Below are 72,089 nucleotides of genomic sequence, written 5' to 3'. Positions count from 1 at the left end.
CATTTTCAATTTGCGATTCGCTAATTGCGCATCGCAAATTGAGAATTTCTTCCCATTCATTCCTATGGGCCTCTAGGCCCATAGGAATCAATGGGGAGGTATTCCTTAATTGTGACTCGCAAATTGCGAGTCGCAATTAAGGAATAATAAGAAATCGCAAATTTAAAAGCAATTTCTTGATGCATTGCATTTTGCAATTCCTTAATTGCGATTCCTTATTTTTCACAATTAAGGAATCGCAAAATGCAATAATGATGCATGTGCCTGTTAGTGACTGTGGCAAGACACATTCCCTGCAGCCTGTTATTCAATGCATGTTGGCATGACATCCGACTGGAGGGAATATTGCCAGGGGAATGTGAAACTATGCCTTCTTTAAGAAGCCTAAAATTACCCACCTTCAAGGGTGCAGGGTTTTCCTTTCCCCTCCCATACAGAAATACCCCCTTCTTTCATATTGTCAGACACTCTGTCCAATCAACTTCCATGCTTTATCACACACCAGAGCCAATCACATATCATGAACCAATCAAGGATTGATTTACATTGTGAAATTCATTCAGTCACCATTTACTTTCTTTTCCGCCGTGTCATTAACGATTAGAGGTCCAATCACCATAGCACTGGTAACTGATCCATTAATTTTTCCTACTCCTGTGTGAGATTCTATTCCTCCACACAGAGTTAACTGAGAGTCTCCGCTAAGAGGTTTGTGATTCACTCTAGGCTAAAGGTTATGTGAAGCAACTAGATAATGCCCAAGAGGACATGGCTGCAACATGAGCTATTTCCATTACCTATTAGTACTGTTTGGTGCTTCTGAATGCCTGGAGAGTGGATATCCCCATTGAAGACAATCCTAACTGAATGAGATAAGTGTACGTCTTGTGACCTTCCATGATAACCCATATCTGCATGCCCTTACGTTTTGTTGCTATGTGTATGGGCCTAGCATGGATCTTCCCATTCAACTATGCAAGCATGGTCATGCAACTTTCCTGCTTGTTGACGTTATCCCTATTCTTTTTGGTTCAGTGACTGTTATCAACATGTTAAGGCTTATCCCAAAAAATGTGTCCATAGGTTGTGCTGGTCAGTCTTGCATATTTTCACCTGCTCACATGAAATTGATTGTTGGGTCTTATGTGTGAATTGTTGTATGCGGGTCTGTGCCATTGGATACATGAGTCAACACTGGTGCACCTATAAGTATTGTTTAATTCCAATTTACATTCTGTAACTTGGTGCACTGGCACCTCTCGTACCACTGTGTTATGTCTTGTGTTGGGGAGGTGTTGATAAGTTGTCAGGGTAGAGCTCATGCTAAGGTTAGAGGCACCTGCTCTGTTGACGATAGCGGTGAAAGGGAAGATAATGTTGATCATTTTTGTATGTTGGTATCAGATTGCCTTCATGAGGCCCATGTATTAGGTTTAGATGTGCTTTATTAATGGATTTACATATGTATTGGTTGCCATAACATTCCGAACAGAAATATACTGCAGATAATTGCGGTATATAGCATAGTGATGGAAATAGCTGGGATGGGTAACATAGACTAAAAGTAGATGATTTAGGTATTTATTTTTAATTAGGGTTTTTGTAAAGTTATGTTATGTTAATACATTTTTAAAACGCTCGTTTACCCTGGGGTGTTTAGGCCCTAACTCAGCAGGAACGTGAGAGAGACTGTGAGTATGCGAGTGATTAACGAGCCACGTTTTCAGAAGTATTATGAAAGCAGACAGAGTAGGAGCAGACTTGATGTTTATTGGTAAGGTGCTTCCAGCCACCTTGTTGTGGTCTCATGACAGTTTGGAAGAGATATTAGATGGAGACTGGGGTGCAATGATGTGCATGAGCAAGAACGGAGTAGTGTTAAACTACTTGACGCATTTAGCAGATGTCGAGAGTGTCCAGAGATGCCTTCAAACGATATGTTGATAACATGGCGACAAAGACTTGAAGAGGAGCAAGAGTCATGATTGCCTAGATGAAGAACGCAAATGCGGCCTTATGCATTTGACCACCCTGAACTTAAAAATCGAGAGAGGGTGTGATTAACCAAATGCTTGTGTTAATAGATGCATCTTTAAGGCTTTTTCGGAATTTGAGGAACTCATTTTTGTGTCTCTTAAATATTGAGGTAGAAAGTTGGAAAACAGCTGTTCTTTAGTGGAATATTTGACATTCATGAATCAAGTCAGCAAAACAGATGTGTATTGACATACTTACAGTCTTCTAGATTGTGTGAGGTAGTCAACAGTTTCTGCCTTCTAGTAGTAGAAGATGACACTTCAGAGCTGTTTTATAACTCTATGGGCTCGATGTACGAAAAGGCAGGTTGCAAATAGTCGGTTTAAACTGTGTAAAGAATGTCAACTCACATTGGGGTGGCTGAATGACCTGCCCAATAACTATTAATTAGACAAGTCACTATTTCCGTCCTACTGTGGCTGGTAGTTGGTGTTTCGACAACACAGGGATGATGGCAGCATGCAAGAGTAGACCAGCATCCCGGCAATTCACGCATGGAGGCCAGTCCTTAAATATAAGGGTTTTCAGTTGTAGCCTCGTCCAAAGGGGAAGGCAAAGTGGACAGTCACTGATATCTGTGTGTAAGAGTAATTTTGGGCTTTATCATGTGGTACTTGTTAAAAAAAACACATTAAGGAGCATATTTACGAGCCCCTTTGCGTCGGTCCTGCACCACGCAACGTAGTGCAAGAGCGATGCAACTTAAACATTAGATTTATGAAGCCAGCCAAGGCCTCTTTGCATGGGCATGAGTGGCTTCGTAGGTCTGCGTTACATTACTCTGCACCAGGGAGGCATTTCCATGGGTGTTGCCTGGGTGTTCCTATGCAACATTCTTGGGTTTTGATGCATTCCCAGAAGCGGTAGACCAGGAAGACTCCTCTTTTTACCCTCTTTCTACATATGCTGCATTATGCAGCACACATGCAAAGGGGAAAAAGCCTCACAGGATTGTTTTTGTTGCCTTTGCCTTGACTTCATGGGTCTTCATTGTCTTACACCGTTTTGCTCAACGTTGCACAAGATTTTATTTTATTTATTTTGAAAGTTTTATATAGCGCGAACAAGATCTTTGCAGATATCAGAGCGCTTCACAGACAAGGGAACAGCGTGTGGGTAAACTAGCAATTGGGGTGGGGAAGATACAAGTGGGAGCATAGTCATCAAGATACATCAATAATGATACAAGTGCAATATAATTGATAGCGTAAACACTCAGGCAGGTCAATAACATGCGTCATACAAAAATGCAAAAAAGATTAGTAAAACTGAGTGGTGCACCGTCTGTGAATAACATTCCCAGTCATAAATCAAGTGTATTTAGCCATGAGGATAGCCTTTACTTCTCTCTTAAAAAGCATGGTAGAGGAGATGAGTCTGATTTCAGGGGGGAGTGAGTTCCAGATCCTGGGTGCCATTCCTGAGAAGGAGCGTTTATACGTTTTTTCCTTGCGGTTTACATGATCTATCTGCTCTATTGGTTTTGTATAAGTAACCTCTTTGTTGTATATATAACCTCTATGTGTGTAAAGCGCTCTGATATCTGCAAGGATCTTGTTCGCGGTCTATAAAACTTTCAAAATAAAATAAAAGTAAGGTGTTACTTCCTGCACAAAACAATCCTCCTTACAACACAGGCACCCCTGCACCACGCTAGAAGAGTGCCCACTGTGTTGCGAGGCAGCAAAAAGGGCGTCAGCGCAGAGGAAAACGCAGGAATGTGCCGTATTGACGTAAATATAGTGCATTCCTGCCCTTTCCCTATCGCACAGTGCAATGCTGCAAGGTGACTTGGCCATAAATATGGCCCTAAGTTCCTAAATGCTCCTAAGTGAACCATTTATTGATGGTAGCCATACCGGAGTGAGGGTCTGCGCTTGGCAGGAGCGCCCTTCCTCCTTTCTGCCACAAATCCCACACTTGGGGATTCTGGGTTGTTGACTGGTCTGTTTGAAGAGGGCGGGGGGAGGTCAGCCCTCATCCTCCGGGGCCGGCTGTGCTCGGCCTTGGTTGCCAGGGAATGTCTGAAGCTCTCTGCAGAATCTGTCCCACCTCATTACTCACTGATTCCAGGGAGCGCGAGGAACCCTGAACCCTGCCCTGGGAAGGCGGGCAGTTTAAGGGAGGGGGATGGGGGCGGTGGGGGGCGCTCTCAAGCCCTCCCCATCCAAACATCCATAATATTAAAGGCTCTCTGAAAGAGTCACCGATAGCTGATCTTTGCACCGGCTCTCAAAACAAACTATATTTTGCTGGGAGGATGACAGGCCGTTGCCCTCGCGCCCACCTCACAGCTGGGCGCAGCCGAGTAACATATTTCACCCCTCACGAACACACAGAAACTCAAGGACACGAATGACGGGCACGTTTTGCATAGCTTTAAAAGGGCAATAACCAGTCCCAAAGTGAAAAGGAGAACTGAATGGGCTCGACAGAAATCCCGCTCTTAAAGTTGGGCCCGATAATTCATTCCATCCGGTTTAGTTGATACCTAAAGCTTCGTCTGTGCGGAGTTTAGTTCCTGGTACCCATGTCCTGTTGACTTTCTGGGAATTCTACCCACATCCCACAAGCTTCCCCCATATGGCACCTTTGGGCAGTGCTGAAAATATGTCTTAGCCTATGTTCTTACGGAGAAAACCCTTCCTGGGGAAATTTTACAGAGACTACTCCAGAGAGAGTGCTTTACAGAGAAATGCCTCCACAGACAAACCACTGCAAAGAAACCTCAACCTGTGTTTTAAATGAACATTACCACGACTCCTAAACGGAACTGCAACAGCAAATTCCTGTAAATCGAAACATACACTTCAGCATTAACCTAATAGCGACTTACAGCCTGATTCATGAAGCTAAATTGCACTCGCAAAGGGCAAGATTCTCAGAATCTTGCCTTTTGCGAGTGCAATTTCTGCATTTGGGATTCATCATCCCAAATGCAAAATTCGCTATTTAAGAATTCGCACATTTGCGAAGAATTGAATTTAAGGAATCTCTATTTGAGATTCCTTAAATGCAATTCATGAAGCATTTTAAAATTGCGAAAATGCAATTTTGGGCCGCTATTTACCGAGAGGTCAGACCTCTCGGTAAAAAGCAAAAACTTAGAAAAATGCTTTTAAAAGCATTTTTATAAGTTGCATGTTGCACACACACATGTCCTTTGGACATGTGTGTGCGCAACACCTGTTTCAATTTGCATTTAAGGGGTGCTACAGGGTGTCCTTTGGACACCCCTGGCACCCTTTAAATCGCTATCTTATTTGCGATTAGCTAATTGCTAATCGCAAATAAGGAATACTCCCCATTCATTCCTATGGGCCTTTTGGCCCATAGGAATGAATGGGGAGTTATTCCTTATTTGCGATTAGCAATTTGCTACTCGCAAATAAGGAATGTGTAGGAATCGCTATTTATTTAGCAATTCCTACATGAATACCGTTTTGCGAGTCCTTAATAGCGATTCGCTATGAATCGCTATTAGGGGCTCGCAAAACGGCCCGTTGATGAATAAGGCTGTAAATTCCCAACACTAAACCGAACAGTAAGCACTACCCCTTTCCATAATCATAAGAATAACTTAACATTTACCCTAAATCTAACATCTTAACACTAACCAATATATTTTCCCTGCCCCTCACCCTTATTTTAACTGTGACCCTAAAGCGACAGCCTAACCTTATGCACTACTACGACCCAGTGTAGCCATTTTTGTAACCATTTTATTTAATTTTACTCACATTCCATTCTTTCCGGTGAACCTAATAACTTCATTCTAACACAAGGGTTGACCCTTTCATTCTGGCTATTGCATTTTTAATCCTGATGTCCCCAGGCTTGTGCTGTATGACGTCATGCTACATGCCACTTTCTGAGAAAAAGCAACCCCACGCCACATACCCTTGATAATAAATTGTTGAGATGTGTAGAGTCCGAAAACTTGAATGTTCTAACTCCAGGGGAAAGTTGACTATAACTGACTGGTGCACTTCCAGATTGGGAGGCCCAAACTGCCAAAAAGAAGTGAATGTAGTATTCATGGTCAAGGTATGCCACTCGGTATATGAATACAGCGGTGCTGGAACAATTTTCAGAGTGTGTTGCTGCCATCAATGTTACATCACTGAAGTCAGAGGGATTGTGAAAAATCCAAGCGTCACACAAAGAACAAGTTCAGCAAATGTATCACTCATCAGGAGAGTGGTAAGGGTGTGGTATGTAACTGGTGGGGCATTTTGGAGCACTGGTGTCATTTACAGACAGCACATTTTCTGTTGAAATGGTTACTAAATTTGCATATACAAATAGTTTCACTAGTAAACTTACATAGTAAAAAAATTATAATGTGTGGAAATCAGGTTTAGCGAATATTTATAATTTGCTCATCACCAAGTAAATTGTCTTGATTCGTTTTGATCCTATTCAAATCTTTGTTTCCATCATATTTCAGGATTATAAAAAAGTGCTTCACGTAAAAGGTGCGAGATATAGTTAATGTGGTGTGGCGAGTGAGGTGACAACACTGTGTACAGGAGTGCACGATTTATAGTAATTTGAAGGTGGTGCATAAAATATATATTTAAATTATAACTATAACTTTAGAATTTCTAATGTTTCTGTAGATTTACATTGGATTTGTAGAGAAAGAATAAATAATGTTTTTCTAACAATAAATTATCCTTAACATTTGTTTTTTCATTGAATTGCAAAGGTTTTATTTTGTGATAAAACGTGTTTAAAATTGTAGTCGTGAGTGTTATTAAGTGGGGGTGTCATTAAGTGAAGTGTCACATAGTACAGTGAAGGAGAGTGTTGTAAAGTCTAGTGTCATAGAGTGAAGCATTGTAGAGTGGAAATAGCGTGGAGCAGAGTAGAGTGGAAGGACATAGGGTGCAGTGGAGTAAAGTGTTACATAGTGACGTGGTTTGGTGTGCCATATAATGGAGCAGAGTATCAGAATGAAAGGGCGTGTTGTACAGTAGAGTTGAGTGTTGTACAGTGGAGTCTCATCGACTGGAGTGTCGTGAACTGGAGTGCTGTTTAGAAGAGTGTTGTAGAGTGCCATACAGTGGAGTACAGTGTTGTAGAGTGTAGTGGCATAAAGTAGGGTCCAGTGGTCTAGAGTGTCGTACAGTTGAGTGTTGTACAGGGTAGTGGCGTAGAGTGGCGTGTCATACTGTGGACTGTGGCACAGTGTTATACCTTGGAGTAGAGTGGAGTAGAGTGGAGGGACATGCAGTGGAGTAGTGACTTCTAGAGTGGAGTGGCATACAGTAAAGTGGTATGTCGTACCATACAGTATCATACAGTGAAGTGGAGTGTTGTACATTGGAGGAGTGGCATAGAGTGGAGTACAGTCTTCTAGAGTGGACTGGCGTACAGTGAAGTGCTGTGTCGTACAGTACAGTGAAGTGTCATAGAGTGCAGTGGACGTACGTAGAGTGTAGTGTTGTACAGTGTTCTGTCATATATTGTTGTATCGTTGAGCGGAATGTAGTCGAGTGGAGTGTTGTAGACTGTGATAGAGTGGAGTAGAGTGTTGGGGAGTGGCATACAGTGGAGTAGGTGGATTAGAGTATCTTGAAGTAGAGTGTTGTAAAGTACAGTGGAGGAGAGTGTTGTAGCATGGAGTGCCATGTCATATAGTGGAGTGGCATGTCATTGAGAAGAGTGGAGTGTTGTGATATTGAATGTCTTAGAGTGTAGTACAGTGGCATAGAGTGGATGGGCATAAAGTGGAGTAGATTTTTAAATTTAAAAACACTCCAAAATTAAATATTCACCTCACACAAATTTGACACCTCTAAAATATAAAATAAATGCATCTAAAACATTATTATTTACTATAAACATTTAAATAAGAATATAAAATATGATATCAAAACAGATACATTCATAGTTAAATTTTATATATAATACTACTAAAAGAAAAAATAAAGTAGTGTTTACCAAACAAAGACCTAACTGATAAAAAAATATTCAAAATATACTAAATCAACCAAAAAAATCACACTATAAACAACTTTAACCAATAGAAATACTCAAACAATTAAACAAACAATATAAAAGGCACACTAATTAACCCCTTGTGTGTTCATGACGAGACCAGGCTGTCATGAGTCACAGTTGAGCTGTGCTCATGACGGCCTGGTGGGAGACAAGATCAGATCTCCAGTTCATACTAAGAAGGATGACAGTAAGTTCAGTTAAGTTCAGTGATCCCATCCTTGTCGCCAATATTTTTTAGTAACCAGGTACACAGGAAGGAGGTTTTTTTTATATATTTCTTTTTATTAAAAATAGTCAAAGAAAACAGCAAGGTCCAAAATAGTTACATCAAGCAGATAGACTGTGCAGTGGCGGATCATCAGTTAAGTCAAAAATAGTTGAGGGGGGGGAGGAGAGGAAGAAGATAAATGAGACATAGAAAATAATATACAATCAGGATCAGGGGGAAAGCGGAAGGTCAAGTAGAACTGTTTCAGGTGGTATACATATATCTCGTCTATAACGATTACAGGGGGCCCAGATCTTATGCCACTTTCGGGGACGACCCCGAGCTACATAGACAGTCTTTTACCTAAACATACACCAGTCCATATAATTCATCCAACACTCGATAGTAGGAGGCCGTTGGGATCCCCATAATTGTGCTATATTGCGTTTGTCAATCATTGTTCCCAAGGTCACCCACTGGGTTTGGGCTACATTATGGTCAGTGGGCTCCCAAACATTTAAAATACAACGCCTAGCTTCAGGTAAAAGTGCAATACCAGTGACCTCCTGTAGTACCCCGTGAACCCTGCACCAATAGTCAGTAATGTAACCACACTCCCAGATGACGTGCAGAAACGTGGCCAGCTGGCCACAACCCCGCCTACACAGACCCTCCTCCGAAAAACCCATCTGCACCAAATGAGGACCCGTGACGTACACTCTGTGCAATATTTTAAGTTGTACTAATCTAAGGCGGGCTGGAATCGCAACCTCCTTTGGAGAGGAGATCGCTGACTGCCAGTCCTCATCATCAAGTTCAAGGCCATCACGGGTCCACTGATCTCGCAGTTGTGAGAGAAGGTCCGCTTTGTGATTAATTAATTCTTTGTATACCAGAGAGATGGTACTATCCGGTATATATCCATCCAGAACACGATCTTCCAGCGGGGCAGAATCAGGTATCTCCGTCCCCTTAGGGAAGACCGAATCTAGTGCATGACGAATCTGAGCATAGCGGAAGAACTCCGCATTACCCAGCTTGAACTCGGCCTGCAGGGCCACAAAGGACTTCACCTGCCCCATAGCCCAGAGGTCCCCCACCCTGGAAATACCAATGAGGTCCCATCTGTCAAACCCCTTCGTATTCCACATTTTGCCAAGCCGATCCGATCCAAATAGCGGGGTAGCCAAGGTCAGACGATCTTTCCATCCTAGAGCACTAGTGGCAACCTGCCAAACACGTACAGCCGTACGCGTCGGCCCTGTCAGAGATCCCACTACCGATTTGGAATATAACGCCCTATAATAATTACCTCCGGGGAGCAGCCACCTATCCATAGCGAAACCAGGGTGAGGCCCGGGGCAATATGTACCATGGTTGATAGCCCCCAACTGCGATGCCCAATAGTACCGTTTGATATCAGGAAGAGCAATACCCCCATCGTACCAGGGGAGCGTCAATTTAGCAAGCGCAATTCGGGGCCTACCATCCCACAGCAGTTTCCTCTGTAGGCCCTCAACAACACGGAAGTAGCTACCAGGAACCAAATCAAGGGTATTTTGCAGGGCATACAAAAAACGAGGGAGGGACATCATCTTAAAAAGGGCCGCACGCCCGAGCGGGAGCCTTCGCCAACCCGCCACGTCCCGTCTCAACCGCTCCAGAGGAGGGAGAAGGTTTTTCTCATACCGGATCACACAGGAAGGAGTTTAGGCTGGTTATGTATTGGCTACATGGACAGTGGAGTCAGGCAGGACCGGCTCCATCAACAGCTCCAACAAGACAGAGTCACTGAATACAGCAGTTGCTAAGTGACATTACATTCTAGAATAGTAGAACCATACATCATTTAAGGGAAATACAGCACAGTAAAGTGCACAGTGAAAATGTACAAGATACAAAATTTCCTAACTATAATGTCCCTGCAACGTTTGTTTTTAAGTGAATTTCAAAGATTTAAAAAAAATTTAACCACCAACCTTTGACAGTGAGTGTGTGAGTGACTGCATGAGAGTCTCATTAGGTATGTGAGTGGATGTAAGTGTCTGAGTGGGCCTGTGAGTTGGGTGTGTGAGTGTCTGAGTAGGTCTGTGAGTAGGTGTGTGAGTCTGTGAGTGGGTGTATGAGTGTTTGAGTGGGTTTGTGGGTGAGTGCATGAGTCTTTGAGTGGGTCTGTGAGTGAGCATGTGAGTCTCTGAGTGGGTCTGTGAGTAGCAACATGAGTCTCTGAGGAGGTCTGTGAGCGGGTGCGTGAGTCTCTGAGTGGGTCTGTGAGTGGGTGCGTGATTGTTTGAGTGAGTCTGTGAGTGAGTGCATGAGTCTCTGAGTGGGTCTGTGAGTGGGTGCGTGAGTGTCTGGTGCTCTCTGTTTTGCCGTATTCTGCTCAGTTTTGCCTTTTCTGGTTGTTTTTCTGCCCTCCGTTCTGCCTTTCCTGCTAATTTTTCTGCCCTCTCTTTTGCCCTCTTCTGCTCTGTTTTGTCTTTCCTGCTCGTTTTTCTACCCTCTGTTTTGCCTTTTTTGCTCGTATTTCTGCAGTCTGTTTTGCATTTTCAGCTCATTTTACTGCCCTGTGTTTTGTCTTTTATGCCTTCTTTTTTGTCTTTCTGCTCTTTCTTCTGCCCTTTGTTTTCCCTCTAAAATGGGAGAGGGAGGCTGCGTAATTTCAATAGGGGAGGGAGGCCGCACGCTTCCCCCTCCCTGGTCCTATTTCAGTCCCGGGGACCGTATCCCCGGGCCCACCATGATTCAATTCTGTAGGCCTGTCCAGTGGACCCTCTCCCCATTCAAATGTGGCCATGGCCCGGAGGATGAGGTCGTCCCGGGGAGGGGGGGTCACTCGGCCCACTTACAGCCCATCCCCAGGGCCTGGCCTTAACTTAATGAGGGCCCTGCAGCCCCCCTCTTCAGGCCGATTTTAACCTTGGGGACCCCATTTCCTGACCACTTTTGAATAGGGGAGAGGGGCAACGTGGTCCCCCTTCCAGGCCGATTCGGCTCCTTGGAACCATCCTCTGGGCCAAGTCACATGTAAATGCCCCCTCTCTGGGCCTATTTTAGCCCTGGAGACCCTATCCCCTGGGGCACACCCTGATTCAATGGGGGAGGGCGGCCAGGCCACATTTGAATGGGGGAGAGGGGCCGCGCAGCCCCTCTCCACCCCATTCCCCAAGACCCAGCTGTAGGAGAGTAGGGTCTGCAATCCTATGATCACCCAGATTTTTGCTTTTTGCTTCACTGGTTTACGACTTTCCCTGGCTGTGGGCCTGCTAATCAGACCCACAGCCTAGCTGTTCTCTCTATTCCAAATTGTACCCAGGTACTGAATTGGCACTGGGCCCTCACCAAGTCCCTGTACCCAGGGCAGAGGTGCACCCAGAAGTCTCCCAGGAGCTGCAGCATGTATTATGCCACCCCTGGGCTGACTGGCTAAACACACACAACTGGCTGCTTGACAGCTGGGGGCAAGGTGGTGTAATCACCCCTTGCTTTAGATATAGTATACCTATATCTAAAACCTAGAATGGGCACACAGATCTCCTATCAGTCACTCCTTTGGCAGGCCTTAACAATCCTGAAGGCAGAGTGCTTGGAATCGTGTGAGATGGTGCTCTGGCATGAGCTGAGCCTGTCTGCGGCTTTCGGGATCTATCCCTTAGCCGTTTCCATGATAGCGTCAGACCATATACTCCTAAGTGCCTTATAATCCTCGCGGTTATGGTAACTTTGGTCTGACATTATCTAAACATGTCGTGTAAGGTGTCATACGCTTTGGAATACTACCCCCTCGCCAGTTCTGGCGACGGGGGTAGCATTCCACCCCTCTAGAGGGAGAAGACATGTTGGTAGCCTGTAACCCCGGTTAAAGTTGAACATAGCCTCAGCTCCACAAGATGGATGCTGCCACCGAGACACAAGTCTGCCCTCCAGCTGCTGGGAGTCCTTCCAGCGCGGGAGGCTTGAACAAAGGGTTTCCTGCCAGGGGCGGTGCTAGCACCATCCCAGACAGGGTTATGTGTATCCCAGGTAGGCAGGGCTATAGAGGAAGGTGACTGCAAGTGGCACCCCGGTGCTCACTGTGCATATGCCGGCTCAAACCAGTTCCTGGGGCACACCAGCCCCTGAGCTGGGGAGAGACCGGACAAAGGAGAGGGGTGTAACCACCCCCCTCCTAGTCCCACCCATAGGGCAGGACTTAGTCGCGTGCCAGCCCCTTTTCTCAGGATAAAGGTAGGAGCAGGCCCCCTTCCAAATCAGATCATCTTTGAATCCTGAAACTACTTTCTACGAAAGGAACTCAAGACTTCTTCTCAAGATTTCTCCCTTGTGACTAAGGAGTAGTCACCCTGCAGCAGCAGGCACCAACTAAGTATCTTGCGGTTTGCTAAGACGTCCTTCCTCCGGAACCAGACTGACCAGCACGACGAGACCCGGACTCCCTGCCCTCTCTGACCTCAACCTGCCTCTACAGCACAGCTGAGAACCGTGGGTGCGACGAGACCAGAGGACCCGGCGACCATCAGAACCAGCACGACACTGAACCAGCACGACCACCGAGGGACCCTCGAGTGGGTGCACTGGGGTAAGAGAAGCCCCAATCCCAAGCAGCACGAGCACCGAAGTCCAGCCCCCCAGCATCCACCAGATCTGCGTGGGGCCCTTTTGCTTCTGTGTTGCTTGCCACATTGTCCGATCACTTGCTCGGTGGCTAGTGACCCTCCAGACGACGTCCTACGTTTGTTTCACCACTGGTCTAGCTCCTCTAGACTGGCCCTTGTCTCCTCTTGAAGGGGAACTTCCTCGGACCCTCCTGGTCCACTCCAGACGCCATTTTGTGTTGCCACGTGGGCTTGCCTTAGCCAAGGCTTGTTGCCTCCTTCAACGGATCCAGCATCGCCAGCAGCAGACATCCGACGTGGGACAGCTCGCAGACCTCCAGCCTGGTCGACATCAGCGCCCTGTTCCTTGCAGCAGCAGAATCCAGTGTCACCTCTTCGCCTGGCTGAGTGACCTCGTCCGGTGCCATCCTGGTGCCCACCTAATCACTGGCTAGTGATTCAGAACTTGGTCCCCTCTGCTTACAGGTACTCTTCTTCAACTGATCCAGTCCTTGGATCAGCCCAGAACATCTTCACTGGTCGCCTGCCAGCAACTCTTACTTCAGGCTCCTGGTTCGTCAACGAGGTTTCCCGACGACACTTGAACCCCATGCAGCCGCAGCCCCTGGGCTAGGTAAACCGAGTACCACGGTGCTCCAGCTTAGATCCACTCTCTAAGTGTCTAGATCCACTTTCGTTTTTGACCTACCTAGTCGGGTTCGCCAGAGAACACTAACTTTTGCATTTACTAGTATCCATAGACTTTGTCCCGCATTACGCGTGAGAGTTTCCACTCTGCACACGACGTCCCTAGGCCTCCTGCTTCTAATCCAAGGGTTCAGCACTGTAGGCCCAGCGTTTCTTAAGTCTCGGAGAATAGTACTTACCTGCTAGTAATTTCGCATTCCACTTTTGTAGTATATGGTTTTTCGTGCCCCTCGGGCATTTGTGTAAATTGTGCGACTTTCAGTATTTCTTTAAGAGTTTTGTATTGTGCTTAGCTCCCTGACTCATAAAGAGTTCAGGGTAGTACTGTTATAAATAAATATACTTTATTTTTCATAACAACTTGTGTGGTGTCCTTTCACTTGGTGTTCAAAGGGTAAATGTGGTGGTAAAACAGCTGGCTTAACACGCCCTCTAGAGTTTAGCCTAAAGACTGCTCTTGTCCATGCTACTAGGATAGCTGGTCTATCAGGTTGACTTACAACCAATCATCAATAAGGGTCGTTTGGAATGATACATAGTGATCACTAGAATAGTGAGCACTGCATATCAGGCCAACTTCTCACATTGGTGGCAGCGGTGGGATTTGAGCTTGCTGTTGTTTTACCACACACGTATCCTAAGAATATCATTTGAAAGATCACATAGGTACATAGGTACATATAACTTAACTTAGAATACTCTGAGTTCTACTGAACCAGCTGTTGTAGTGTGTTAGGGCTTAGCACACCCTAAATTACAACTCTAGCAAGGGATCAGTAGGTAAACCCATAGTGTAGGTAGGTGCATCACTTACACCACACTAGAAGCATGTCTACCCATGGAGAGTCTTCAGAGACTCCCCTAGTGGCTAATGACCCTCCACAGGTCATCTCAAGATATGCAGCTCTCAGTTTCCAGGAGTTGAGACAATTGTGTACCTCCAGGAAATTGAAACAGGGGTCTAACCCCACCACTCCCTTTCTGTTAGGTCTCTTAGAGACATATGATGCTAGGAAAGCTTCTCATACAGATGGGAGTATGCCAGCCTTAGAGGGTACCCTTGGTGATCCAGACCTCCTTGACACTGAAAATGCAGTTGAGGAGGAGGAAGAAGAGGAACTCTCTGGGGATGAGGCAGACAACAGGCCTGAGCTAGTCAGCAGACTTACTAGGGCCAACTTAGACCTACATAGGGAAGGATCTGGGGGACCCCCAGTACTGACCCTAATGAGGCCTAACCTTGGGGTTAGAAGAGATAGATCTCCTTCTAGGGACTCCAATAGATCTCTGCACTCCAATGCCTCTTCTCAGAGGAGAAGGATCTCTCCCCAGAGGAGATTCTCTTCCCCTCAGAGAAGAGAACATGAAGCAAGGATGAAACAGGCTAATCTAAGGATTGAAAGGGAAGAACTTGCCCTGGCCAAAGAGAAGCTTGCCTTTGCTAGAGAGCAGCAGATGAGTGGGGTAGTCCCCACTGGTGGCAGCAATATCCCAAGAGATAAAGAAAGGAGTTTAGATACTAAACACCTGAGTAAGATAGTGCCCCCCTTTAAACAAGGGGATGACATCCACAAATGGATGGCTGCTTTGGAGAGGGCCTGCACTGTCCAGTGCATCCCCCAGAGTCAGTGGGCAGCTATACTGTGGCTCTCCTTTGAAGGCAAAGGTAGAGATAAGCTCCTCACTACTAGAGTTGAGGATGCTAACAATTACCAAGTCCTGAAGAATACACTGGTTGATGGGTTTGGCCTAACCACTGAGCAGTACAGGTTGCTGTTCAGGGACACCCAGAAAATTCAGTCTCAGGATTGGGCTGACTTTGTTGATTGTGCCACTAAGGCTTTGGAAGGCTGGTTGCTGGGTAGCAAGGTTACTGATTACACAGGGTTGTATAATCTGATCATGAGAGAACAGATTTTAAATAACTGTCAGAACCAGTTGTTGCATCAGCACCTTGTTGATTCAGATCTGACCTCTCCCCAAGAATTGGGAAAGAAGGCAGACAGATGGGTCAGAACAAGGGTCAAGCAGAACCAGACTCAGAACCAGGGTGGTCAGAAGAAAGCAGACCAAAAGGGTAGTAACAAGAATGAACAAAATGACCAGAAGTCTTCAACAGGTCCTCAACAAACCAAAGAGGGTGGGGGTCAGGCTTCACAGCAGAAAAAGAAGACTCAAGAAGGCCAGTCAAAAAGGTGGTGCCAATACTGTAAAAGTAAGACTCACTGGTTTAGTGAGTGCACCAAGAGAGGAGGGCAAACTCCTACCACTACAGCCCCTAAGGCAACTGCACCCCCTAGTACAGTCAGTAGTGGTAGTGCACCTCCCAAGGGAATAGTTGGGTTAACCTTGGGAACTGAGGGGTCTGACAACTTAGTTGGCACACTCACTCAGGCTGTCCTTGTCTGTACAGGGGATGTGGATATATCCCCTGATGCCAGTCCCAATACTTTGGGCAAATACAGGCAGACACCTTTAATTAATGGAAAAATGGCTCAGGCCTACAGGGACACTTGTGCCAGTGTCACAATGGTGACACCTAACTTTGTGTTCCCTGGACAGATCATGCCAGGTGCAGATTACCTGGTGACCAATGCCAGCAACGTCACTACCAATCATAGTATGGCAGTTGTTGATTTCTCCTGGGGAGGGGTAAGTGGCCCAAAGAAGGTTGTGGTTAGTTCAGACCTCCCAGTAGAATGTCTGTTGGGCAATGATTTGGAAACATCCCTATGGTCAGAAGTGGAGCAGAGGACTCACATGGAAATGTTAGGCTTGCCAGCACATGTCCTTGCTGTGACTAGGTCACAGGCCAAAAGATGCCCCACTGAACAGGTGCTGGATCCTGGAACAATGGACCAGACACCTTCCAAGAAGAGGAGCAGTAGGGTTAAGGCATTGCCTTCCCCCTTGCCCCAGGTTGGGGATCAAGTCTCTGAGGAGGCTGATCTCAAAGAACTGAGGGAAACTGAGCCTAAAGAGCTTGAACCTGATCAGGTTGAGTTTCTGGGCTCAGGGGGACCCTCCAGGGAAGACCTGGGAAAGGCACAGTTAGACTGCCCCTCACTTGAACCCCTCAGACAGCAGGCTGCTGCTGAGGCTGCAGGGAATGCCACAGGTACCCACAAGGTATACTGGGATGATGGACTCCTGTACTCTGAGTCAAGAGACCCCAAGCCTGGTGCAACAAGGAGGCTGGTCATCCCCTTGTCTCAGAGAGGTTTCCTTCTTACCTTGGCCCATGAAATTCCCCTTGCAGGTCACTTAGGCCAGAACAAGACGTGGGACAGGCTTGTCACACACTTTCACTGGCCCCACATGAATGAAGATACCAAGGAGTTTTGTCGCTCCTGTGTCACTTGCCAAGCCAGTGGTAAGTCAGGTGGCACAACAAAGGCCCCCCTCATACCACTACCTGTGGTGGTGGTACCCTTTGAGAGAGTGGGGATTGACATTGTTGGTCCAATGGAACCCCAGACAGCATCAGGGCACAAGTTTATACTGGTGGTAGTGGATCATGCCACCAGGTATCCTGAAGCTATACCCCTTAGGACCACTACAGCACCTGTGGTGGCAAGAGCCCTAATTGGAGTGTTCTCCAGAGTGGGTTTCCCTAAGGAGGTCGTCTCTGACAGAGGTGCAAACTTCATGTCAGGATATCTGACTGCAATGTGGAAGGAATGTGGTGTCAACTACAAGTTCACCACACCCTATCACCCACAGTGCAATGGGCTTGTTGAGAGATTCAACAGGACCCTCAAATGGATGATTTATGGACTACCTGAACCTCTCAGGAGGAGATGGGATGTCCTGATACCCTGCCTCTTGTTTGCTTACAGAGAGGTCCCACAGAAGGGGGTTGGCTACAGCCCTTTTGAACTTCTGTTTGGGCATCCTGTAAGAGGACCCCTTTGTTTGGTAAAGGAAGGATGGGAGAGACCTCTCAAAAAGCCTGGAACAAACATTGTGGACTATGTACTTGGTCTCCGCTCCAGGATGGCTGAGTACATGGAAAAGGCATCCAAAAACCTTGAGGCAAGCCAAGAACTCCAAAAAGCTTGGCATGACCAAAAGGCTGTCCTGACTGTGTACAAGCCTGGACAGAAGGTGTGGGTGCTGGAGCCAGTGGCCCCAGCAGCACTCACAGACAAATGGTCTGGGCCCCACACAATCATTGACCAAAAGGGAGAGGTCACCTACCTGGTGGACCTTGGAACTCCCAGGAGCCCCCTCAGGGTGCTCCATGTAAACAGGCTCAAGGCATATGTTGACAGGAAGGACATGGGCTTGCTCATGGCCACAGATGAGGGACAGGAGGAAGAGAGTGACCCTCTCCCAGACCTGCTCACTCAGAATCCTGATGATGGATCAGTAGATGGCGTTGTCTTTTGTGGCAGCCTCTCTGAACATCAGCAACAGGATTGTAGACAGGTTCTGCAATCCTTTAGACATATGTTCTCTCTGACACCCAGTCAAACTAATTGGTGTATCTATGAGGTTGACACTGGGGACAGTCTGCCTGTCAAGAGTAAAATCTACAGACAGCCTGATCATGTCAGAGACTGCATCAAGACAGAAGTGCAGAAAATGTTGGAGCTGGGAGTCATTGAACCCTCAGATAACCCTTGGGCTAGTCCAGTAGTTCTAGTGCCAATGCCTCACACCCAGGGTGGTAAGAAGGAGATGAGGTTTTGCGTAGACTACAGAGGCCTCAATGCAGTCACTAAGACTGATGCCCACCCAATACCAAGAGCAGATGAACTTATAGATAGATTGGCTTCTGCCAACTACTTAAGTACATTTGACCTGACAGCTGGGTATTGGCAAATCAGGTTAGCTGAGGAGGCCAAGCCCAAGACAGCATTTTCTACCCCTGGTGGGCATTATCAGTTTGTGGTAATGCCCTTTGGTTTGAAAAATGCCCCTGCCACCTTCCAAAGGCTGGTGAATCAAGTTCTCACTGGGTTGGATGACTTCTGTGCAGCATATCTTGATGATATAGCTGTCTTTAGCTCCACCTGGGAGGATCACCTGGTCCACCTGAGGAAAGTGTTAGAGGCCCTGCAAAAGGCAGGTCTCACTATCAAGGCCACCAAGTGCCAGATAGGGCAGACACAGGTTGTATACCTGGGCCACCTTGTAGGTGGAGGCCAGGTTCAGCCATTGGAGAGCAAGATACAGGCCATCCAGGACTGGGCTCCTCCAACCACCCAGACTCAGGTTCGAGCTTTCTTGGGCCTGACTGGTTACTATATAAAATTTGTCAAGAATTATGGGTCCATTGTGACTCCACTTAATGACCTGACAAGTAAAAAAATGCCAAAGAAAGTTCAGTGGACAGCAAGCTGTCAGAAAGCATTTGATGACCTAAAGCAGGCCATGTGCACAACACCTATCCTAAAGAGTCCAGACTACTCCAAAACCTTCATTGTCCAAACAGATGCTTCTGAGTTGGGTGTGGGAGCTGTTCTATCTCAGCTGAATTTTTGGTAACGACCAGCCCATTGCTTTTATTAGCAGAAGGCTGACCCCCAGAGAGAAAAATTGGTCAGCTATTGAGAGGGAGGCCTTTGCTGTGGTTTGGGCCCTGAAGAAGTTGAGGTCATACTTGTTTGGCACTCACTTCAAGATTCAGACCGACCATAAGTCCCTCTTATGGCTAAATCAGCTGAAGGGTGAAAACCCCAAACTACTTAGGTGGTCCATTTCCCTACAGGGGATGGATTTTACAGTGGAGCATAGACCTGGTACTGATCATGGCAATGCTGATGGGCTCTCCAGGTATTTCCACTTAAAGCAAGGAGACTCACCTGGTCAAGGTTAGCTTATTGTCCCAAAGTTTGGGGGGGGTCATGTAGGAGAGTAGGGTCTGCAATCCTATGATCACCCAGATTTTTGCTTTTTGCTTCACTGGTTTACGACTTTCCCTGGCTGTGGGCCTGCTAATCAGACCCACAGCCTAGCTGTTCTCTCTATTCCAAATTGTACCCAGGTACTGAATTGGCACTGGGCCCTCACCAAGTCCCTGTACCCAGGGCAGAGGTGCACCCAGAAGTCTCCCAGGAGCTGCAGCATGTATTATGCCACCCCTGGGCTGACTGGCTAAACAGACACAACTGGCTGCTTGACAGCTGGGGGCAAGGTGGTGTAATCACCCCTTGCTTTAGATATAGTATACCTATATCTAAAACCTAGAATGGGCACACAGATCTCCTATCAGTCACTCCTATGGCAGGCCTTAACAATCCTGAAGGCAGAGTGCTTGGAATCGTGTGAGATGGTGCTCTGGCATGAGCTGAGCCTGTCTGCGGCTTTCGGGATCTATCCCTTAGCCGTTTCCATGATAGCGTCAGACCATATACTCTTAAGTGCCTTATAATCCTCGCGGTTATGGTAACTTTGGTCTGACATTATCTAAACATGTCGTGTAAGGTGTCATACGCTTTGGAATACTACCCCCTCGCCAGTTCTGGCGACGGGGGTAGCATTCCACCCCTCTAGAGGGAGAAGACATGTTGGTAGCCTGTAACCCCGGTTAAAGTTGAACATAGCCTCAGCTCCACAAGATGGATGCTGCCACCGAGACACAAGTCTGCCCTCCTGCTGCTGGGAGTCCTTCCAGCGCGGGAGGCTTGGACAAAGGGTTTCCTGCCAGGGGCGGTGCTAGCACCATCCCAGACAGAGTTATGTGTATCCCAGGTAGGCAGGGCTATAGAGGAAGGTGACTGCAAGTGGCACCCCGGTGCTCACTGTGCATATGCCGGCTCAAACCAGTTCCTGGGGCACACCAGCCCCTGAGCTGGGGAGAGACCGGACAAAGGAGAGGGGTGTAACCACCCCCCTCCTAGTCCCACCCATAGGGCAGGACTTAGTCGCGTGCCAGCCCCTTTTCTCAGGATAAAGGTAGGAGCAGGCCCCCTTCCAAATCAGATCATCTTTGAATCCTGAAACTACTTTCTACGAAAGGAACTCAAGACTTCTTCTCAAGATTTCTCCCTTGTGACTAAGGAGTAGTCACCCTGCAGCAGCAGGCACCAACTAAGTGTCTTGCGGTTTGCTAAGACGTCCTTCCTCCGGAACCAGACTGACCAGCACGACGAGACCCGGACTGCCTGCCCTCTCTGACCTCAACCTGCCTCTACAGCACAGCTGAGAACCGTGGGTGCGACGAGACCAGAGGACCCGGCGACCATCAGAACCAGCACGACACTGAACCAGCACGACCACCGAGGGACCCCCGAGTGGGTGCACTGGGGTAAGAGAAGCCCCAACTCCAAGCAGCACGAGCACCGAAGTCCAGCCCCCCAGCATCCACCAGATCTGCGTGGGGCCCTTTTGCTTCTGTGTTGCTTGCCACGTTGTCCGGTCACTTGCCCGGTGGCTAGTGACCCTCCAGACGACGTCCTACGTTTGTTTCACCGCTGGTCTAGCTCCTCTAGACTGGCCCTTGTCTCCTCTTGAAGGGGAACTTCCTCGGACCCTCCTGGTCCACTCCAGACGCCATTTTGTGTTGCCACGGGGCTTGCCTTAGCCAAGGCTTGTTGCCTCCTTCAACGGATCCAGCATCGCCAGCAGCAGACATCCAACGTGGGACAGCTCGCAGACCTCCAGCCTGGTCGACATCAGCGCCCTGGTCCGTACAGCAGCAGAATCCAGTGTCACCTCTTCGCCTGGCTGAGTGACCTCGTCCGGTGCCATCCTGGTGCCCACCTAATCACTGGCTAGTGATTCAGAACTTGGTCCCCTCTGCTTACAGGTACTCTTCTTCAACTGATCCAATCCTTGGATCAGCCCGGAACATCTTCACTGGTCGCCTGCCAGCAACTCTTACTTCAGGCTCCTGGTTCGTCAACGAGGTTTCCCGACGACACTTGAACCCCATGCAGCCGCAGCCCCTGGGCTAGGTAAACCGAGTACCACGGTGCTCCAGCGTAGATCCACTCTCTAAGTGTCTAGATCCACTTTCGTTTTTGACCTACCTAGTCGGGTTCGCCCGAGAACACTAACTTTTGCATTTACTAGTATCCATAGACTTTGTCCCGCATTACGCGTGAGAGTTTCCACTCTGCACACGACGTCCCTAGGCCTCCTGCTTCTAATCCAAGGGTTCAGCATTGTAGGCCCAGCGTTTCTTAAGTCTCGGAGAATAGTACTTACCTGCTAGTAATTTCGCATTCCACTTTTGTAGTATATGGTTTTTCGTGCCCCTCGGGCATTTGTGTAAATTGTGCGACTTTCAGTATTTCTTTAAGAGTTTTGTATTGTGCTTAGCTCCCTGACTCATAAAGAGTTCAGGGTAGTACTGTTATAAATAAATATACTTTATTTTTCATAACAACTTGTGTGGTGTCCTTTCACTTGGTGTTCAAAGGGTAAATGTGGTGGTAAAACAGCTGGCTTAACACGCCCTCTAGAGTTTAGCCTAAAGACTGCTCTTGTCCATGCTACTAGGATAGCTGGTCTATCAGGTTGACTTACAACCAATCATCAATAAGGGTCGTTTGGAATGATACATAGTGATCACTAGAATAGTGAGCACTGCATATCAGGCCAACTTCTCACACCAGCCATAACCCGTTCCGTGCTGCGAGCACTACCTGCCCAGTGCTCCGCACGACCGTTGGCCGACGCAGTCCCGCCTACTCTTTAGAACTCCCGCACCACAGCGTAATTCGCGCCGCGGTTAAGGAGTTAACTGAATGGGGGATGGGGGTCCTGCGGCCTTCACTCTCTGGACCGATTTTGCCTCCGGTGACCCCATTCCCTCGAGGGATGCCGCCACATTTGAATGAGGGAGAGGGTCAATTTCAGCCCCAGGGACTCCATCCCCAAGGGCAGCCCACATTTGTATGGGGAGGGGGGTGTGCAGCCCCATCCCCGGGCTGATTTCCATCCCGGGGTCACCATCAACTGGGGTCTGGCCACATTTGAATTGGGGAGAGGGACACCACGGGGAAATAGCAGGAGCCAGCCCTGGGGGTTGGGTGTCTCCAGATCCAATAATGGCTCCAGGAGGGGGGCCTATATGTATGTGTTCATGGAGGAGTTCTGTTTGATATATATGTGTGTGTGTGTGCTTATATATACATATATACATATGATCAAGGTCCAGGAAGGACTGAAATGCGTAATGGCCGACTAAAGGAAAGCAAATAAACAAACTTTGCACAGAAACGTGGTCCGTGCCTGCTTTAAATATTCCGGAGAGGGGTAATTGTGACAAGCAGTAAAAGACGATACATAAAAATATATATAGTATTGTATTGTATTGTAATTGCATTTATATAGCGCTTGCTACCCCTGATGGGGTGTTGAAGCGCTTTTTCAATGAGTAGCACTCTACTTCGGAACCCATGAAGGATTAGTGCTGAATTAGTACGCTAAAAATATGAAAAGTAATTTGAGTGGTGGATATGTTAGTCAGCTATTTGGATTGAGAAGGATAGTGAAAGGGTAGAAGAGGTAAAAATGTTTGCATTTATATAGCGCTTGCTACCCCTGATGAGGTGTTGAGTGCTTTTCGGCGAGTAGCACGCTACTTCGGAACCCATAAAGGATTATTGGTGAATTAGTATAGTGAAATATGAAATTAATTTGAGTGGTGGACATGTTAGTCTGTTATTTGGATTGAAAAGGATAGTGGAGGGATAGAAGCTACAGAATTGGTCACTATATCTGTTCTTTGTAAGACTGTTTGTCTGGAACACCCTCCCCACCCACCTGCGGCAGACCCAGGACCTGCTCACTTTCAGGGAGCTCCTCAAGACCTGGCTCTTCGAGCAGTAGCAGCACCGCATCCCCTCAGCGCCGTGAGACCCCCACGGGTAAGTAGTGCGCTGATTGATTGATTGATTGATTTTCTCAATAGGATAGCCCAGCCGGTTTGATACGTCCGGTCTAATGAAGATGCATGCATGTAAACTGCTAGTCAGACAATCGAATCCAGGCGTAGATGGTTCATCATTTCATTCTTTTGACGAGCTTATAATAATTTGCATTCAGGTCAGTGGTATTACATTTAATTTAAAGTGCACATGTGCTGCCAGGATTCAAATCTGTGACCTGCAGGTTACATTAGGATTTCTGCTGTGGGTGTTGAACCCCCATAAGCTATTCCAACGAACACATTCTCATTTGCCACTTAAAAAAACATTTCAATTCTATTTTATTTTATGTTTTTTATAGCAAAAACTTTACCGAAGGTGTCAGAGCACTTTAAAATAGGACCAGTTACATTACATAAGGATTTAGGAGAACATGAGTTACATAAAAGACAGGGCGTCCGTTTTTCTCCTTCTTACTTTCGTCCTTCCTCCTACTTACCTACATACGCTATCTCTTCCGTTTGACGGGGCAACGCATATGTACCTTTATGTGACGCCAAGGACTCAAGTTAATTATGTATAACCATCACTCAAGCGTCTTAGCAAGCCAGAATGTATCAATATTTACGCTTGTAACCACAAGACCAGCATTGCCTTCGTCCTGCTTACTCTGTACTGTGTTGTAAAAATTCCTCCTAATAAAATCTTTTTGAAATTAAAAAAAAACAACAACAAAAAACAACTGAAAAACTCTAAATTCACATAAGAATGGTAATAAGTACAAAAGTCCACTACAGATACTAATGGTTAGAGTTACATGTATACAAGTTGCAGATTCACTCAAGGAAAAGATACAAACAGAAACACTGGAAATTCACATAAGAATTGTAGTAAGTACACAAGTCTACTACAGATACTAGTGGTTAGAGTTACAAATATACAAGATGCAGATTCATTTGAGGTTACATTTTTAAAAAAGTTGAAGGGTTAGTTGGACAAATACATAGTACATATTTACATAGCATCATCTTCTCGCCATAACTGGGGTTCTTGCTTTCAGTTCCTTTCTCGGAATTCCTCTGTCGTGCACTTAGTTTACAAGCACTGAAAACAATACTGTGCTTCTTGTAATCAGCTCTGGGCAGAAAGGAGGTTGCCTTTTGCTCTAATTGTTTAATGTGGCTTCAAAAATATACATATGAATGACTCAGCGTTGGCCACACTCGTCACGTCAACTCTGGAACTCACTAGGTTCACGATGTTGTTCAGATGACAGCCCTCCTATACAATGACTCTGATGAGCCACTTGAGGGAGCCAAAGACCAATAAAGTGTTCTTTTTACTCAAGTTGAGCCAGGCTGCTCATTTTGACACTGCGCAATGACCGAGTTAAAAAAAAAAAGGAACAAGAATCCTTGAAGTGCAAAGAAGCACGTACTTTTCTTTTTTTGCAGTTATAAAAAACTTGGCCCAAGGCATTAAATTGCTTTGCAATTGACCAGAGTACGTTGTACATTTTTTGGCGGCACGAGCGGATTACGTGACAATCCATGTCTTCACCCCTTTGCATCAATAAAGAGCGATATTATCAACGATTGAAAAAAATATATAAAATAAAAAAATATATATATATATATAAATATATCTCTCGTGGGGAAATTAATTTTTATTTTAGCGCACGCCCAGTAAGGATACTGTACTTATCGATTTACTGATCATATCCAAACATAACATAAACATGTCAACACCATCCGCCTCCCCAATTATAGATTCATATATATATTTATGGAATTCCAAAGCAGCGCCTGTTTCTCTGTCAGATGCAGAAGCTGAGCATGGAGCCTTCTGGGATCCCTCTCTGCGCGACATTCTAGGGCAAAATTGGCCAAGTGACATTTTTAATCTCACTGGAGATTTTCTACAGGACCGTTCCGTTTTAAAAGTTTCTTCCAGGTTGGGACAATTCATGGGGAGTTTCCAGCATGCAGAGACCTTAAGTCTCATTCATTGCAAGAGAGACTCATACATTTGGAGGTCGGGTTGATGTTCACAACAGGCTAAATGTCACACTTGGGGTCATATTTACAAGCCCCTATCGCCCCTATTGCGTCACTTTTTTTGACGCTCCTGTGGCGTAGCACCATTTTCCATATTTACAAGGTGGCACAAAGCCACTTAGGGCCTGTTTATGAGTTTGGTGGACAGTTTACTCCATCACACACTTGACGGATATCCCGTCCGTCCTATTACGAATTCCACTGGATATAATGGAACTCGTAATGCGGCGGATGGGATATACGTCATGTTTGTGTTGAAGTAACCCACCTGCCAAACTCCCAATCAGGCCCTAAGTGTGGCTGCCACCACCTTGTAAATATGCCCCTTTCCGCCGCAGTCCTCTGCTGCAAAGGGGCATGCAATGGGTATTCCTGTGGGTGTTCCACCGCAACACCCATTGCTTTTTGATGCTGTCCCTGATCTACAAGACTGAGGCAGCACCAAAATCTAATGCCACGGAATGGCGATACGAGGAGAAATTATACATTTCTGCTCGCAATTTGTTCTTTACATGTGTCCTGCATATAAACAATTGTCCCTGCAGCGCAGGCACCCTTGCAACAAGGCGGCAGAGTGTATGCGCTGGCGCTAGGCAGCTTTTTTTTTACGCCTGCACTAGGGGAAACACAGGGGTGTTTCATATTCTTGTGAATTCAGCGCATTACCTGCATTTTCAAAATGTCAGAAAGCGGTGCTGCTAAATTTGGCGCAGGTCCGCGCTCTGACATTTTTTGTGAATATGCCCCTAAAAACGTAAAGAGGCAATTCCACCACAATGGAAAGCCTCTTCCAGACCGCTTTATTTAATACAACAAACCACACTCTGGACACATTGGAGACCTGCTGCACTATTCTGGAAGTCCAGAGTGAAGTTTGTGGTTCTTTTATTGTTTTTTTCATATTTTTTGTTTCACCAGCCAACACTTGGTTAATATTGATTTCAATGTTTGTGTGACATTACTTCCTGTGATGTCATCAAATATGCTGGTTGGGTCTCACCCCTATGAATTCTTGAAATTTGAAGAGTTCTGAACAGGCCTATGTGTAGAGAAAAAATTGTGGGGGAGCATTTGCCCTCCCCTAGAGTGTGACTGAGCTTGAGGGCGGTAATACACCAAATATTAATTGTTGTGGAAAATCGCGGCCATCTTTCCGTTTTTTATATAGCCCAAACTTGACCCGAAGGTATTGGAGCACTTTACATGAGCACCAGTTACTTTACACAAGGGCATATTCATTTTTTTGTAGGCACAGGGAAATTCGGTGATTTGCCGGGACTCACAGGATGTTGAGCCGATGCAAAAACTCAAACAGGTTCCCAGTTCCAATGTTGGCAGCTCTGGCCTTTACATCACATCCTTTCTTTCTTACTTCTTTAAACTTGTAGCTAGGGAAAACCTAAATTGAAGTAAGTCCATAATTTTTCTTGGCATCACAGAGTTTCCTGGGGCTCCATGCTCAGACAAACACAGGAAGAACATCCTCTCATTTGGCATGCACATGTTGAAGAAATCAGAGCAACCAATGAGCATAAACCATAGGGGTGGGAAACAGCGTTTACAACGCTGTTTCAACAACGCAATGTCATTACAAGGCAATCGTTACAACAACTGCATTGTTACTACGCAATAACATTACATTGCAAGTCATTACAACGACTTGCAGTAGGGGGCGCACTGTATTGGATTTAAAATCCAACACCTTCCCTGCTGTTGCCCAAATTGGAGTAGGAATAGTAAATAATACTATTTCTAAGTCCAGCGCGCCCCCTACACCAAGTCGTTGTAATGACTTGCGATGTAATGGTATTGCGTAGTACCAACGCGGTCGTTGTAACAACCGCGTTGTAATAGAATGCGATCAAATCACATGCGTTGTAAGAAGCTATATTCATAGACTTGTACCTTCCATCAGCACGGCAGATGCAGCAACACCGTGTTGGTGAGCCTTTAGAGGCCCATTGAACTATGATTATTTCTGTATCTCGCAGTTTAAAAATTGGCTAGGAGCCCCATTTCCCTTTTGCACCAAGGCCCATAACACACTGGCTAGCCACTTCTTGATCAAGAAGCATTTTAATTAGCAGACATACAGCCAAGTTGCTCTGAGGTCTCTCCATCTGCTGGAGCCCGCATCAGATTATGGGCCTGGGGTCCAGTGGTCTGTTGTAGATTGTGAATAATTGGCTCTGCAACTAGCAGATTTTGATCAAAAAGTTGACTTTGACAGCCAAGCAAAATCTTGTAAGATTATTGTTTTTCATTGTACTAGTTCGGTCACCCCCACACCTCATACACCATACTGTTCTACGTACAACACCTGATGTGTGAGCTGACCCCATTGCAAGAAAAATGATCTTGATAAAACACAATTCCAAACATGATAGGATTTGTTACAGTCAATTTCGAGATGGTCATCACGTAATTACGCGGTGTCCCTCTATATGGTAGAAGGCTGCTTCAATTACAACCTGGGCAAATGGACTCTGTAGACTGTAGGGGTGTCCTGCTCATGCAGGGACACCCTCACACTTAGAGCCAAGCACCCTGCCTTCAGGATTGCAAAGGCCTACTATAGGGATGACTTATAGGTTTTAAGTGCAGTGGCCCTAGATATAGGAAACCTATAACTTTAGTAAGTGGTGCTAGCACCATCTTACACAGGCTGCAATGACAGGCCAGTGGTTCTATTTTGAATGGTCTCCTGTGGGTGGCATAATGCATGCTTCAGCCCATTGGGGACCTCTGGGGTACCTATGCCCTGGGTGCTTTAATACCATATACTAGGGATTGATAAGGGTACCCCAGTATTAAATCTCAGATGTACATAAGTACTGAACACAACAATTTGAGGGAGAAAGCAGAGAGACTGGGGTCCTGATTAGCAGGATCCCAGTCAGACTTGTCAATAACAGCTTAGCACCACGCAGAAAGTGGGGGTAACCATAGAAGCAGATCCTACTTTTCTAAAGTTGTTATTTCGGGTAACTTTTCGTAGAGTATCTGAGGTGTGAGACTTGGTGTGCCATGCAGAACTCATTCTCCCGAGATAATTTGTTTTCATTTGACACAAAGAACAAAAACTAATATGGCTTACATTTTCTATCCTTTTTTCAGTGAAATACTGTGTGTTGTTCAGTATATTAAATCATATGAATTGGGGATGAAATCTTTAACACCTTTGGGGGTAAGTCAGTTACCTGTGCCTTTTAAATATCCACACAAAGCTGTTTCGCCAGCCACTTTAGAAAGATGTGTAAAATAGATGATGAAGAAATCTAGTGTGGATGTGAGTTTGTCCAGTGCTCCTTCAGTAAGTTGGGCTGCTGCATTAAAAAATCATTATGATGGGTAGAAGTTTGCAAGAAATGTGGAGATGTGCTGATTGGTCTTCTGAGTCTATGTTTTGGCATTTTTATTTTAAGCTAGTAGAGAGTGTTGCAAGTTGTTTGATTGCTAAGCTTTGAACTTGTATATTATTGGTCTCCGGGGCTACACATTAAATGTAGATTTTCCACAACCTAGTGGGCATAAAATCTGGACTTTATTAAAGACGTGGAGGATTATATAAACCCTCCCAATTATCCCAGGCCATTAACATAATATTTTTTATTTTACTTCCAATGCAAAATTAAAATGATTGCTTGGACTTTCGTTGGAGTTGTTTGGAAAATGGAATAAGGACCTTTAGTATAAAAGGAATAATAGGATTTTGTGCTGGAAGTATTTATATTATACATTTGTTATCTAGTTTACTTGTTCTGGTCACAGCCAATGTAAACGAAGGGAGAGGGCTAGTGTCAGGGATTGTATTAGTTATGGAATGTTGTTGAGCTCTTTCTTCTTTAAAGGAGTTACTATGTGTGGCGTTAATAAAGGATACATACATAATATTGTCCTCTGTGTCTTTCATAAAATCCAGATTTTCTGCCCGCCATGCTGTGGAATATCTACATTCTCTGTACCTGCTGGCTGAATTAGAGAAATAGGTACATATAGCATCTAAAGAGAAAGTACAATTTTGTTTGCCACATGTTATATATTTAGGTTAGAACATCCCAGAAGGGCAGAGAGGCGTTTGATAATCACAATAAGTCTATCAATAAGCTACCCAGACCCGCTATAATTTCTCATATATACACTCATTTGGAGATGGCAGTCCACTGTAGGCAGTGGGTTGGGGGTAGGCAAACATTGTCAAACAATTACATGATTACATTACAAAAGACACTCTTAAAACCTTATCTTGGTCCAAAGAGGCAGAACAATTATTTGTATCTTTCAAAAAGTATTGACTTCTGCATCAGCTTTAGGGTGGCCAGATTATGGCAAATCTTTCACATTCTCTTGCTATGAGAAGGAAGAGTTTGAATTGGGAGTGTTAGTTCACGATCATAGCACCACAAAGAAAATGATCGCTTAGTATTCCTCCACTCCCAACGCAGTTGCAGATGCGCTGCCTCTGTACCTGTGTGTGGTGACCATGGTTATCCATGTAGTTGAAGCATCTGAAAGCATTGTCTTGTGGTCACCTCTTACTGTTGCCATACCTCATGCTGTGCCTGCACAATTGTTGGCTACTAAAACTATGGGCCCCATTAGGATGGCGGGCGGATCGTCCCTACCGGGCCGGCGGTAGTCACCGCAGGCCCGGCTGGATCGATCCGCCCACCATCCTTGCAGCAAAGACCCCCCGCTATATTACGGTGGCTGGGGGGTCCGCGGCGGACCGTCCGCCGCTTTTCTGCCCGGTCGAGTTCAATATGGTGGCGCTGTCTGTTAGACACCGCCAGCCTTATTACAATGTGGGCGGGAACATGCCAGTGTGGCGTGCGCATCGTAATTGGGAGTGTGGACTGCCGCACCCTCAGTGGGTGGTCCCGTTACCCGGTCTGCCTGCCATACTAATGGCCCCCTACGAATCTAGAATCTTTCCATGTCTAGGTTTTCAAGATACAAAATACTGCTGCTCTCCCATTATGTTGATGTGATGTCCTCTGTTGAACCCAACTGTACTCTTCCATGCAGCTCTCAAAGGGTGGAACTGCAGGGCTGTATATTGACCACAGCCTCTTCGACCAAACTTCGCATTCTTCTCACGGTGATGCTACTCACACAATATATAAAACTGTTTAGACTTAGCTAGTCTTTGCTCTGCTCAAGTAGCCAGACTGCTAGTCCTCACCCATGCTTGTATCTCAGCTACATGAAACACTGTAAACATCTTCTTTGATACATAATATCATTGGGGTTGTACAAACCCCTGGGGTGATTTTGTCACCTTAAGTGCTAAGGGATATCTTTTAATATAATTAAGTATTCTTGCATGAACTGGAAAAGCAAGATAGTGAAGATAGCGAAGCAGGGGGAAGTTTTCAAAACAATGTATTTATCTTGTATCTTAACATTTACTTCCTCTCTGAAAAAAGTCAAATTTAACTCCAACAGGGTGTTTTCTAGTCCCCCTCAGTGCACATCTACAGTGTTTACCAACAATGAGGTTAGAAACCTGTACATCTGCATTTTGGACTTGGGTGTTCACCCCAGGTTTCCGCCCTAGGCTTTGTGCCAAAAAACATTCTAAGAAAGTTCTGCAAAATTCTCCACATTTTGCTTTCAGAGCGACGGTGTCACAGTCACCACCTGGACAACTTGGTGTCAGCCTGTCATCAACACCCTGCTTAGCAGCACATTTGAGCTGGTTTACAATATGCTTGTTGCCTTGGCCAAAGTAGATGTAAAAAGCATTGCCAAAGCCAATAATTCTCGCTTTAATGTCCCAACTGACGTCAACATAGGCAGACACAAATGCTGTCTCTCCTATTAATGCCAGCCATACTTGCTTTGTGTATGCCCATACTGGCTTTGCGTATGCCCATACTGGCTTTTTGTATGCCCATACTGGTTTTGTGTATGCTGGGGGGCAAAAGTACCAAAAATTACTGCTTTCTGAATAGAATGCACATAGGAGATAGAGGACTGATTGTGACAAACAGAGGGATGACTGGGTGCACTTTTCATTTGTAAAAAAAACTCATCATGCACTCACTCCAATGGAAGCGCTTTCTGGAAGGTGGAATGATACATCAAACAGCCAATAGCAAGCTGTAATATGTATTCACTGAAATAAACTACATTTAAAGTGACGTTTAGGTGTTGAAATAAGATAAAAACGAAAGTTATAAAAACTGAAAGGTACCAGTTATAGTTTAATCAGCTAACTTTCAATTGCCCTGCAAAGCACTGCTTTTGGCCTCACATATCTTTATTGGCAAAAATTCCCTAGGCAACTGTCGGTCTATTAATTATATAAGACCTTATTATTTATATTAAGGTCTTACATAATTAATAGACCAACAGTTGCCTAGGGAATTTTTTGTCAATAGCTATATTTTCCCCGCCCTGCAAACTTATATCAGTAAAAGCGAGTCCTTGTATTGACATTATATTTGGCCTCACATATTACATCATTCATGACATGTTAAATGACATCACTGATGAAATCTCCAATGATATCAAAATCATTGTGACAGTGTCCCATAAGTTTGTGGACTTAAAGTAATTCAACATTCTGTGGCCAATTTTCTATTCACCTTAATAGGATTACCATCTTAAAGGCATCACATGACCCACAATGTTATGTCAAGAGGTCGACACGTATATTTGCCACAGAAAATATACTTTCTGCCAGGCCCTGCATTCTAAATTAGGGGAGTGCCACACTGGGTGCCACTGGACTACTGCTGTACCTGTGGCAGAAATGTTTTTTCCAATTTGACTTCTGTGGGAGTCCCTCTGAGTTCAGGGTGTCTCTACCTTGCCATCTTATAACCTATATTTTCTAACTTTGGCGCAAGTTCCTGAGTCCTGTAAAGGACGTTTCCTACAAGAATTAGCATAGGAAATCAACATGAGGGGACCACCTTTCTCTTGGCCTCCACTTGACGCATCAACAGACTCTGTGGTGGATGTTCTTTTTTCCCAAAAGTTTCATCCAGAATCACAAACAGCGCTAAAGTTATAGCAAAATAAACAAGCAATTGCAAAGTCAATAGGTCTCGCCTTTGAGACTATTAGCTCTGTCATTGCCTTTTGTTCATGCTGTGCAGCATGGGCATTGCCGCCTTTGGCAATGATTTGTAGCCAATCTTATCTCCAAATGGCGGCTGTGCAGCATAACTAAAAATAATATTTCGAAATAAAAGGACAATGATGCATCCAGCGCTAAAGTCCTTTTTTAAAAAAAAAACAAAGGGGGTGCCTTAGCCACGATTGCCTCATAGCACTTTAAAAAAAAATGTTTTTGCTACACTGTAAAGAATCATGCTCCTGTACAGCATACCTACAAATCATTACCAAAGCCAATAGCTCTCATAGGCGAGACCTATTCACTTTGGGAAAAAAAACATAAAGAAAAAAGAGTGATATGATGTCACCGCTGACTGTGTCACAGCACTTTTTTTTTTACTTTCATCCATGCTGTTCAACGTGGCTAAACAAAACATTGATAAAGCCAGCCTCTAGAGTAGGTGAGACCTATTAGTTTTGCAAATGCTTTGTTTCTTGTGTGTATTGCTTGACCTAGAAGTGTAAGATTACGATTATCGTTTATCTTGGCTGTTATGGGTAATCCTACAATAGAGTGGTCACAATGTCCAGTTGGTTTATGCTACAATATTCCAGTTAAAATTATTGCAACATCACTTTCAAAGGAGAGCATCACCAGAGTGGTGACTAGCGTTTCAACCAGCTATGCAAAGTAATTATGCAGCAGCAATTAACATTTTATTCTTCGGGCCTTTATGAAGACGCGCCTTGGCAGCCATAAAGGATTATCGCTGTTGTTGCACCAAGCGCGTGTAGTCCGGAAATATCAGGATACGCTGGTTCTCATATATTAGGGGTTCCTTGGCCCTCACCTGCTGCAGGATTGTGTCCCGGTCATGATAATTCAGCAGTTTTGCTATGACAGGCCGCGGACGTGCCCCCACCGGTGGCTTCTGCGTGAGGGCCCTGTGTGCCCGTTCTATTACGAAGCTTCTGGAAAGTGCATCTTGGGGGAGCCAGCTCTCCAGCCACTGCATCAGGAAACCCTCCCTATTACCCTTCTCACAACCTTCCGGGAGGCCAACGAAGCGCAGGTTGTTCCGCCGGGCCCGTCCTTCTGCATCCTCCGCACGGAGCGCCAGGCCCTTCTGGATACCCTCCATGCTTGCCACCTTTCGTTTCAGGGCTGCGACATCGTCCTCCAACCCAGAAATGCGGGTTCCCGCCTCCGTGATCTGGGCCACAGCATTACGCAGATCCTGCCTCAACAACGTGACATCCGACCCTACCACGCCGATTTTAGCGTCCAGCATCTCCCTGGACTGGGTTATGGCCGCCATCAGAGCCGCGTTGTCTGGTCCAGAGTCTTGCTGGCCGCCCACTGCTCCTGCACCGCCTCCTGGCCCCGTGAACTTATCAATGGGTCCATGCTTCGTGGACCCGCCACTTCCTTTGTCCCTCGTCATGGCCGCCGAGTATGTAAGCCCACCGAATGGGTGCCTTGACAACGTAGCTCCAGTCAGTCCCACGCAGGCACCACGAGTAGAACTTTATTTTTGACAGATATTGTTTACAGATATTTTTGTACTTACCTGTTTAAGTATACGGAGTCGATATTTTTGCATTCCATATTTTTTTATCGATAGTTTTTACAACTATATTTTGTTCATCAATATTCTGTCAGTGAACCACGCGCGCCATGTAAGTTACAACAGTTTCCAGCCAGTGTAAGAGCGATATGAAAAGCAGCTGCAATACAATGAAAAGAGTGGGTCAGTATATTAAAAACACATCAGATGTACACTGCCTGGCAAGCAATCACTTACATCAGAGCTGGGAAGCAGTGACGTATTCCAAGACAGAGTACAGGGCTGGTGGCTCAAGTCAGTTTAATGCACCAAATGCTGGTAAATTACAGGGGCAGCCAGGTTCAAGTCGTAGCATCACCTAATCGCCCCGTGCTTAAACAACAAAACAAAAAAAAAAGAAATCACTAATGTAATGTAACTGGAGCTCAGATAAAGCGATTCAATACCTTTGGGTCGAGTTTGTGCTATATAAAACTGAAAAAAAGAGAATACATTTTACCTGGCAGGCAGCAACATCAAGAAGGGGGTAGGAGGGAGGGGAAAGAAGCACCAGGCACAAGAGGGAGGGGTAAAAAAGGAGGGAGGGGAAAGAAGCACCAGGCACAAGAGGGAGGGGTAAAAAAAGAACCAGTACCTTAATCTTAGCACGAGCAGCGTACGGCCTCTAAATTAAGTGGACTCAATGTCTACTTGGTCAGTGCTCCAGGAAGTGAACAGAAGTGACGGCTTAAACGGCCAATAAAGAGGCACCAAAGAAGAGTAACAAAGAAGCCAACGAATGGTAAGCAATGGGGGGGGGGGCGCTGCAACCCCTTGTTATACACAGCAGTCTTGCAAGTGAGAGTGCATGCGCAAGCAACGCAAGCAGTGCAAGCAGCGCAAGCGCTGTCGCAGACTCGACCTTAAAATGCTCTTCCAATGAAAAATCAGACTAACTATAGCTACACAGTGCCAACTTCCACTGTGTAGTATAATACACTGTAAGATAATATAGTGATTATTTTTTGTTGTTGAAGAATTGGCAACAATACGTGTGGCAGAGAAGTGCACTTTCAAGTCAGACCTAAAAACCAACCTTTGTGTTTTTTCCAGTGAACTCTAATAGTAAATTATTCTTGGCATTTTCAGTACAGGGTCAATTTTACTATGACAAATGTTTGCCAAGGGAGTGTGGCATAACATTGGTGGCATTCAAAAGTTTCTGCTCATTCCTACGCAGGAGTGTGTCAGCCGTTACCTGGGTTTGCTTGGTTTGCATGCAGTCAGCCGCGGTCCATGCAGGTAAGAACGGTGGGCCGAGTGGGAAGGGGGGATTTTGAAATGACGACAACAAGGGGGAAATAATTATTTATTTAATTTTCCCTTGTCATCAACTGTCAAACCCCCCCTGCCCACTCGGTTCCACCACACGGGCTGCGGCTGCTTGCAGTGATGCTTTAGGGAATTGAAGTGGCTTAATGGAAGCATTTGCTAAAATGAAATAGAGATGGATTTATTATCCTTTTCTGGAAATAAAATAGAATGCATTGGTAGAGGATTTTAGGCTGCTCCCACCCACGCTGGAAGATATTCTGGTGCTATCCATTGAGTATGACACTCGGGCCTCATCACGATGGTGGGCAGACTTGAGTCCGCCTGCCATGGTAGCGGGGACTGGGACCGCCTGCCTGTAAGGCGCTGGTCGCGCAACCCCGATTACGATGCGACTGCCACTGTGGCAATCACATGCCCATACTTTGCATTGTGGTGGGGATGCATTCAGCAACCGCTGCCACAATGCAAATACTAGGCACTTGCCCATCCCTGCACTACGTGGCAGGGATATGTAGGGGAGCACCATAGGTGCCCCCCAGTTCACTTGTTCTTGGCCCAGGGATGAAAGGGGGCCCGCTACAGGCCCCCGAATCCGTCTCCACCTGTCTTTTTGTGGCGGGTTGACCGCCGCGAATAGACAAGCGGAAAGGGATATCGAAATACCTACGGCAAGGCACCACCGCAATGCTGGCCTATGGTTTCGTTCCACAAGGCGGTCGAAGAAGGACCGCCTTGCAGAACCATGGTGGGCGGTCTTTGCGACCGCCACACAGCTGCATCAATTCCCCCCGTCATCGTAATATGGTGGGGGGAAATAGCTGTTTGATGGCGGAGGGACCGCCACCGCACGGCTAGCGGTGGCTGATCTTCCGCCATCATAATGACCCCCTCAGCTTTTACTGTGAAAATGTAGTCTTGCAAGAGTGATCCTTAATGGTTGCCATTGACACCAAAGACGTTGCCTCCCTTGCTTCAACAGAAGTGCTCAGAGAGAACCAGGGAGCATAGGTTGAGTTACAGCAAGGGTTCAATAGTGTGGGAACGGTGGTGGTGGTGGATGGGCGGAGGATGATGTCCTGGAGCTCTACACTGATCAAGAAGGCAACATAGGTTCTGGAGCTGTAATGGGCAAGAGAAGGTGTGCCTTGAACTGACCAATCGAGTGATTGTAGGAAAGTAGGGCCTGCTTCCTACGGTCACCCCCACTTTTTGCTGTGATTCTCTGGTTTTTCGAGTTTAGTGTGGCTGTGGGCCTGCTAATCAGACCCACAGCCCAGCTGTTCTCTCTCTAAATTGATACCATGTACTTTAGGTACATACCAGATTGGGTATTGGGTCACCTTTGTGAGCCCCTGTATAGTGTACCATAGGTACCCAGGGCATAGGTGTATCCAAGGCCTACCAGGGGCTGCAGCATGTATTATGCCACCGCTGGCTGGCCTTCTAAACTGACACCACAGGCTGATCACTCAGCTTTGGTAAGGTGGTGTAATCACCCCTTACTTAGATATAGTATATCTATATCTACCTTATATATAGACACATAGTAACCTATAAGTCACCCCTATGGCAGGCCTTAACAATCCTGGAGGCAGAGTGCTTGGTTTTATGTGAGAGGGTGCCCTAGCATGAGCTGAGCCCCTCTGCAGGTTTCAGAACCATCTCCTTATAGCTGTTCTATTATATAGCCATACCATATACTCTTAAGTGCATTATAATCCTTGCGGTTAATGCTAACTTTGGTTTGGCTTAATCAAAAAATGTCGTGTAAGGTGTCAAACACTTTGGAATACTACCCTCCTCTGCCACCCCTCGCCCCCACCAGTCCTGGCGGCGGGGGGTAGCATTCCACCCTTCTAGAGGGAGAAGACATGTAGTTACTGCTTTACCCGGTTAAAGTTAAACAGAGCCTCAGCATCACAAAATGGATGCTGCTGCCACAGACATGAGTCTGACCTCCTGTTGCTGGGGGAAACTCCAGCATGGGAGGCCTGGACAATAGGTTTCCTGTCGAGGGAGATGCTAGCACCTCCCCAGACAGCCTGTAGTGTATTGGGGCAGGGTGGGTTGAATGGAAAGATGCTTTTCCAGACACTGCCTGGGGCACACAAGGTGCTCCATGCAAAGCCCGGTTCAAACCAGTTGCTGGGGCACTCCAGCCCCGCTCTGGCATGAAACTGGACAAAGAGAAAGGGGTGTAACCACCCAGGTCCACCCATAGGAGGGACCTAGCAGGTAATCCAGCCCCTAAAATCAGTATAAAGATAGGAGCTGTGTGCATTAGGGTGTGAGAAGCCCCAGACCAGACCGCCATTTGCACCAAAGCTCAGCCCTCCAAACTCCACGAGTGCCGCGTGGGGCCTGCTCCTGCATTTCAGCTCGACACGTCTTCCCGGTTGCTAGCACGCTGGCTAGTTAGCCCTCTGAAGACTTCTTTTTGAATCTACACCACCGGCCTGGTTGCTCCAGGCTTGCTCCAGCTTCCCTCCAAAGGAGAAGCTCCCCAGACCTTGCTGGTCTGACTCAAAGCAAATCTTCACTTCCTGCATGGGTTGCAGTTGCCTAGGCTTGTTGGGTCCAATCCGGATACCGATGCCGCAGTCAACTAGATCCTTTGTGGGACAGCTCAAATCCAGCTCCTGGTCATCGTCAACGCCTCCTGGTCCTCGTGGCTGCAGAGACAAGCTTCACCTCTTCACCTGAAATCGACTCGACAGCACCTGGTCCCTTCCTGGTTCCTTCCTGGTCACTGGACTCTGTCCCCTCTGCTTTCAGGTTCTTCAGTTCCTCAATCCACCCTTGGATCCGCCCGGACACTTTTCTTCTGGTCGCCTGCAGCACTTCTTTGCAGATCTCCATTGAAACGATTGACGAAACCCGACACCAAAAGGCACCTATGCACCCGGCTTACCTGGGTGAGGTAACACGAGTACTCCGGTGCTCCCGTGGATCTTGACTCTTGAAGTGTCCTATTTTAACCCCTTCGGTGCTCATGACGAGCTCAGCTCGTCATGAGGTATACCTCTAGGGTGCTCATGACGAGCTGAGCTCGTCATGACCACACCCATTTACATTATGGCCCAGCACAGCAGAGGAATAACTCAAGCAGTCAAGGTGTTAAAGTGGTTTTGTTGTAGTCCATCCGGAAGTGCCCTAAATCTTTAACTTTGTAACTTTTATGTTCCCATTATAAGTCAATGGTAACTCGCGACTGTGTTTAGACACTGCACGCGTCTCCCATGGGTCTCCTACTTCCAAACCTTTGGTTGTCTAGTGTAGCCTCAGCGATTCCCAAGGCCCTAGGCCTATTCTCTCTTTCTGTAGTGGCTCTTATACCACTATTTTAGTATATGGTTTTTGAGGCCCCTATGGCAAAACTGTATTTGGTGCAACTTATAGTATGCTAATTGAGTAACTTGTAATGTACTTTTACCTCTGACCTCATAAAGAGTGCAGAGGGGTTGTGTTAGAAATAATACATATATATTTGATATATACCTTGTGTGGTGTCCTTTCATTTCGTATTCAAGGGATTATAATTGGTAAAACAAACAGCTTCACATGCTCTTTGGAGTTTAGCCTAAGACTGCTGGTCCATGCTACCATTAGGATAGCTTGTCTATAAGGTTGACTTTACAACCACCATCAATAAGGGTCGTTTAGACTGGTGCAAGGTGCCCACTAGGATAGTGGACATCATATGCCGGGCTAACTTCTCACAGTGATGAGGAGGAAAATGGGGACCAGCATCTACTTCTTAGGATATTTTTGTTGTTGCTGCACAGCTCTGGGATGAGCCAATGTTGGATGGAAACATCAAATTCTGTGCAGTTGCTCATCAACAAGAGGGCCTGGTGTTACCATATCCTCGGGTTGAGGCCCTAATTCTGTAATCCTTGAGACTGGCTGTGTCTTCTTTCCTGCAACATCTGTGAAAATCGAACCACTGACATGGTTTCTCATTTCCGATGGAAGAATTTGAGAGGGCTGGAGCTCGAAGCAGCCCATTCCATAGCCCTTTGGCTTCAGGCACTGTGGAGGGGGGGATTTGTGGTATGCACACGCTGGCTCTGAAGTCACTTGAGTAAGAAAAGACAGCCAACAATGTCATTACATGGCACCAGCTGGATGACATGGTAAAAGCCTACAGACTGTCCAGCAAGTCACCTGAGTATTTGTATTTTGGAAACATTCAAGTGGACGGTTCGGAGCTTATGCTGAAATCAGAACAGCCAACTCGAAGCAAAAGTTAGAGTGGTGGTCGAAGTGCATAATGAGTACAGAATAAAGCAGTGCTTCATTTGTGCAGGTGTTTGCCGGCGCTCGGAGCCGGAACTTATTTCTAAACACTAACACGTATTTAACCACCACATGGTGGCACTGTATGCCTGTTATTTAAAATAAATTAACAGTTGGGAATTTCACAGATTATTATACTTTTTTACAACTGATAAACTAGCAGGTAGGTACTGCTGTTACTGGCATTTGGCATTAGTGGTAGGAGCTCCGGCCGGCAGTGAGCTGTAGTGGACTCCGAGAAATACTTTGGGCTGCAGCACTTCATTTTTTACAAATTAAAAACTGCAGTGAAGGAAATATATACTGGATTGAACTGTCTTGCTGACAAAATGCTGGATAACTATGCAGTGGCGTAAGGAAGTCTTCGGAGGCTCCCCCTGCAAGGGACGGTGAGGAGGCCGCTGGTTATACCCATACACTTTAGCTGACAAGCTGAGGGGGGTTCCCCCTTTATATATAGAAGACTGCCCGCCGCTTGTCTGGTACACCCCTGTAACTAGGGTTGTCTCCAGGGTGTTCCATCAGAAGACAGGTGTTCATCTGTGAAGCATCATTGTTTCAGTGCACGTTCCTGTTCACTTTTCTTATCCAGCCAGAGCATGTGGCACAAAAAGAGGTCACACGACTATAGTGGTACAAATGGAGCAGTAATATGTCCTAGGGACCTGGGTAGGTTCTATCATCTGGGTGTCCAGGACCAACTGGAGCAAGACAGGGCCAAGGGATGTTCTTGCTAGCGAAGAGGATGTGGCCCATGTTCAAGCTGCGAAGCAGAACTTTGACAGTGGCATTCTTGGCATGTTTGGGCATGCCACTCGAACCCCTTATGCCCTATACGCCCAGGGTGATCACAGGAAGGTTCCTGGAAAACTGTGAGGAAGGAGCAAAGTCTTCGAGATGCACTCATTCAGCTTTCATGAAGTTTCTAGGTTCAATCTGTTGGGACATCATTTAAAAGGTGAGATGGTGTTATTCCATTTATTCATAATGCTACATCAATAAGCTGGACCACCAACACCTAGCAACAGCAGCATCCTGGACGGAGCCTAGGAGACACTGTTTGCCACAAGGTTGGACTACAGGAATAACTCTAGGTCTGTCCGTTCCCTCGAATGATTTTGTCGTGTGTTTTCTCCTCTGCAGATCAATCGTGGTGTGCGATGTGACAGAGTAAATAAGGGTGCAGGAGAGCTAGAAAGGAACAAGTACATTCCAAGATAGATATTCACTTCTCCTTCAATGAGGGTGTTCAAAGGATTCTCAATAAGAATGTTGTATTTTGCCAAAGGAATTGAAAGCGCGGGGGCCATGGTGTATAAATAGGTGCGGCCAACACAGGTAAGAGCGGTGGGGCGGGCGAGGTGAGGGGGGGGATGAAGTCGATAGATGACAGGATAGGTCAAAATAAATTTAAAATGAAACTATTTACCTTGCGCTTGCCACATTGCCGAGTCGGCGATGCTGCAAGAGAAAGGTATTTAAAAACATTTTTTTTTACCTATCCCCTCGTCTGTCAACTTCCCCTGCCCCTTCACCACCCCGCCACACCGCTCTTACCTATGCCAGCCACGCATGTGTATAAAAGCCTCAGTGTCATCGCCAGGGTGCTATGGGCAAGAAAGAACAAGCACTGGGAGAGCCAATAGGTCTTCCTTTGGCAGCTGACATTTTGGCTTTGTCAGCACTTATTTTGTTTGTGAACGTTTTTTATATAAAGACATACATTGTATGACACAAGCATTGTCTAAAAGCATAAGCATATGTTTTTATATCTACCTACATATATATTATTTAAAAGTACATATTGCACCAGTAGTCCCTGATATTGAAGGGGACTACTCAATGTGCCTATGTGCACATTTTGCAAGAGCTTTTGCTGTCACTCATAGTCAGGTAAGCCAATGGCTGAAGAGGGCTGGCCCTCTGCCACATGATTGTATGCTGTGGTTGGCGTAAAGCAAAATGAAAATGACTCTACAGAAGACCAGTGGATAAAGAGCTGACTGAATGCCCCTGTAAGTGGCTATGTACAGTATCCATATTGCTGTTAAAAACACAAGGTCTTGGCTATCGCCAGACCTAAAATGGACCAGGTGCTTCACAGGAGGGCAATAAAATGTAGACATAAAAATGTTGGCTCTGTCCCCTCACTCGCCAGCAGAAGGTGCCACTGTGTTTCCAATAACAACTGCCCACTACCGCAGCACCACCAATAGCCACACCCTTATAGGTGTATAGTTTCAAGGGGGTGCCTCCGAAGCCAGGGCTAAAAGCTGGTGGTCAGACTATCCACCCTTAGGTGGCGGGATTTCATCTGGGCGACCTGGCTTGGACCTGGAATTTATCAGTCTCACCTGGCTTGCTTTAACTGAAACACGAGGTCTGGAGGACAGGTAGGGCCCACAAAGGCCAAAAAGTCAAGATCAGTTGTCACTTTAAGCCAAATAATGTGTTGCCAGCAGTGCTTAATTTGAGACGGTGGTTTCCGGTGCCCAGCACCGGCACTTGATTGTCAACTCTTGTTCTAATAACAGCTGCCACATGGTGATGCTGTTTGTCTAATTTTGTGAAAAGCACAATAACACTTGATTAATAATTAAATGTACATTTAAATCAGTAATACCTGCCACCAAAGCTATAACAATAGCTTGGGCAACATGTATTAGTCGTTTTAACCCCTTCGCTGCGGACCGTTTCCCCCGCTGTGGTTGGGGGAGGCGGGGCACGCACAGCGCCCTGGTGCTCATGACGAGCTCAGCTCGTCATGAGCCACGTTTCTCGGGTGCTCACATCATGACCACGCCCGTTCCTTGGACCACCCAGCACAGCAGGGGAATTAGTCCCGCGTGTGAGCGTTCTAACGGTCCTGACGAGCTCAGCTCGTCATGAGCACACGAGAACCGTGGCTCATGACGAGCTGAGCTCGTCATGTGCGTGGGAGGGGTTAATGTATGTTTGAAATCTAAAATGTCACCCTTTTATGAGTGCAATGGTTAGTTGTGATGGTACTGTCACCCACGCGAGAGGGGGCAATGGGTGGTGCAAGCTGTAATGGACTCCTGATAAGCGCCCTGGCACTTATTTTTTTTACTAATTTTGAACTGGTGGTCAGGGGCGTAGCACAGGCCCCTTCAGCTCCTGTGGCGCAGGCCCCCCCTCCCCCAAACTCATCATGGCGCCACATATTCAGTCCTCAGGCCAGTTAATATCTATGAGATATGAAAGACTCAAGAGCCCATCCTCACAGTCTGCAGGAAGGCCCATTATTTTTCGTTACACCACTGTGTGGTGTGAGTTTTGCCCAACCGAGCCAGAGTTGCATGGCTGTGCTACCAAGGAAACTATAATTTCAATAATAAGAAAGATTTAAATGGATACCTTGCCTTCCGTTGTCAGTCCAGGTGAGAGATAGTCTCTAATGGGCATATGTAAGAAGCCGTTTGCGATTCGCAAATGCCGGAATTCTCAGAATTCCGGCATTTGTGAATCGCAAACGGCGTTTTGGTATATATGGGCCACATAGCAAAATAAGGAATCTCAAAAAAAATGCGATTCCTTATTTTGCTCAAGCATTTAAGGAATCGCAATTTTGCGATTCCTTAAATGCTATGGGGGTGCCTTGCAAATTGCGATTTTGGCTTGAGGAATCGCAAAATACCGCCTACTCCAAGTAGATGGTATTTTGAAATTTCCTGTTAAAATGCATTTCTTTTTTAAATTCAAAGTGTCATGTGGCGCACACACATGCCCTTAGGGCATGTATGTGCGCCACATGTACTTACATGAACATTCCGGGGGTGCAACAGGGGTCCTTTGGACACCCTGGCACCCTTGGAATTGCGATTCTTAAATTGCGATTTTCTCATAGAAAATCGCAATTTGAGAATGTATCCCCATTTATTCCTATGGGCCTCTTGGCCCATAGGAATGAATGGGACACTGATTCCTTAATTGCGATTCGCAATTTGCTAATCGGAATTAAGGAATTTTAGAGATTCGCAAAAACATTGCGATTTATTACATACATTCCATTTAGCAATTCTCAAATAGCGATTCCTTAAAAATCACTATTTGAGAATCGCAAAATGTAAATTACATACATATGCCCCTTAGAGGGGTTTCCCCCATTTTATTTTCCTCGCATACTCTTTCGATCATAAAGTCCAGTTAAAAGTCAAAGCACAGCCTGCCCAGCTTGGCTTTTATGTTTGCACAAGTGTGTGTATGCATGGGCAACAGCATAATTGAGGCTAGGTTGGGAGGGGGAGCTACAAGGCAGCGCCCCACCCCCTCAAAGTGCTCCAGACAGAGTTCTGTTTACAAGTTAGAGCTGCAGCTGAAGGCAGACCCCGAGTGCAGGCTAAACGCCATAGCTGAAGTGTTAACCTTTGACCCCCGCTGTCATTGCTTTCCTGCAGCTGTGAGCTGGCTGAAAGGAGCCAGCCTTTCACCAAGGATTAAAGAAGTGGAGGGCAGACTGGGAAGGGGCCGTGGGGGACAAGAGAGGGTGTGTTCGGTGAGTTATGTCAGTATGCAAGACACACTGTTGGAAATAAATACTATGGTCTCCTGACAGACAGACACAGTATGGAGTTACAGAACTTTATGCAAACAGGCCCAGAAGACGGACGCACACAAACACACACACTATGACATGTATATATACTACTGTAAACAACAAAGTTATTCTTTCGACCACCATAAACTCTTATGTACTTATGCATTGGGTAAACACAGAGGATTTAGTACTTATAAAATGAGTTTAAACATTAGGGGCACCCAGGGACGGCTTTAGCGCTGATGGCGCCTAGAAGGACAATCTTTGTTGGCGCCCCTCAATGACCTCCTTCTCCATGGATTTCCACACTACCACCCTACAACAGTGCCCCTAATCTCTTTGTTTCTTTGCCCCATCGCTCATTTGAATGCTATGTTTTATCCTATATGAGTAAAATGCACATTGCTAATTTTGTCTTGATATGTAAAGCGCTCTGAGACTCTTGGGTCCAGTAGCACTATATAAAACCTTTTAAATAAATAAATAAATAAAAATAAATAAATATTCCATTTGTTTTATAGCAATGCTGATACAAGTGTAGGGTATCAGAGCACTTTACATCACACCAAACCATACATGATACAAAGAAAACTGATCATACGTGTGTAAATCAACGTATAGGAAATACTACATAAGGCCACGAGGACTATAAAGTGTAGCAGTCACATGTCATCCACACTCGTAGGAATTATTTTTAAGAAGGCTTGGTCGGGAGAAGCACAAACTCAGGATTTAAAACGTAACCCAGTGGCTGAGGTTGGCCTTACTAAGGAGAATTCATTTCTACTCAAACAACCCCTTTTTTTAGCGACAACAGGATTATGAAAGACGGGGGAAAACATAACTTTGTACCTAAACCTTGCAGTTTACATGCCGCTCTTTCATGACATGTCATGGCTTCCTGTGCTATATTAGGATTGTATCTTATGAACTGCACGTAACAAAGGAATCTCTGTGACAAAAGCAGTAACTCACTGAGCTTCCCACACAAAATACAGTTTTGTAATCTGCAAGATATGCATCCTCCGCAGTAGGCATATCAACCCTCTCTGCTACTTTATGATGAGCCAAACTGCCACTAAACAAAACTCTGATACCTTTCCAGCAGGAACTTTAACCACCAGAGTTGTCTTGACATTTTTTCTTGTTGCCTGAAAACTGCTGGAGATACAAAGAACTCTGCAGCTAGTGCTTTTAAACCCCCATAACTCTTATCCATCCGGTGGATCGTTGCTTCGTACATTTCTCCATCTGACATTAGAAGCAAGAATCTTCAATAATCTCAGGTGACAAATGTTGACCTTCTGCTAGTGAACCTTTGTTTGGGTTACCTTTTAGTATATTCAGTCAGCAGAAAGTAGAAAATCTGTGTTGTTTGAATCTTCTCCTTCATGTGTTTTGCTCTAAGTAATGGTTACATAAATGGTAATACTGTGTTGTTTTCGATCCAGGTTTTTAAAAAATACAACAATACACAGTTTTTTTCTCTTTTTTGATAAATGTCGATGATATGATAATGTCGATCTATATTACAAGTGATATATTTGCCATTCGTAAATTGCAATGTAGAATGAGAATTACAAATCATAGTCAAATGTCCCCACTAAGCACTACCAGGAAGGGGTTATGTGCTTAGTAAAAATAGGCACCAGGAGGGCGCCTGACACACGTTTTTTTAAGTTTTTTAAGTTTTCTTTGAGAAGTAAATTTAGTGATTTTAATAATATGTATTTTTTAGTAATATTGATTTATTGTTTTAATATAGGGATTTCTCTCCAGCAACATATTGTTTTGTCCTGATGATGGTCTACATGACGACTGCATATTAGACCGAAACGTCGACACTCCCATCATCTCCAGCAGCGTTGCATTGTCACCAACATACGACCACTGTTTATCGATTAATCTGGTTGTCTGTTAAATATCTAGGAGTTGATGTTTACTTGTGAACCGATGAGTAGATGTTACACATACCTCTGTTCATGACCGATTTTGCTTGAATTTATTTTCCTGTGTATACCCCCAGACTTGCATTTTATGCTTTTCTCACTAAATACAAACATACTTTGAATATAATCAATTCTCTCCGTGTGTCCCTTTTCCTTCCATGGTCTCTTTGATTGACTCTATTTAACTTCTTAATGTGATATCTTGTGGATACACTAGAGTTTGATACGTTTGTACGACTCCTCACTGCTTATTGTTTTTTTCATCAAATCCCTTGTAGTCTACCTTGACTTTAAATTTAAACCCATAAGACATTTCTAAACCCAGCATCCCAGGGCTCAGCGCCAGTGCAGCAGCACAGTTCTTGTTGCCCTAAAGATGGCCCTGGGAGGGGAAACGACCTTTACAACGCAACTTTTACAACGCACTACCATTACAACGAAACTTTTACAACGCCACATCCATTACATCGCATGCCATTACAACGCAACCATTACAACGCATGACATTACAACGCATACCACTACAACGCATGTCATTACAACGCATACCATTACAACGCATAACATTACAATGCATAGTACCCTTACACTATCCAACATTTACCCTACTGTTGCACCCCCTGGAGTTAGAATAGTAATTTTTACCCCTACACTATCCAACACTTACCCTACTGTTGCACCCCCTGGAGTTAGAATAGTAATTTTTACCCCTACACTATCCAACACTTACCCTACTGTTGCACCCCCTGGAATTAGAATAGTAATTTTTACCCCTACACTATCCAATACTTACTATACATGCAATGTAATGCTATACGTTGTAATGGTATGCGTTGTAAAGGTAGTATGCGTTGTAATGGAATGCGTTGTAAAGGTAGTTTTTAAAAATTTGTTGTAATGGCATGCGTTGTAATGGAATGCGTTGTAATGGATGTTGCGTTGTACAAAATGCGTTCTAAAGGTATGCGTTGTAAAAGTATGCGTTGTAACATCATACATCCCCCTGGGAGCACTCCTCCAGACCTCAAGCACAACTCTTCCCACATAGGCAACATTGTAAACCCACACTCTACCAGCCATGCTCAACACACACAGTAGCCTTTTACTCAGCCACCAGAAACGCATCAGGCTCGACAAGGACATGTGGCGCATTAATAAACTCCAATGATGACCAGCAGGGTCAGACTGGCTACCGGGCTTTCCTTAATAAACAATGCAAAACATATGTTTAAAAAAGTACGGTCGAAAGCTATTTGTTTTGCATTGTTCATTTAGAAGTGCCGGCAGCTCCCCAGCAACAAAATCAGCCCCTCTGCAGCTAACCTGGACCCCACCCTGCCACCCCAGCAAAAAACGCCTGGTAACCAGTCCGGCCCTGATGACCAGTCATCAAACTGCACTAATCTGCGGAATGCACACACTAGTAAGAAAAGAAAAGATGTACACAGGCACATATGTGTAAACAAAAAGCACGCAAATGTGGGACTCAAATCGATGTACCTTAAACATTCATTTATTCCAACCGTTATCTTAACGATTTTGGAGGACTTGGCTAAGACATATTACAGGGGATACTGGTCAGAACAACTTTGTATGTTATTACCCATTCTCTGCTAATTCAAGTCCCACAATGCCAAGCAATGCCGCTGAACATCCTGTGATTCTGGGCAAATCACTTAATCTCCCCGTACCTAACAAAAATGAATGTGTGTCCTCATGTAACATAACTGGTGCTATGTAAAGTGCTCTCATACCCGATTCGGTTGCGGGTCAAGTTTGCGCTATATAAAACTCTGAAAAATAAATAAATAAAAAATATTAAATAATACCTTAAAGGTTTAGATGGATAAATAGACAGATGTGAGGTAGAAAGAAAGTTTACCTTCCTAAGGGGATCTTTGAAGATGGGGTCTCGGCAATTGCCCACTATGCCCATGCCTTAAAATGTCTCTAAATTCATTCAACCTTCCCAGCTTTCAATTGTCTCCTTCTTCGCTCTTGTTGCTTCCCACAAGCGCTGCGAGGCCTCTGGGTATGTACGCGCTATATAAATATAATTTTTCATTTCATTTCATTTCATTACATGCCATGTTAAACGAGTAGTACTATACCCCAGCGGAGAGGCAGTACATCAGGTAATACTTATGCTGAGTAATTTGAAGTACTGCAGTTCTGCAAAGTATTTAGCCCACACCACATCCCTATTTCCACCAAATACATAATTTTTTAATGGAACTCAATTTATTGCATGAAACAATTGTACTTGGCTCCATCCTCAGGGTTAAATATCTAAGCCCATAATTCAAATTCCACTTATAGTTGGCACTGCATAGCAATCTAATTTTATTAAGAAGTGTTTCTAAATGCTTGACACGTATCACTGGTTTGGTTTCTCCCATTTGTCCAATCCCTTTAGGTCTCCATTCGGATCATGTCTGTTCCATGATTGTATAGCAGGAAGGCATCCGACACGAGCAGTTGTGGTGTAGTGAACATAGAGAAATATGCTGGAGAGATAATTACTAGTGCTCTGTGAACATTGGAAGAACAGACTACTCCCACTGAAGAGAAATATACTGGAGAGAAAATTACTAGTGCTCTGTGAACATTGGAAGAACAGACTACTACCATAGTTGTGCCCTGAAGAAGTTCATGGGGAACGAAACGTATTGGCTGCAAGCAATTGTGAGAATGGAAACATGGAAACAATAAAGGATGTTCTTTATTTATAAAAGTGGACTAAAGGACATTGGCTACTACAAGTTAAATCTGAATTATGGACTTAGATATGTAACTCTGAGGAGGGTGCTGAGTAGAATTGCTTGATTTTGTCCATCAGAACAGCCCTCTAGGCTGTCCTAGTGCAGTGAATGTGGTGACTGATCGCAGTCTGAATCATGCACCTCAGGAAAGAGAGGAAATGCATTACACAATTTTGAAACTGTGATATATTCTGCAACTGCCATGCCCCACTATCAACTTATCACACACCAAATGATGAAATGCTGTGTCAGCTCTGATGTGATTTAAATGTTTATGCTGCAGGTTCCAGTCTGTTTTATAACAGCAGATTAGCCAACTGAGGTATATTTTCCCCTTTCATTCTCTACTCTCTCTTCACTGAAGTGACTATTTTTGGAGAGAAAGGCCCGCCCTTTACCTGTGATATTTACACAAGTGGGACACCCTGTGCGAGGGGAGCAGAGATGCGAAACTAAGTGACCCCTCAAACAGTGCTTAATTTGTAAAACAATGAGTGCCGGGGCCCGAAGCACTGCTCATTGATATGTAATGGTATATAAATAAAACAAATCCAGGTAAATGGTATATAAAAAAAAGTTCGGGTCCTAGAATTCCTAGAACGCAAAGTCCTGTTGACTAGGAAGATTATACTTCGAATGGTATATATATATATATATATAAAAAAGGTCCTAGAATTCCGAGAACACAAAGTGCTGTTGACTAAGAAGCTTGAACGGACTAAAAGTGTCACAAGAGGCCACTTGACACTTATGTACTATCCACCTATAACTGAACCCGCGCGCCTCCTAGCGGTCTCCAGGTGTCATGGCGGCCGCGTGTGCTGCTGGACCACGGGAGCACGGCCCTCTGGGGTCATCCAGGAAGCAGCCCCCTCTCTGGACGCTAGGCAGCCCTACAGTGCCCACGCCCTCCTGGGTCCGGCTCCCGCGACAATGGTGCTCTGAAAGCAAAAAGAACCGCTACATTCCCACGCATAACGGAGACGAGGGACAAAGGACGGAGGGAGTGTTGCAGGCAATGACATATCGCGTCTCCGCTCTCCTCCCTACTGGACACCCAGGGCGGGAACAGATGTTACTGTGAAAAGATCATCCGGGAGCCCTTGCGGCTCCTTCACAGTCAGTGACCCCATTCCCACTTCGTCATCCTCACACAGGAGTGAAGTGGGGTGCCGGGTGGGGGCACGTAAAGATGTAAAGGAAATTTATTTTTTTATTTTTAAAGTTTTGTATATCGCTAGCTAGACCCGCAGGCATCAGAGCGCTACACATACATATTGTGGGTCTTATTTTGTTGCAGATATAGCGCGAATTCGACCTGAAGATGTTAGAGCGCTTTACATGAGCACCAGTTACAGTACAGAAGGAATCGTTCTTTTTTGTAGGCATAGGGAGATTAAGGGGCAGATGTACAAGCCCCTTGCGCTGCAAGTACGTCACATTTTGTGACGCACTGGCAGCGCATTTCTCTGCCCCATATTTACAAGGAAAGGAAAAGCCACACTGCGTGGCTTTTCCTGTCCTCGTAAATACGGACCCTTTACACGCAGCACTTTGCGTGAAAGGGGCGTTCCATGGAAGTTGCTGTGGATGTTCTGGAACCAGACACATTTCAAGATTTACGAGGATTCGTGAACCTGGAAATGCAGCAGTATGCTATGCCACCCTAGGGGTGGCGTAGCGAGGAGCAACGAGGAGAAATGTTTTAATTTCTCCTCATTTTATTTTCCTCTTTCAATGCGTGCTGCATTTTACAGCACACATTGAAAGAGGAAACTGCCTGTAGTGATTGTTTTTGTGCAGGAAGGTGCCCCTCCCTGCACAAAAACAATCTCCCCATGACGCAGGCATCTTTGCACCATGGCAGCTGTTTATGCGCAAGTGCAGGGGAGAGCACAGAAAAGCGACATATCATTGTAAATATGTCGCATTCCTGTGCTCTGAAAGTGCAGCAGCGTGGCGCAGCCAAAGGGCTTGCGGTGCCACGGTGCGGCACCTTCTTGTAAATCTTCCCCACAGTGATTTGCCCCGAATCATAGGCTGTTGAGCCAATGCTGCGATTCGAGCCCGGTTCCCCCGTTCTAAAGTCGGCAGCTCTGGCCCATACCCCACATTCTCTCTCCACTGCTGAAACTTACTCAGTTCCACTGTCAATAACGCACAGCATGGCTTTTAGCAACAGAAAAGAGCTAAACTTCATGTGGGTAACGACCATGATGGTGTAAGAGAGAAACAGATAACACATCGGAGAGAGAGAGAGGGTGGGCTATATTCAGGGCCACTGGAATTATGCGATTGTGAGGCTGTGGCAATTCTCGCACAATTATTGATTTGCCGCATTTGCCACATAATTAATAATTTACTGCATAATTTGAAGATTTTAACAACAAAAACATGTTTCTGGCTCTAACGGTTCAAAAGTTGCGAAAAACACAGCAGCATGTGTTGCCGCGCTGGGGAAGGCCTTTTTCCTAGTCACCTCTCTGTGGCTTATTGGTATATTTGGGTATTCAACTGGTACTAATAAGGGTGCACCCAAGGCCCAGACCATTTTAACAAGTGTACAAGTTACAAAATAACAAAGTAAAACTATTTTAAAATCTGCTGCATTACGCTGCACAGTTTGCCTTTTCTTGCTGCATAATTTATTCAACCCTGCCGCATAATTTGGACCTCTCCTGACCCATAATTCCAGTGGCCCTGGAAATATTAGAGGTTTGTCAGCCAACACTTTAACAGGGCGAGCCGAGCCAATGTTCTGGCTTGGCTATTAGTACCCCTGCATGAGCCGAGCCCTGAAAATATTTGCCATGTAAATCATACAACAAACATCACATAAAATATGATGAAGTCTCTTCAAAACTGAATTTCCTCAACATGTGGAAGTGTGGACAGTAATATGTCACATTATAACACTACACTGAAAAGAAATTATTTGTGATAGTCTAATGAACTCAGAACCCTTTCTGCTCCACCCCCACACTGGTAACAAAAATATTAATGAACTATGAGGCAATACTGTTGTCAAGTGACTCCTGGGTGGATGTATGACGTTACAACACATGCTTTTACCACGCATGCTGTTACAACGCAAGTATTACAACGCAAACCTTTACAACGTATTACACTTGGGGGTGCTGGATATTTTATTTATTTATTTTATGTAGCTTATAAAGCGCACAGCTACCCCCGGAGGGGTGTCCCGGCGCTGGAACCTGAGTCTCAGAGGGGAAAAAGGGAACAGACAGGGGAAATGACAAGAAGATCAGAGTCTAGAAAAGAGCCAGGTTTTGAGTCTGGCCCGGAAGACAGATTCAGAGGAGCAGAATCTGAGATCGACTGGCAGGGAGTTCCATAATTTTGCAGCAATAACGCTGAATCCTCTGCCACCCATTCTGGAAAGTCTGAAGCGGGGAGAGATCAGGAGGCATAGGTCATTGGATCTTAGAGATCTGATGGACCGGGATATTAAGACTCGTTTTTTTAGATAGTTTGGTCCGCGATCATTAATGGCTCGATGAGTCAGAGTGAGGATCTTAAACTGAATTCGGCTAGCCACAGGAAGCCAGTGCAGTTCCCTACGATATGCGGCAACTGACTGATGATAAGAAATATTACCAATCAGCCTAGCTGCCGCATTCTGGACAATCTGAAGCCGGTCAGTCAGGTATTGGGGAGCTCCGGCATAAAGACTATTAGCATAGTCCAGGTGGGACGTGATGAGAGCGTGGGTGACTGTCCGGCGGGAATCCAAAGGGAGATAGGGAAGGATTTTCCGGATCATGCGTAGCTTTAGGAAGCAAGCCGAGGTCACTTTTTGAATCTGGGTCTTACAGGATAGAGAGTCATTGAAATGGAAGCCTAGGTTGCGGGCCGAATGGACGGGAGAGGGAGCGGGATCTAATGCCGTGGGCCACCACCAGGAGGAGGGGATGGAATTTTTCTGGTTAAAAAACAGCACCTCTGTTTTGTCAGCGTTGAGTCTTAGATGGTTTTCAGACATCCAATCACTGATGTTGTTAAGACACCGACGGAAGTTGGAGAACGCGGAGTCAGAGTGGCCCCTAAAGGAGAACACTAGCTGAGTGTCATCAGCATAAGAGACCACCCTGACTCCATAGGACTCCACCACGCCGGCCAGAGGGGCAAGATATATGTTAAAAAACAGAGGGCTGAGGGCCGAGCCCTGTGGCACCCCGCAAGATAAGGGTTTTTCCTCCGATCTAAAGGGCCGCAACAGCACTCTTTGACTTCTTCCAGAGAGGAAGGACTCGATCCAGCTGATGGCAGTGCCGCCAATGCCCATCTGCCGTAGTCGGTCAAGGAGGATGGAGTGGGATACCGTATCGAATGCCGCGGACAGGTCGAGGAGGACCAGCATGGCCTCCTCGCCTCTGTCCACGCACTCTCGAATGGTCTCCGAGACCTCCAGCAGAGCCGTCTCCGTACTGTATCCCGCCCGAAATCCAGATTGCGAGTCGTGCAATAGTAAGTTGTTCTCCAGGTACTCCGTGAGTTGCAGCTGCACGGCTTTTTCCAGAACCTTAGCAGGTTTGGGGAGGAGGGATATAGGGCGGTAGTTGGAGAATACAGTGGGATCGGCATCTGCCTTTTTTAGAATTGGGATCACCAAGGCTTCCTTCCAGGTGGTAGGGAAAAAGCCATGGTGCAGAGAGGCATTCCAGATGGAGAGGAACGGGTCGGCTAGCAGGGGAGCCAATTCACCCATAGTTTTGGCCGGAACGGGGTCAGTGGGTGCGCCAGACTTGCAGTGAATGAGTAGTCTGAGAGCATCCTCCTGGGCAAGTTTATTGAAAGCATGAAGGGACGGAGAGTTAGGGGGATCAGTAGACGCAGTCCGAGGCATTGGCTCTTTAGGGAAGGAGACGCAGAGTTTATCGATCTTTTCGAGAAAGAAGTCCGAGAGTCCTTCACATAGTTTCTGGCTAGCTGAGACCTGAGTGGTCCTAGCCGGAGGGGTAATAACATTTTTTACAATGGAGAAGAGGGTTTTAGAAGAATTATGGGCCTTGGCAATTTGGAACGAGAAGTGGTCTTTCATGGCTGTTTTTTTATGTTTGAGAAATTTTTTCAAGGCCGCCTTGTAGGCAAGCTTAGCTTTAGGATCGTAATTTAACCTCCACTTCCGTTCGAGTGCTTTACAGCAGCTTTTTTCCTCACGGAGGGAGGTGGAGAACCAGGGAGAGGAAGGACGGGATCTAGAGGAAGTAATAAGTTTCTGGGGGGCAATGTGGTCAATAGCGTTGATCAGGGCGGAGTTGAGCCTGGCGATGTTAAAATCGATATCCGGGGATAGATGGTCCGTCTGGAAATGGAATATCGGGTCAAGGGAAGCGCATGTGACTTTGTGCCACTTCCTCCCCAGCTCTTTCCTGGGCACAGGAGGGATAGGTTTGCGGTCTAAGGTCAGAGAAAAAGGGATAAGGTAATGGTCCGACCATGTAAGAGGAAGGGAGGGAGAAACAGTAATAGTGGGGAAATTGGCGAAAATAAGGTCCAGGGTGTGACCCGCCACATGAGTAGGACCGGTAACAAGTTGAGTAAGATTAAGGCTATCCATGATTTCCAGTAAATTATTCGCTTTTGCGCAGAGGGAGTTATCGATATGAAGGTTAAAATCACCTAGAGCCAAAAAGTATTGATGTTTCAAGGCTAAATCAGCTAACTGGTGGGTGAGAGCGGTAAGAGAAAGGGAAGCCGCCGTGGGGGGGTTATAGATTAGAGAGCCGGCTAGAATGACAGCCGAGGAATCAGATACTGAGAAGTAGAGGGCTTCAATGATACCAATGTTGGTGAGTTTGGTAATGGTCAGCTGGAAATAGGATTTAAAGATAATAGCTAATCCGCCTCCCGATTTTCCCCCTGCACGATTGACACATTTTATGTCATAGCCAGATGGAATGGCTAAATAAATGTCCGGGGAGGATGAGTCAGTCATCCAAGACTCAGTGAGGAATAAGATATCCCACTCCTCGGAGGAAATCAACAACCAGATGTCATTGGCATGGCGGGGGAGAGACCGGCAGTTGAGTAAGCCTGTAATAGTGAATAGTTTAATTTACTACACCAACTCCAGTCCCCGTGGACACTAGGGAAGGTGTTGGATAGTAAATTAAAACTATTCCCTATCCTAGAGCGCCCCCCAGTGTAATGCGTTGTAAAGGTTTTCGTCGTAATACTTGCGTTGTAACAGCACTGCGTGGTAAAAGTTTCGTTGTAAAGGATGTTTCCCCTCCTGGGTGCTCCAGATTCTTATAGATTGAGCAACATTATAGTCTATTAAATGAAACACAATAAGTTAATCACAATAGGTGCTTGCATCAGGAGGATCAGGAAAATTAAATATCTGTCCGAAGATCACCCAATTTGGTTAAGTGCAGAAGCCGCAATTAATGCAGGTTTTCTGGTTTCACTTTGTATAAATGAGCCACTAAATGGGTATCTGTTTGTCTGTCCTTTTCATTTCAGATGTTAATGCTTTGCTGTTGCCTCTATGTGCATGAGGGTAGAGTGAGAGAGGCAGGCATGAAAGCTCAGCTGTTTGTTGGCTCGAGGTTGCAGCAGGATCTCAAACTCATCAGAGCCAGGCTTCAGGCTCGAGCCTTGCTTGATCTTCCAGTGCTCACCCACCTCTAGGCGATCTCCCTGAAACATTTCTAGAGATTCTTACCTCCTCCATCTCTCCTTATACTCATCCCAAACCTCATCTTACTGCTATGATCTCCCAATAAACACTTTCTAAAATCTTCCCTCTTCTACCCCCCCGTTATCCTTTTCAATCCAACTAACAGACTCACATGTCCACCGCTCAAATTAACTGAAATTTCACTATACTAATGCACCACTAATCCTTTTTGTATTCCAGAGTAGCTTGCTACTCGCCAAAAAGCGCTTTCATGCCTTGTCAGGAGTAGTAAGAGCTATATAAAAGCAATTACAATACAATTACAATACCACCTTCGTGAACTAAACTTCAGAAGGGACAGGAGGGGGTAAGAGAGACACCTACAAAAAAAAAAGAGAGAGAGAGAGAGTGAGAGATGTGCAAGAACGAGAAACAATAACTAAACTTTGACCAAGTTTCACACAGAGAGGGAAGCATGAGCAAGCAGTATTTGATATATTTGATATTTATTAGAATTTGTAAAGCGCAACTATCGCTCCGGAAGGAGCATCTTGGCGCTAAGCACAACAGGGACCCAGCAGTGGGGAGAAAGGATCAGATGGCTGCGAGTACCGATGAGTCAGACTGAGAAAAAATCCGGGTCTTCAGGAGTTTCCTAAAAAGGCTTTCTGAGGGGGCATGCCTAAGGTTGGGGGGGAGACAGTTCCATGCTTTGGCTGCCAAAAAAACAAAAGTTTTCCCACCTTTGGTTTTTAGTTTAATTTTGGGTACAGAGATTAAATTCGCTCCTGAGGACCTTAAACAACGAGTTGGGGTATAGGGCAGAAATCGCTTGGACAGGTAGGATGGGCCGGTGTTCCTGGTAGATTTGAACACCGTAACAAGGAGCTTAAAGAGAATTCTCTTATGGAGGGGCAGCCAATGGAGGGTGCTGAGAGCCGCGGAGGCCGAAGACCTGCGAGGGAGTTTCAGGACGAGCCTGGCAGCCGCGTGTTGCACACTTTGTAATTTCTTTAGGGAGGATTTCTTAATGCCTGCTAGAAGGCCATTGCAATAATCTAGCCGGGAGAGAATGAGCGCCACCGCGACAGATTTCCTGGCGGAGATGGGCAGAAAGTCAAAGAATTTCCTAAGCTGCCTGATCAGGCTAAAACAGCGACCCGCAGTGATGCGCACATGCTCGTCGAAGCTAAGGGACGAGTCGAATTGGACTCCGAGATTGCGGGCTGAAGTGACCGTACTCGGCGGTGCTTCAGAGTTAGGAGGCCACCAATCTTTAGGGGAAAAGAGGGTGCCTTTGCCGAGGGGTATTATTTCAGTTTTGGAACTGTTACATTTAAGATGATTCAGGTTAAGCCAGGAGAAGACTTGGGAGAGGCAGTTTTGAAATCTAAGGGCAACGTCAGGGTGTCTTTTATCAATGCTGACGACAAGCTGAGTGTCGTCGGCATAGGAAGTCCCGAGGATCCCATGGGATTCGATCAGCGTGAGAAGGGGGGCCATATATATATTAAAGAAGAGAGGGCTCAGTATTGATCCCTGGGGTACACCAGAGGTGGTGGATTTTTCGTCAGAGAGGAAGGGGCCTAAGGAGACAGTTTGAGATCGATTGGTTAGGAATGAACTAATCCAGGCCAGGGCGGAACCAGCGACACCAATCTCACGCATCCTATTAATGAGAATAGCATGAGAGATGGTGTCGAAAGCCGCGGTTAAGTCGAGCAGGATGAGGACGGCTTGTTTGCCCTCATCCTGCAAGAACTTGATGGTATCTGACAATTCAATTAGTGCAGTTTCCGTTGAGTGGCCTGGGCGGAAGCCAGATTGCTGTGGGTGCAAAATGAGTTTGCTTTCCACAAAGATTTTGAGTTCTTCATGAACTAACTGTTCAGTGATTTTGCCAAGTGCTGGGAGGAGGGAGATTGGGCGCATGTTGGATAGGTCGGTTGGGGATTTATTGGGCTTCTTCATAAGGGGCTTGACTGTGGCCTTCTTCCATTCAGTCGGGACAGTACCAGAATCAAGAGATTTGTTAATGATGGCATTGATTGATGGGGTAACAACCTCGATGAGGTGCTGTAAAATAATCGGGGGACAGGAATCCGTGGGGGCTCCGGATCTACAGGTCAGGATGGCCTTTTGAGTTTGTGCCAGGGAGACAGTGGTAAAGTTGTTCAGGGAGGGGATAGTTGTAACGGAATCGTGTGCGGTCGGTGGTGGGAGTAGCTGCCGGGCTGTGATGTGGCAATGGGGAGGGGCAGGGTGGGGGTAGTAATCTATGGATTACGGAGGATTACAGGTAAGTAAACATATAAATAAATAAAACTAATTTTGTTGCACGCACTGCATCCCCAAATGCGATGCAGTGCATGCCACTAAATTCGTTTTATTAATTTATTTGTTTACTTACCTGTAATCCTCCGTAATCCATAGATTACTACCGCTCACCCTGCCCCTCCCCCTCCTCACGTCACCGCCCGGCAGCTACTCCCATCACCGACTGCTACTGTGAGCAAGTTAGAGAAAAACATGCAATATGTCAGAACCAAACTCTATGCTCAGAGGGAGGCATGGGGGTGTGAGAGAGAAACATGCAAACCATCAGAACCAAAACACTGTACATGGGGGTGAAAGAAAAAAATACAATAATCCAGAGCCAAATGTTAATGAGGAAGACAGAAGACATCAGTGCATGACAGGAAAACAAACACACAGCACGCGAGAGACACACTTCATATAGAGAATTAGACATCAGACTATTATAGAAACATAGAAGCCATCAGAGTCAAAGTTCAGACAGAGTTTTGAGACACAAGACCATGTGAAAAACATACAGACCATCAATCAATCAAAAGACATTTGTACAGCACACAGCTGCTTCATAGGAAGCGTCCTGGCGCTCGCGGCTTACGAAGACTGACATCAAGCGGCATCTTTCATTGAAGGCTAATCAATGTCAAAGAGAAATGTTTTTAATTTTCTTTGAAGATTGAGACCGAAGGAGCGATATGGACGTTGACTGGGAGAGCGTCTCACAACTTGGCAGTTAGGACCGTGAAAGAACTTCCACCCCGTCTGAACGTAGACAATTTTGAGACCTGCACCAGGGGTAGATTATTGGACCTGAGTGCTCTATGTTGCTTAATGGGTCAAAGTCTGTTTCTCAGATAGAGTGGACCTTCCCCTGCAAATGCTATAAAATGCCGATCTGAGGTCTTTGAATTGAATGCGCTTGGTGACTGGCAGCCAATATAACTGCTTCAGATGGGGGGGTAATAGACTGCCGGAGGAGAACTCTACGGATAAGTCTTGCTGCTGCATTTTGAATAATGTAAAGTCTTTGAATTAGAAAGGCCCAAAAAGAGACTATTGGCATAATCCAGGTGGGAGGAAACCATTGTGTGAACCACCAGTTTTCGTCTGTGTCCTCAGATATAAGGTACAGCAGCTTTCTCCGGGATTTGAGTTTGGTGAAACATAATGGCGGAATCCTCTTAATTTGTGAAGAGAAGATAGGGCCAAGTCAAACATTATACCAAGATTTCTGGCAAAGAAAGGTAGGAGTCGGAGAAGGTGGGAATTGAGTTCCACCTGCCAACTGTTGCTCAGCGGGGGGTTTGGGGGGCACAATGACAGAAGAAGAGAACTTCTGTTTTATCAGAGTTCAATTTAAGGAAGTTCGTATCCATTCATCTGGCGACTCCCTTAAGGCATTCGTTGAGTTTGTTGAGAGCAACCTCCAAACGTTCCTGAAAGGATAATAAGAGCTGGGTGTCATCAGCATATGATATCACCTGAACACCCCAGGATTCAATCAAGTCTGCCAAAGGAGCCAGAAATAGATTGAACAGAGTCGGACTCAAATCAGAGATTGAGGGACTCCATATAAAAGGAGTTTAGGGGATGATGAAAAAGTGCAAAGATGCACCGTTGGGATCTGTCTTCCAAAGATATTTTTTTCCACGAGAGTGCTTTGTCTTCAATGCCATCTTTTTTTAGTCTGTACAGACAACATCACAGCCAAATTTCAACCACGTACTGAGGGGGGTATACAACACTTTACTGAGAAAGGTAGGCGTTAGAGTGTTAGACAGATATATAATTACAGAGCCACACATTTTGCAGAGAGACATCAGAGTGTGAGTAAGGATCATGAAACATGTCAAGGACAACCTATACACCGAGTCATGGTTAGACCAGATCAGAGCCTATACAAGTAAGCATTGGAAAAGCCATTAGGACTCAATTTTGGGGCCTATTGGCTTTGCCCATGTTTGTTAGTGATGGTGTGCAGCATAACCAATGTGCTGCAACATGGATAAAGAGTAAACATAAAATGGTGCTAAGATGAGTTTGCCCTCCTCGTTGTGCAGGCACGCGTAAAATGCATGTGTGCACCTACAAAATGATGCAGGGCCAATTTTTGCATTTTATGATCCTAACTGGATCAGTAAAGAAACTTTTCTTTTAAGTAGAGCAAAAGCTCTCTTTCTCTCTTTTTTGAGGCATTGGTAGGGTAAGCAACACAGAGGGCGTGGGTGGGGAAGTAAATTGAAGCAACACAGAGGGTACCGGAGGGTAAGCGATACAGAGGGCAGGGAAAGCAACATGTGCGAGAGAGACGACCATGCAGCAAGGAAGAAGAGAGGCACATGGGCTAGTGAGAGGAACATGGACATGTTGGGTGGGAAAGTACACAGGCGAGAAACCAATGTGAGGGGAGAATATACCAGGGCGCGACCAACCCTGGGAGGCAGAAGCACATGGGTGGGAGAGGGCAACCAGATGCGCCGTAGAGGGCAGAAGAGTTGCACATGAGTGAAAGAGCTGGAAAATACACCCACTCATGTGGAGTGATTAAACAAAAAAAGAGACAGCACTAAAGTGTGTGTCCATGCTGCAAGGGAGGGACAAACACAAGAACAGGAATTAATACAAAATAAAAAAGTAAGCAAAGGAGTGTGACTATTAAACCAGCCAAAGGTAAACAATGGTTGGGCTCTAAGCCTCCTGTAAGCTGACAATAGGTCTTTGGCTAACAAACAGTTTGTGCTGTCTGGTAGGTAAGACCTTATAACTAGAGCAACTGTATAGGATTGGCAGATAGTTGTATCATCAGATCAATCAGATTATTGTTACACAACTGAACGAGCAACTTTCTTATATTAGTTACTAAAAAGCCATTACCTGGGTCCTATCTCATTAAGTGACTGAATGTCACATGATTCCTTTCAGCCTCCCTGCTCCATCCGTGGAAGAACATAATATTGAGTAAGGAAAATTGAAATGTGTGAGTATCATACCCAAAATATTGAAAACCAAAATATTGACAGGTAAATATATATTGGTGAGTAAAGGTTCCAAATGATGATGTATAAATCTTCAAAGTACACATATATGGAGTTAATAATAGTAAAGATTTTTTCACAAATTTGTGATCCACACATACCCAGCTCTGCCAGAGCATGTCAATCTCAACCTGGAGGAGCCCCTGCTCTAAGTGCACTGAGATTCACCCAAAACGTTCTTACAGTGCACCTCAGTCCTGCTCTACATCATCCCCTTCAATTACTGCACTGAAAAAGGCAGCTTCTCTAGTGCATTTAAATCCAGACATGGATCCCCTAGTATTCCTGCAAGGAGATTCAGGCACAGCTCTCCCAACTCACTGTACACCTGTCCTGCAGCACTCTCCTGTCCCTTGGAGCAATCTGAATACCGACAAATGAAGTAAAATTTAACTGCTTTACCCTCGCAAGGTAACAGTGGCATACCAAGAGGATGGGGGCAGTCTGCTCTGGGTGGCATGAGTTTTGGGGGCGGTGGCTTTCCCTCCTCTTACCTGTGGCCGCGCGGGGTGGCAAACACAGGATTCGTTCACCAGCTACCGTTTTCCCCCACTCTTACGGTCACTGCAGGACGGCAATTGCTGGGACCGCCACGGGCGGCAAAAGACCTAGCTATGCCACCACGAGGCAAGAAAATGTAGATAGTTTAGTCAAAAGTTTCAAATGTGATTTATAGAATTATGGGGCTCATTACGATGGCGTAACGAGAAATACCCCCTGCCAGGGCGGTGCTGAGCCAGTAATATGGTGGCGGTGCCTAACAGGCACCGCTAGCCATATTACAATGTGAGTGGTATACGGGCTTGGCAGGGATTGGTTTAGGGGGGGCCCTTTTGGGCCCCCAGGTGGGTGGGAGGTGGGGGGTGCACTTGGGGGTTACCCATGGTACACCCCTGCAGGTCCCTGCACTACGTGGCAGGCACCGCATGGTGCCTGCCACGTGGTGCAGGGAAATGCTGTGCCTGACCTTTTACTATTGTGGACGGTGCTGCAGCCAGCAGCACTGTCCGCAATGGTAAAAGGCCATTATGCGCCCGCCAGTATGGCGGGCACATCCTAATTGTGCCAGTGGGACCGCCGCACGTCTGGCGGTCGGTCCCATCACCATTATGGTGGCGGGCGGACTGATGTCTGCCTGCCATCATAATGAGCCCCTATGTGTGTGCGTCAGAAACAGGCAGCAGGTTATGACACTGCCCTGAGAAAAAAAGGGGCATTGCAAGTCAAGAAGTGAGATTGAAAGTAAGAAGTACTGAGAGAAAGGAGTAAAAGAACGAAGGTGGGCATAGTTTTTTTTCGCTTTGCTGTTACTTTTTCAGGAAGAAAAAAGGGAGAAAGAGAAACAAGAAAAGAAAGAAGCGGCAAAGAGAGAAAATAGGAATTATTGGGGTATTTTGACGTGGTATTCCACAGTAACTAAACTTCCAGTGTCTTCTTAACAATTTGGCAAGGTTTTTTTTGGGGGGCCCTGTCTGGAGGAGATTTGTATTTTAATATACAGATTGATACCATGAAGCACTCAGTATGTTTTTTTGTGTGACACTTTCACATTTACTCACAGACTCCATTGCTGGTGCACTCACAGTTGAGAGGTAGTACATTGATGCTGGTTCCCCCTTTGGGGTTAATGGTATGTACCCAATGACAGTGTATACTTGACATGATATGGTTAACGAAAATCAATAAAGTCTGTTATTTAAAAAAATTACCAATTTTCTCCTAATTCAAGCCTCATTATGCCAATCAAAATGTAATAAAAAAATGTAAGTTTAAGTGTGATAAATAGACAATTGCCCACTTTGCCCATGCCTTAAAACATCTCTGGTAACATTCAATTTATAAATGGATCCTCAGGGACAAACTCGTAATGGAAAGTTTTCTCCCTCTGGAGATACCAATTTACCAGATATTGGTAACTCCTGGACAGGGAAGGGCAGATTTACCCTGCTTTATTGCGCCCCTTTCTAATTGCTGCATAATAAGCCATAGCAGGAGTTGGCATGCATGTGCCAAGAAGCCTAGCGGTATGTCCCTTCCACTGTCCTGCACACTGTCATCATGTTGAAGTGCCTGTGAGAGGTACAATCTACAGAACCAAAGATGGAATGCACAATACTGGTTAAGAAACATGTTCATCCTTAGGGAACCTAATAGGGAGGAGTATGATCATCTATGGTAAAGTACCCCAAACGAGATGGCAGGCTGCCCTGATTGTATTTAATGTAGAAGACCACATGGAAATTAGCTTGATAAAAGTAATGGCCAGTCCGCCCCAGCATACATGGAACTACATGGACCAGAATGCAAAGCGCCCTTGACTATAAAGACAGTACCGGCTATTAGTGTCACATAAGACACAGCCACTTGGCAGTTAATCTATTACACTACTGCAACACACCCGGATCCCGAACACACATTATTAGTTAGTACTAACTACAACAACTTTTCAAAAATTGTAAGGTAATACCACTCCCCCAGCAGTCCGAAGCTTCTCTTCATGTTGTTGTTATTGGGGGCTTCTGGGGAAGGCCCTGGGCCAGCAGAAAGAAAATACATGCACATGTGTATATCTTCACAAAGGCACAATTGGTTGTCTAAAGCACAAAGGCTCGAAGGTTGCTCTTCACACGCACACGGTGTTCCATCGGTGCGTACAGATGCACGCTGTACTTTCAGTTCTTACGTACCCTTTCCGAGGAAGCTAACAGCTGGGTGAATGACAGCTGATAGTTGGGTGATGCCGCCTGGGAGCTCACGTGGCTTTTCAATGCACCCTTCACAGAAGTGGCACATTCCAAACCCGTACGTCATTTCTTAACCACAGGACGACGTGAGGCCTCGACGCTTCAGTGCAACTGCAGCCACGCGGCTGAGAGCAAAGGTCTGTGGTAAAAAGTTGTACAGCAGCTACTTCCTGCCCCCCGCCCCAGCTTCCTCCTCTTTCACACCCACCTTTCCTCTCCTCGCCCTCTTTCCTCGCCCCCCATTCGCACCACCCCTTCTCTCGCGAATCCAATATCTAATTTATTTTATCATTCGTCTATTTTCACTCCAGTACATTGTTTTTTTCCCTTTCTTCCACCGACTCATCTCCCAAGCCCGCCCATCTCTCAATTCGTAGCTCCTTTCAAGCCCCCCTCTTTCTCTTCTCTTTTTGTAATGCAATCACATTCTCAGTTTGTTGGTAACATTTTTAGCACTTTTTAAAATCAATTTTACATTGCAATTTTGACAGTACTTACAGAAAGCCAAAGTAATACGCATATAGCTTTAGAAAGGATACGGCTATGACTGTGGGGACCTAATGAAAAATCCTAAAGGACTTCAAAAACAACTAAAAACACCGGGGGGAAAAAACAGAGAAACATCTAAGAATTGTGCTTGCTATTTTCCAGCCCCATAGGCGGGAGATCCAGAGACTGTGAACTCGTGGACACCCGAGATGCAACAGTCCCGCCATATTTTCAAACTTGAACAGTGGTCAACACATCATATATAGAGTGACCCCCATATCTCGAAAATATGCTATCCTGCATAAAGGTAATACTACAATTTTGCAGAAACTGTGGGGCACACAATGATTAAGCCCTCACCAGCAAAGAAAACAAACATAACCTAGAAAATGGCATGCAACTTTAATGTGCAGTGTCATTTTTGTCCCCTAGATTGCTTTTCTTCAGAATTTCGTTAAATCTCCATGTCCGGGTCCACAGGAAGGCCAATCTCCAATGCCCATATAAGCTAAGAGCTGATGGACGCTGCTGATTGCATCATCGAGGCCCCATACTACATGGACAATATATTGCCTTTGACTGCCAAAAGATCACTCCAGATTTTATAGGTCCATTCTTGCACTTTGATCCCCAGAAAAAGTTTAGAAACCCTATTCCTTTCAATAAAATACGAATCCTTTGACAATACACTAACAGATGCAATAATTTCTTCTCACCGTGCAAGTTTAAGCACTTTAAACATATCTCCAAACCCACTCCCAGGTTTAACAATCCGCTGCATTCCATGAAGAATGTAGTCAAACAAGATGGATGAGTCTGGAAACAGTCATACAATGTCACTGGAAATATTCTTTTGAGCTATAAATTGACAATGAAAGATGTAAAAAAAAATCGCCACTATTCTGTGGACTGGAAGCGCACAGAAAGAGATGTTTAAGGTGGTAAATGAACTCTCCTCCACAGGTTCTACCAAAAAGGAATCTAATTGGTTCCAGTCCTTCTATGAAGAATTGCCTCTATTTTTTATGGAGAAAATTGAATTATCTGAGTGAGATATCGCTAGAGAGCATTTTGCTGACCCCCTCCGGGTACTGTGATTCAACACAGAGGACCATCTTTGTCACATTTTAAACTTTTGACCCTACCTCTGTCTACTCTCTTTGAAACAATGAAGTTTGGGGGTCCTTGTTAGATCCCATTCTAGACAATTTCTCGCCCTTAGTTCAGGATCTTCTTGCACTTGCATTGCTAGACATCTCTAATGCTTTTCTTTCCTTAGGTCTCCTTCCCAGCTTTAAAAAAACAACACAATTTATCCATTCTTGGAGAAGCCAGAACTTTACCCCTGGCAGCCAGCAAAATATTGACAAATTACCCAGATACCAGCAAGAGCTAAGATTTTGGAGGCATTTGTACTGAAACAACTTTGTTAATTTCTCGAAGGAAAATGAGATTTAGGGTGATGCCCATAATTAACAATGCTTGCAGTGATTCTAATCGCAGGCTAATCGCAGACAATGGCCTTTCGAATGCCGTGATTCTTTTAGACCTGTTAGCAGCATTTAATACAATTTATCATAAGATTCTGATAAATCAGATACAAGTAGTGGGCTAGATGTCACTTCGGTTGTAGAAAACTTAGATGAAGTGTTGGCAATGATGACACTGATAAGGCGTACTATATGTGTTGCAGCTTTTGATAACAACCACAGCAGTCTTCTTTCTAAGATGGGAGATTTGGGTTGTGATCTGCCTTCAGACAAATAATTTGAATCAGTTCTCACCTCTCATACCCAGACCATATTTATTTACTTATTCAAATCCGGAACCAAGACCAACACATGGAGTACCTTAGAGTTCAATATTTTCTCTCCTGCTATTCAACATCTGTTTGGCTCCCATGCCCCATCTCCTCCAATCTATGGGTATCATGTATTGTATGTATGCAGATAATACACAAATGATCTTTAAGCTTAATCAATTAGAATGTGTAATTGGGTTCCAGTCTCTAACATGTGGACCTTGCATTGACATTCACAGCTCTTCACGTCTGGATGGCTGTTAACTTCTTAAAATGAAGACATGCAGTAACAAGCTGATGATTTCAAAAATTATATCCACAATCTGAGTCCCATTACATGGCCCGAGTTTAAGGGCCCCTGCCACCCTTCAAAAGTGGCGTGAAATCTGGGCATTTATTTAGATGCAGACCTTTCCATGAAAATCAGGTCTCTACGGTGGCCAGCATATTGTTCTGGCAGCTTCAACTCTTGGGGAGAATACTTGCCCTTTTTTAACAATCACTACCACACCCAACCCCAACAGTAGCTTTGGTTCATTCTTGCCTAGACTATGGCAATCCCTGCAACCTGGATTTTTCTGTCAAATTGGCAAAGTATCTTCAGCTTCTACAGAACACGGCTGCTAACAAGCACATCTCTTGAGTTCTGAAACAATAATATCGCCTTCCTTAAAAAAAGAGTTTTGTTTTAGGCAATGACTCTCCAGCATTGGGTAGTCCATGGCACTGCTTCTCAATTTTTAGACTCCAAATTCCATCGTCAATTAAAATACAATACAATACATACCTGCCTGGTCCAACTGATCCTGTTGGCCATATCTATTGGGTATCCCCAAAACTCGGATTGTAATCTTCGATATTAAAGCCTTCACTGGGCAGAAGCTAGGAGTCAAACAAATTCCAGGGAAAGTTATGCTTAATCTGGGGTCTTTTTTCATTCTGTATCTTTTTAAAGATTTTTTTTTAACATTTCGTATTAAATGTTATATATTTTCAATTTTTTATCTTGCTTAAGTCCTTTTCATTTGAGCGTCAAGAAACTTTGGTGAACAGTTGCTTACAAATACCCACAATACAATACAATTAGGGACACAGTCCTAGAATGTTTTACTTCTTTCTTACATTAGAGGACTTAACAAATAACACTAGGGCATCTATTCTCCCCTCCTAACATTTTTTTCCCCCAGAGTTTTATATAGCACAAACTTGACCCAAAGGTATCAAAGAGCTTTACATGAGCACCAGTAGCATTACAGACGGACACATTCGTTTTTTGCTAGGCACAGGACATTAAGTGATTTGCCCAGAATCACAGGATGTCGAGCATCCCTGCCGAGACTCGATCCTGGTTCCCCAGCGTTGAGATCGACCGCTCTAGCCGTAAGGCCACATCCTCTCGCTTCTGCCTTTTTGAAGATACTTAGGGCTGTGCTTTACCCCCATATCTCTTTAGCATTGAAATGAAGCATCTTTTGCTCCTATGGGTTAAGCGAATATCTTACATAGACGATACCCACATTTTGTTCAGATTCAGTGATCCTCCCAAGGATGTCCATTTACTAAAATGATATATTTTTGCAGTACTATCCTGGATTGGACAACACTAGCTAAATTTCAGTATGGCTAGAACAGAGATCCTGCTCATTGAAGGTATTCATAACCTTTGGAATTAATTTCCCTGAGCTGAGGATTGTGAACCATGCCTTGTGCCTGCAAAACAAGTTAAAAGACTTAGTTAAATCTGATAACTCATTTCAGATGCATAGTTAGGTTATTGTGCATTTTTCAAAGGAAATAACAGTGGCATTGGAACTTGGCAACACTTGTCAGGTGTGCAAATTGCAATGGCCTCTTACAGGTTACTGGCAAAAAAACAAAAAGATATAATTCAACCAGAAAACTTTGTTTGGCCTCCTTTGTTCATCTTTGCATTCCACACTTCTAAAGAACTTGTATCGGGGGCTGTGCCTTCTCGATCCGAGGCCCTGTATCTGAAACACTCTTTTTCATAGTCTGCAAAATACATCTGATCATCTATCTTGTAGGAAAGCCTTCAAAGCTTGGGTTTATTATCCCTCTCTCCTCTTCAGGCTTTCCCTTCAGCCACTAAGTCAGTGCCAAGAGACCTTTAGATGATAGTGCGCATTAGAAATAAAGAAATATAATAAATACCAATAAATAAAATCTCCCTCTGCGGTCACTCGCTGATCTTTGCAGCCTGGGACATGTAGCATTTTCACAGGCATTTTAAGGCCCATGAAAATAATCAGACTGTCCAGGCAAATCAGATCTGCCTGGTTATCCTTTTGATAAAACAGAAATAAATGTCATTTCTGCAAAAAGGATAAATGGGGGAATCTTCCTGGACCTACAACCACGAGGGGTGGGAAGGCTCCCCATTTTTAGTTCAACTCAGGCACCCGCAACAGCAATCTCTAATTACCTTCACATAAGTCCAGAGAGGAAGCCCAGATGTATCTAAAGATTTCCATCCACTCTTGCTTCCATCAAGTAATGCTTATTATAGACATGTTGAACAGTTCTGATAACCATTACCCCTTCTTCAGCCCAGTCTTTACTGATTGATGTTGTCCAGTTAACAGGGCAACATCTACCTACCATTGCCTAAAATAAACATATTAAAAATGGTCTTTTTCTCATGTATCTTCTTTACTCCACGCCCCTTACTCAGTACCCAAAGGAGGGACTTACCCCAACCATTTCCAAATACACCAAGCATTCTTATTTTTGTGGTATTTTTAAATAGAAATGGAGGGATGGAAAAAGGGACTGTGATGAGAAAGACTAGTATTCTGAGTAATGAAGATTACCTATAAGTAACAGTACCATTACTTTTCCTTGGTGGTAGATAAGGCGGAGCGTGGTTCAAAGTGCAACCATATTTTCTCACCGTTTTATGAAAGCAGATTTGTGAAGATGAGAATGTGTGACAAGAATTATTTGCATATTTTTGGGTTACACTATTTGAAATGGATCCCTGATCAAATAGAAATGGAGGGATGGAAAAAGGGACTGTGATGAGAAAGACTAGTATTCAGAGTAATGAAGATTACCTATAAGTAACAGTACAATTACTTTTCCTTGGTGGTAGATAAGACGGAGCGTGGTTCAAAGTGCAACCATCTTTTCCCACCGTTTTATGAAAACAGATTTGTGAAGATGAGAATGTGTGACAAGAACTATTTGCATATTTTTGGGTTACACTATTTGAAATGGATCCCTGATCAAATATCGATAACAAAAACACCGACCTACCAAAACTTCGCCGCAAAAATATCATACACTAAAATATCGTCACCAGATACTTAAACAAGGATTTACACAAATATCGATATTTTATTATCGACTAAAAAAATATCGTGGTAAATTATATCGACTACAAACATATCGACTACAAAAATATCGAAAATACTTAAAATAATATGAAACACTACAAAAATATCGACACCACAATTATCGACTTACATACAGCCTATTAACGATTACAACAAATATCGACTATTTTATTTAACATTAAATACACACTCCTCTCAACAACATAACAATATAATTATTAATAACTTTTAAATAAATACTAAATAAACATATATAAATATAGTATATATTTAAAATACATATAAATTAATTATTAATACACCAATAAATATAAACATACTTTATAATTCTAATATACTCAATAAAAAATATTTATTAACACACTTACCATATATAAATAGTTTTTAAATTATAAACCAAACGTACAAATTGTATTATAAAACACATACAAAACTTATTTCATTATATACTACTACTAAATAATACATAAAACACCCTCATTAAAAAATAACAGATACCAAATTTAAAGTAAACTTCTCAACCAATAAATTTAAACAAAAAAACCATCAACCAATAAAAATTCAGAAGTACTTAAGTAGCTACTATAAAAACAATTACATAATTAACTACAAATTACCATTTTTGGAACAAACACGAAGAAAAACGGTTACTTTGCTGAAGAGAAAAGAAAACTTACCTAGACCAACTACTACAACATATTATACAACAACACAAGTAAGTAAATTCCCTTTTTATGTACTATTAAAAACTCAAGAACCTTAGCTAAACTCCCTAAAATATAGAAATTCTCTCTTTTTTTTATTTAAACCAAAACTTCCTATCAACAACACCAACAATGATGAAATGTACTAAAATAATGTCCAACCTTATCAATACCTACATAGAAATGTAACAAAAAAATAAAGCTTTACCAAACTAAAGGTTAAAATGAAATTGTCTAAGCTGTAAATAAATACAAATATAATACACAACTAATACAAATACTTATTTTTTCAGCTTCAACAAACTTCATCTACCAAACTACATCTACACAAACAAGAGCTTCTACCAAATCAAGTAAGTATACTCCCAGTTTAAAGAAATATTAACAAAAGAGAAATAACTAAAAATCAAACAATATCATTAATTACAACTATTTTCTACCACAACTACAGGAATTACAACAGTGAAACTCCAATAAAAAGAAATAAAGACATCAGGAAAACAGAAAGAACAACATTGTGAGTATAATTTTAAAATTACTAATTAAACCTACAAATTGAAATAAATATATTGCATATTTACTAAAAACACATATATATGTCTTCACAGATATATCCTAGAAATGGCAGAAGGAGCTACTTTTATAACATCTCAAAAAGGAAAAATAATGCTCAGCTACATGGGTTATACCTACACCCAAGAAAAAGTAAAAGATAACAAAACACATTGGAAATGTAGCAAATACTATTCAACTGCATGCTATGGTAGAGCTACAACTGTAGATAACAATGTTGTTAATGTACGAGAGCATAACCACCCACCCAATGTGACCGGAGTAGAAGTAAGGGAAGCATTAGAAACACTGAGAGAAGCAAGTACAGGCTCCCAACAAACAAGCACTGCAATTTTGAAAAATGTACTAACCAAAGTACCAGAACACGTAACAGGACAGTTACTCTCAATCCCCAACTTAAAACGATTAATAGCTAAAACTAAAAAAGCATCTGATCCAACTCCACCTCCACCCCAAACGTTTCAATAAATTAAAATATTTCCTGAATATACTTTACCCATAAAGAAGACAAATTCTTGATGTATGATAACGATAGCCATGATAAAAGAATTCTACTTTTTGCAACAAATAACAACTTGCAAAAACTAAAAAAATGTGAAACATGGATGACGGACGGAACTTTTAAAGTGTGTCCAAAAACTTTTTATCAACTTTATACCATCCATGGTGAATACCAGGAATCTAATATCCCCTTAATTTATACATTGCTGCCAAATAAAACAAATGCAACCTACATAGAAATATTAACAACAATCAAAGAATTAACAGATAATTACTATCCACAAAGAATAATAATAGACTTTGAAATAGCTATGATACAAGCTATACTAAAAATATACCCACACACTGCCATACAAGGGTGTTATTATCATTACAATCAAAGTATATGGAGACACTTACAAAAATCTACCTTAAGTATAGACTACTCAACAAACAGCAACTTTGCTTACCAGATCAAAAAATTAATAGCACTAGCATACGTCCCAACAACAGAAGTGGCAAATTACTACAATTTATTAATTGACAGTCCTTTCTACCGCACTAATGAAAAAAAATTAATTGCCTTCTTAGACTATTTCGAAGACACCTGGGTAGGAAGATCACATCGTTCAGGTCACCGCAGACAACCTAAATTCCAAATTCCCTGGTGGAATGTCTACGCTAGCACTATAGCACAAAAAACCAAAACCAATAACGCGGTAGAAGGATGGCATAATGCTTTTCAAGCCACAATAGGGAGAGGACAACCAACACTTCACAAACTCATCCAATGCATCAAAAAAGAACAAAGCTACCAAGAGCTAAGAATAGAACAATCTTTATCAAAAATCGGACCAAAACTAAGCAAACAAACAATAAATATGTACGAATATCTCCAACAAAAAAACAGAATGTACCCAAGTATTCAAGGTCTAGAATACATAGACCTAATTGCAAAATCCATCCTTTAATAAAATACAAATAGCAAACCA

This window comes from Lissotriton helveticus, chromosome 9, assembly GCF_964261635.1.
Source record: "Lissotriton helveticus chromosome 9, aLisHel1.1, whole genome shotgun sequence".
NCBI lineage: Eukaryota > Metazoa > Chordata > Amphibia > Caudata > Salamandridae > Lissotriton > Lissotriton helveticus.
Note: the sequence above shows the minus strand (reverse complement) of the source record.